General features: G+C 48.5%; 4 protein-coding genes across 5 annotated transcripts; 1 reads left to right on the top strand and 3 right to left on the bottom strand.

The window, feature by feature from the left end:
* Positions 1-24,430: 24,430 nt before the first annotated feature.
* On the bottom strand, positions 24,431-27,970 carry LOC133918052 (uncharacterized). Its single transcript, XM_062361821.1, has 6 exons — positions 27,907-27,970; positions 27,113-27,230; positions 26,247-26,538; positions 25,765-25,920; positions 25,308-25,453; positions 24,431-25,052 (listed from the first exon to the last, which is right to left on the bottom strand). Exons 1-6 carry the CDS (start codon positions 27,968-27,970, stop codon positions 24,845-24,847), a joined length of 984 nt encoding a protein of 327 aa, XP_062217805.1. The 3' UTR covers positions 24,431-24,844.
* On the bottom strand, positions 25,791-44,966 carry LOC133919610 (WAT1-related protein At3g45870-like). 2 transcript variants are annotated; one of them, XM_062364050.1, is made up of 7 exons: positions 44,660-44,966; positions 44,453-44,569; positions 44,106-44,370; positions 43,155-43,310; positions 42,702-42,853; positions 42,210-42,465; positions 25,791-25,920 (listed from the first exon to the last, which is right to left on the bottom strand). In XM_062364050.1, exons 1-6 carry the CDS (start codon positions 44,932-44,934, stop codon positions 42,240-42,242), a joined length of 1,191 nt encoding a protein of 396 aa, XP_062220034.1. In that variant the 5' UTR covers positions 44,935-44,966; the 3' UTR covers positions 25,791-25,920; positions 42,210-42,239. The 2 variants fall into 2 exon arrangements, with proteins under 2 accessions (XP_062220034.1, XP_062220035.1); XM_062364051.1 differs by lacking the exon at positions 25,791-25,920 and adding an exon at positions 41,190-41,326.
* On the top strand, positions 28,398-30,543 carry LOC133919609 (9-cis-epoxycarotenoid dioxygenase NCED1, chloroplastic-like). Its single transcript, XM_062364049.1, has one exon. It carries the CDS (start codon positions 28,514-28,516, stop codon positions 30,461-30,463), a length of 1,950 nt encoding a protein of 649 aa, XP_062220033.1. The 5' UTR covers positions 28,398-28,513; the 3' UTR covers positions 30,464-30,543.
* Positions 44,967-53,475: 8,509 nt separating the features above from the next.
* Positions 53,476-54,140, bottom strand: LOC133918051 (uncharacterized). Its single transcript, XM_062361820.1, has 2 exons — positions 53,909-54,140; positions 53,476-53,810 (listed from the first exon to the last, which is right to left on the bottom strand). Exons 1-2 carry the CDS (start codon positions 54,138-54,140, stop codon positions 53,476-53,478), a joined length of 567 nt encoding a protein of 188 aa, XP_062217804.1.
* Positions 54,141-54,694: the final 554 nt, after the last annotated feature.

Genomic DNA, 54,694 nt, shown 5'->3' with positions numbered 1-54,694 from the left:
TGTTATTCACCTATTTATTGAACCATGAAGCTTATAACATATTCATATTATTGTTCACCTACTTATTGAACCATGTAGCTTGAAATCTTTGTCATGGCTCATGCTGGTCTTTCCGAGCTTCTTCAGCAGCGGTACGACAAGAACCATACAGGGCAAATGATTTTAACAGTGCAGCAGGTAACACGAATATATGTGCTTTTTAATTGCTAACATAATTTGCTATTAATGCAGTACATGTATTGGATACCTTTTATAGTTGATTCCGTTGGGAGCCCGAAGTGTCCACACGATGAAGGAGTTGGACCCTTGATTCCACGAGCCATTCGCACGGGCAGGCTTACTACCGTTCGCTCTCATGATGGCCGGAGCTCCCATGGCGGGTGGTGGTAGGGCACCTCTCTCGCCTATTGAGGAACCACTGCTCACCGGTCTCGTCGATTGGTGGTGTTCTGAGATGCACACGCTCAACTTTACTTTTGGCGAGATGAACGTATTATTGAGGGACGTGGTCATGCTAACTGGGTTGCCAATCAGGGATGTTTTCTGGTTAGTAGTTTCGTGACAAGTGAAGGAACAATGGAAGGGTTACATCTGTAATTCACATATTGTATAGCTATTCAAGCTTCATTGACCATCTACATCTTGTAGTTGGTGTGCTATATGACAAGAAGGATGTTGGCCTCTCTATGTCCTGGATTCATAGGCTGCCACAGTTCGGTCCATGCACATTAGATGCCAACGAGGCTACAATAATACAGCACTATGAGGTGTACTTGTATGTCCTGCTGGACAGATGATTATGTCGTTCCCCATATTGTATGGTTAGCGAGTTAGCTTGCTTCACATCCTTACGAGCTGACATCTCACAATTGGGGATCTACTGTGCTGGCTGTCACTTACAGAGGATTATATGATGCAACCCAGCGATCAACAAAGAAAGGATCTATAACAGGCTGCCTACACCTCTTACAGCTATGAAGCTAGGAGTACCTACCGGTTTGTTGACCTTGGGTGCTCAAGAGCTACTATCCAGTCCCCATCTCTGATGGCATTGCAGATGATATCATGTCTATGATGGGGTATCGGTGGATGCATGCTAGGCTGACATGGAGTCGCCAAAAAGACCATGGTAGCTACTCCCATGTGATCAGTGATTTCGACGTCTTTAGCGCAGATCTCGTGGAGTGAGATTCATGATGTAAGGCACGAGTGGCTGAAATTGCGACTGGCGAGCTCATCGCATCGTGTTGTTGACATGACTCAGGCTTATGGATGACTAGATGCTTTTTGTTGTACATAAACAACATGGAAGTATATTGTTTTGAGCATGTACAGTGACAGTTCGGTTACCGACAGATGGTGCCAGTACCTTCCTCATGAGACGCCGATCAGGTGCACGAATAAGTGTGTTATTGTAGGTAGCATCAGTGCCCAAGGTGATCAATATTAATATATTTTAACTGTGTATGTCACGTACAGGAGCAGCGCACAGGGGCTAGAGGCATGCGGGACTGGGCATATGTGCATGCCAAGCACATACAGAGGTGGACAGAGTCAGCTGCGGTGGATGTCGTTGTTCCTGGTGGACAATACGACGATGGCACCTACTGGGAGTACATTTCGTGGTACCGTCTGCGCACGCGTGCCACCTTACTCAGTGGACTTGTGGAGGCGGGCCCCGGACAGTTCCTCGAGAATCGCGCCCACCTTCTTCATTTTGTGGTAGATGATGCGGTACTTATAACGATTTTAATTGGTTAAACCTCCATATTACTAACATGTTCCCCATCTCATACAGACCGAAGAGGAGTACGCAATGCATACGCTGGTGGAGCAAGCTTGTGGGGAACCAAGCAGGTCATCAACACGGAGGGATCGAAACCCTCTCTGGGAGTACATGCAGATGAGAGGGTCCCGCTTCCTGCCCGCTATACGCGGTCTAGGTGTTTGTGACCCGCGTTGGAGGGGGTATGACGTACCAGCTATGGACCCGTCCCATGCCTCCCACAGCAGGCGCTCGTCCAGTGCTCGTGACAAACCCGTTCGCGCATAGTCACGTGAGGCACCTTTGGCTTCAGAACATCATGTGTCACGTTCCGATGCTGAGGCCGAGGAATGCACACAGGCGCCTAAGCCCGAGTAGTGTACACTGGGTTCGCATGCCTCCCAGTGGACACAACCTCTTCATACTATGATGACACCTCCGCCTGCAGCCTCGATGCATCATGAGGATGTCGTTGACTGTACGCAGCATACGCCCAACTGGAGTGGTACTCATGATTTTGACTGGGCTGCTGCAATGCAGGCCACAAGCTTCACCGATCTCCTCAGCGGACAGTACCCCCAATTTCCCGAAGCACCCGGGGGTTCACAGTGGTACCAGCAGGCCAAGCCTTCGGGACATCGAACTTCATCGGAACATGTTCTAGGGGCGCCGACACTTCCATACGAGGATCCATCATCATGGTACAAGCAGGGCCGAGTTAGTGGGTCTGGATACACGTTCGGTGGGGGTCACACAGGGCATGAGGATGATGACGACGGTCAAGGGGACACGAGACTGGAGACGACGTAGGCCACTGGGATGAGGGCCACACACCCGCTAGACACTTACACTCCTAGGGATTGCGTGCGTCATCGTTGTCGTCATTGAGGAGGCAACGCTATTGTTCGGTGTACTTGTAATTCTTTATGACACATGTACTATTCACTATAATGTAATAGTCAGCCATATTACATCTCGTTCATTGTTATTGTTACTGTAATTACTTTCAATTTATCTAGTGTTTGTCAAATTATTTTGGCACATAACTTTAATTTATCTAATGTTTGTGATAACCACATGACACAGTTTTAACCATGAAATGACAACACCTCTGTTGTGAGTCAGTCTTCAGATAGAAAGTGACCACACGACATAGCTTTAACCATGAAATGACAACACCTGTGTCGTGAGTCAGTCTTTAGATAGGATGTGACCACACGACATAACTTTAACCATGAAATGACAACACCTCTTTCGTGAGTTAGTCTTTAGACAGCAAGTGACCACACGACATAGCTTTAACCATGAAATGACAACACCTCTGTCCTGAGTTAGTCTTTAGATAGCAAGTGACCACACGACGTAGCTTTAACCATGAAATGACAACACCTCTATCCCGAGTCAGTCTTCAGACAGGAAGTGACCACACGACGTAGCTTTAACCATGAAATGACAACACCTCTATCGTGAGTCAGTCTTCTGATAGGAAGTGACCACAGGGCATAGCTTTAACTATGAAATGACAACACCTCTATTGTGAGTCAGTCTTTTATACAGGAAGTGTCGCACCCGGTTTTAAAAAGGGGCAAAACCAGATGTAAACCACATGTATGCCAGGATCAAGTTTCATACATGCAGCGACTTTATCAGTGTATCACATCCAGTGTCATTATTACAACGCTTTAACTATAATAAATAATGAGACCAAAAGTCTTTAATAAAAAGCACACAGCGAAACTCCGCGAAACTCCAACTTCCACGGGCATTTGACCGGGGGAAACGCCAGCCTAGCAGTCTTCCTCTTCATCATCGAAGTAATCTGGATCTCCTTCATTGTACCTTGCACATGCGCACCTTTCTGTTTCTGGTAACTCTCTCTGATGTCTCTAGTATCCTGACAGGACCCTCTAGATAGGTGAGGTCCTCTCCAACTTCTACCTCCTCTAGGGGCATCTGCTCTTCGGGAACTCGTAAACATTTCTTCAACTGTGATACGTGAAAAACGTCATGAACATCTGCCAATTGAGGCGGTAGTTCCAACTGATATGCCACTTCTCCTCGCTTTTCCAACACTTTAAAAGGTCCTATAAACCTAGGTGCAAGTTTTCCTTTTACTTTAAATCTACGAAACCCCCTTACCGGCGACACTCGTAAATACACAAAGTCACCTGCTTCGAAGGACAATTCACGACGTCGGTGATCTGCATAACTCTTTTGCCGTGATTGAGCTGTTCTGAAATTTTCCCTAATCTGTTGTACTTGTCTTTCTGCCTCTCTGAGAATTTCTGGGCCAAACACTTGATTCTCCCCGGTTTCATTCCAGTACAGCGGCGTCCTGCATTTCCTTCCATACAAGGCTTCAAAGGGTGACATTTTCAAACTAGCCTGAAAGCTATTGTTGTAGGAGAACTCCGCATAGGGAAGATTTTTATCCCAACTAGTCTTATTTCGCAAGGCACAAACTCTCAACATATCTTCCAAAATTTGATTTACTCTCTCGGTTTGCCCATCGGTCTGCAGGTGATACGCTGAACTGAAGTTTAACCGGGTGTCTAGTGACTCATGAAGTTTTTGCCAAAACCTGGAGGTGAACTGACTCCCTCTATCAGACACTATCCTCTTGGGTACCCCATGCAGACATACGATTCTAGCAATATATAGCTCAGCAAGTCTAAGGCCTGTGTAGGTGGTCTTGACTGGGATGAAATGAGCCACCTTTGTCAAGCGATCCACTATCACCCAAATAGAATCATATCCGTTTTGAGTTCGGGGCAATCCAACAATAAAATCCATACTGATCTCTTCCCATTTCCACTCTGGTATTCTCAAAGGTTGGAGTAAACCTGCGGGCCTCTGATGTTCAGCCTTGACCCTTTGGCATATATCACATCTCGCTACATATTCTGCAATTTCTCTCTTCATTCCATACCACCAATATCGATCCTTCAGATCTTGGTACATCTTGGTGCTCCCGGGGTGAATTGAATATGCAGACTCATGAGCTTCTCGAAGTATAGTTTCTTTGATTGGCTTAATATTTGGAACACAGATTTGTTTCCCAAACCATACCATCCCATTCTCATCCTCGGTAAAACCTAAGGCTTTACCCTCTTTAATACGCTGCCTGATTTCCTTAACCTTCTCGTCCTCAAGTTGCCCTTTATGAATTTCTTGTCCCAAAGTCGAATCAACCTCCATCACCACAGCTTCTGCACTGTTTACCAACCCCAGATTAAGTCTCTCAAAATCTTTGCTTAGCTCAGGGTGTCTATCTCGTATGGACATTAATCGAAGATAAGTCTTTCTACTCAAAGCGTCAGCGACTACATTCGCCTTTCCGGGATGATTGTTTATTCCTAAATCATAATCCTTGATAAGCTCCAACCATCTACGCTGTTTGAGGTTGAGATCAGGCTGAGTAAAAATATACTTCAAGCTCTTATGATCCGAATATATCTCGCACCTCTTTCCAATTATATAGTGCCTCCATATCTTGAGTGCGTGGACTACAGCGGCTAACTCCAAGTCATGTGTAGGGTAGTTCTCCTCATGCTTCCTTAGTTGTCTCGATGCATAGGCAACCACATGGCCTTCCTGCATTAGCACACACCCTAATCCCTGACGGGAGGCATCACAATAAATGGAGAACGGTTTCTGCGTATCTGGCATGACCAGGACTGGCGCGGATGTTAGTCTTTCTTTCAACTCTTCAAAACTTGCCTCACAAGAAGGAGTCCATTTAAACGTTTGTCCTTTCTCCAGTAATTTGGTGATGGGCTTCGCAATCTTGGAAAATCCTTCTATGAATCGGCGGTAACATCCCGCCAATCCAAGTCCTTCTATGAATCAGCGGTAACATCCCGCCAATCCAAGAAAACTACGGATCTCGGAGACACTCTGGGGGGATTTCCAATTCAAGACATCTTCTACCTTTCTTGGGTCGACTGCTATTCCTCCGGCTGAGATGATATGACCGAGAAACGAGACTTGATCTAGCCAGAACTCACACTTGCTCAACTTAGCATACAACTGATTATCCCTGAGCTTCTGTAGGACCAACCCTAGATGTTCTTCATGCTCCTTTTTATCCTTTGAGAAGACCTGGATGTCGTCAATAAAAACTACTACGAACTTATCCAAAAACTACATGAACACTTTGTTCATTAGGTACATGAAGTAGGCAGGGGCTTTGGTCAATCCGAAAGACATAACTGTATACTCATATAATCCATAACGGGTGATGAAGGCGGTTTTAGGGATGTCCGAAACTCGAATCTTCAGCTGATGATACCCTGAGCGTAGATCGATCTTGGAGAACACACATGCACCTCTAAGTTGGTCAAATAAGTTATCTATCCTGGGAAGAGGGTACTTATTCTTGATTGTCACCTCATTCAAGGCGCGGTAATCTATACACATTCTATGGGTGCCATCCTTCTTGGGTACGAAGATCACAGGTGCACCCCATGGTGACAAACTAGGTCGGATATAACCCTTATCTAACAACTCTTGCAATTGCTCCTTAAGTTCTGCTAGCTGATTAGCAGCCATTCTATACGGCCTCTGTCGGTGTATCAGGAACCGGGGGTCCCCGAATCCCGAGGCCAGGCCAGCCATCCGCCACATGGCGCCATCCCGTCGAGTCTCTCCTGGAAGATGAGAAAAGATCAAGTCCCGGGAGAAGGCGCTCGGGGCTGCAGTCCGTGGCCCCCGAGTACCCTAGTTCCCCGATGATCCACGAAATCTAAGTACTGGGAAGAAAGTGCTCGAGAAGGTGTACGGTGGCCCCCGAGCACCCTAGTCCCCCGATGACCAGGAGAGCTAAGCACCGGAAGAAGCATGCCCGGGGCCACCGGCGGTGGCCACTGGGCACCCAAGTATCCCGAGGACTCACCGAAGGAAGTTCCGGGAGAGAGTGCTCGGGGCTACGTGCAGCAGCCCCCGAGCACTCGGTCCCCCGAGGATCCGTACAAGTGTGCCCGGGAGAGAGTGCTCGCAGAGGTGAACAGTACCCCCGAGCACTCGGTTCCCCGAGGACAAGAAAGGGCATTCTCGAGAGAGGGTGCTCGGGGAGATGAACAGTACCCCCGAGCACTTGGTACCCCGACGACCCAGAAAGCCCCCTGGTGGAGGCCCCCGAGGGGCCCGCCGATGAGGTGTCAGCCAATCAAAGGTCTGAGGCCGCATTTAAAGAACGTGCATGGCCTGTCACCTCCAACTGCTCTCGCCGCACTCAGCGTCAGTTCCTGCCACGGTCTGGCAGAGAGGCGTGGGGTTATTAATTTCACGGGTCCCGTCCCGTGCCATCCGGCCCGTCTCAGGATAACGTCGTGAGGGCCGAGGTGTTCCATCTGCCGTGCTGCTGTGGCAGGGGAACAAGACAGGGCGGGCATGCCGGGCCGCTCTGCGGCTTCCCGGTGGGCCCTCTCCACGGCGTCCGTTGTCAGGCCATTTATGGTGACGGATGACCGGGCGTGTGCCGCATTTTCCACCCCCGGTCACTTCGCCCAGAGGAAATGATAACGCCCTTTCCATTTATGGTGTCTCGGAACGCGTGCCCCCTCCCTCCCGTTCGAGGCACGTTGCTGCCGGCGGGTATTTAAAGCAGCCGGCGGCACAGAAGGAAACATCAAGAATAGATCCTTAAGCATAGACAAGAACGCAGCACAAGAGAAACACGGCCGAGAAGTGAGCGGCACGAGACAGGCCGAAGAACAAAGAGCCCCAGATTCTAAGATAGACCACCATTCTTGTAACCAGCAACATCCTTGAGGGACTTCCTCAGGGCATTTATAGTATTCATACAGGAGTAGGGTGTTACGCCCCCGTGCGGCCCGAACCTGTCTAAATTCCGGTGCATTTGCTTCTTTTTGCACTAGGTCATTCCACCACCACCGGCAGTTGCATTCATTCCTATTTATTTCTCCAATGAACATACTCAGGATCATCCCCCCAGCCGAATCTCTAAAAAAGGAGTCTCTCAGGATCCCTGCGACTGGACTTAATCCTCCGACAGTTGGCGCGACACGTAGGGGGGAAGCATCCCTGAATCTGTTTGTTTGTTTTCTTCCGCAGAAAAAATGGCCGGTGGTCATCGCCTCCTGCGTTCCAGCTCCAGTTCCAGCGGGGAAATGCAACCCCTCACACAGGAGGCCCCAGCCGCTGCTGCGTCCTAGCAGCAGCTGCGATCTGCACGCGCGGCGTTCCCCTCCCAAGGGGACCAGGGCGCCGGGCCCGGCAGGGCCGCCGCCGTCACCGGTGCACCATCCGACCCCCAGCCGGTGGTCGAAACTCCTGCCGCCAGGTCCGCGTCTGGACAGCGCCGGGCGCCTCTCCGGCGTAGGCTTGCCTTCGGCGACGCCAGCCCCAGGAGAGCGCTGCTTGCAGCACACGCTCTCCTCAGGCATCCGCCAGTCCAGGCGACGGGGGGAACCCCGGAGGGCCGCTGGCTCCAGGAAGTTGCTGCCCTGGTCGGCACTGCCCGCCGCCAGGTGCTGGCCGAGAGTTCTCGCGCCACCACCCAGCTTGGCGCCGCTGGGACCGGCCCATCGTCAGGGGGCGTTCGCGCTGGCCGGGGAGCCTCCAGGCGGAGCGCCGCCCCCCAGGCCGTTTCTGAAGCCCACGACCTCCGCTTGCACCTCAATGAGCGGAGGGGCATCAAAGACGCGCGCGTCACTCTCGAGCGCCCGCGGGAGACCCGGCAGGAGGCCGAAGCTGAGGACCAGGTTTTCTCGTTGCCGGCCTATGATCGCCGGGGCTCCCCGGCTCGCCGGCGTTCACCGCCCAAGGGCGCTGCCCGCGCCACAGGGTACGGCACTGGCTGTCGTTCCTTCACTAGTGAGCTCCGCCGGGTCAAATGGCCCACCAAGTTCCGCCCCGAGCTGTCAGAGAAGTACGACGGGTCCATGACCCCGTCGAGTTCCTCCAGATATACACCACCGCTGTCCAAGTAGCTGGTGGTAGTGAAAAGGTGATGGCTAACTACTTTCATGTTGCCTTGAGGGGCTTTGCCTGCTATTGGCTTATGAACTTACTCTCAGGGTCTATCAGTTCCTGGGATGATCTTTGCCACCAGTTCATGGCTACCTTTCAGGGCACGTTCACGCGTCCCGGCCTGGAGTGCGACCTCCATGCCGTCAAGCAGCAGGAGGGGGAGACGCTGCGGCGGTTTATTCAGCGCTTCAGCCAGGTCCGCAACACTATCCCGCGGATAACCCCCCACGTTGTTATCGTCGCTTTCCGGTAGGGTGTCCGCGACGAGCGGATGCTCGAGAAGCTAGGCCCGCATGAGGTTGAGACCACTGCGGAACTTTTCTCGCTGGTCGACAAGTGCGCTAAGGCGGCGGAAGCTCGGGCTTGGCATGTTCCGCGCCCTGAGCACCCCGCCGCCGATCAACCAGGTCCTTCCCGCTCTGACAGGCGAGAAAAGAAGAAGAGAAGGAGGTGCGAGGCCGTCCCCGTCGAGCCGGCCCAGGGCCCCACCTGTAGGCCGGCCCAAGAGCCCGACCGCCGGCAAGCACGCCGAGCGGCCACCGACAGACGGCCTGCGCCCGTGAGAGCCCCGGCCCGGGCCCCTCCTAGGGCTCCAGCTCCCGCAAGGGCCCCGGCTCCCGCAAGGGCTCTGGCCCCCGCTCCTGCGGGGCCCGAGCCAGGCAAGTGGTGCCCGATCCACCAGACCATGTGGCATGACCTGACAGAGTGTCGCACGGTCAAGGGCCTCGTCGAGCAGCGCCAAAGAGATCGCGACGAGCTCCGCGGGGGTGGCGACGATGAAGCCGCCCCCAACAACACGGAACTCGGCTTCCAGGAGCCCGAGCACACCGTTGCCTTCATCGACGGAGGCGCGTACATGCCCTCCTCCCGCCGTAGTATCAAAACCATGCGGCTTGAGGTGTGCTCGGTGACCCCGAGCGAAGAGGCCATAAGGCCCCTGAAGTGGTCGGATGCTCCGATCACGTTCAGCTTGGCCGACCACCCCGCGCATACTGCAGGCGTGGGGCGACTACCCCTGGTAGTGTCCCCCACCATCTGCAATGTGAAGGTCAGCAGAGTGCTGATCGATGGGGGAGCGGGCCTTAACCTCATCTCCAAGGAGGCTTTCAAAAAGCTGCAGGTGCCCTCTAGGCGCCTAAAGCCGTCGCTCCCATTTTACGGGGTGACACCCGGGCATTCCCTGCCCCTCGGGCAGGTCGAGTTGCCCGTGACATTCGGGAGCCGGGACAACTTCCGGACGGAGAACGTCATCTTCGACATCGTGGAGCTCCCCCTCGCCTACAATGCCATCCTCGGGCGCCCGGTGCTCGCTCGGTTAATGGTGGTTACACACTACGCGTACCTCACGGTCAAGATGCCGGGCCCAGCGGGCCCCATCTCCGTATCCGCCGAGACCAGCAGTGCCGCCTCCTGCGCCGAGTAGTTATACTCGGCCTTGGTCTCAGCCCGAGCCGAGGTCGAAGGTCGTCCAGGGGGCCCGGGACCCTCTACATCCAAACCCCAACTCGCCGCCGACGCCTCTGTTCCTACGAAGGAGGTCGTGGTGGGCGAAGGCGCCTCCCAGGTCATCCGAATCGGCGGTGACTTAGGCGGCAAATAGGAAAGCGCGCTCGGCGCCTTCCTCCGGGCTAACGTCGACGTGTTTGCATGGCAGCCGTCCGATATGCCCGGGATCCCTAGGGAGATGGTCGAGCACCACCTGGCTGTGCGTCCGGACGCACGCCCGGTGAAGCAGAAGGTCCGGCGCCAGGCGCCTGAGCGCCAGGAGTTCATCCGGGAGCAGGTCACCAAGCTCCTTGACGCCAAATTTATCCGGGAGGTCCTCCACCCCGAGTGGTTGGCAAACCCAGTTATCGTCCCGAAGGCCAACAGCAAGCTCCGCATGTGCGTGGACTACACTGATCTAAACAAGGCTTGCCCCCAAAGATCCTTTTCCTTTGCTCCGCATGTTTTTTAGATGCAAACTCTGGTTATCACCAGATTCGCATGGCCATAAAGGATGAGGAAAAAACTACTTTTACCACTCCGTTGGGGACTTATTGCTATGTGTCGATGCCTTTTGGTTTGCGCAACACTGGGTCTTCTTTCCAGTGCGCTATCCGCATCACCCTTGATTCGCAGGTTGGCCGCAACGTCGAGGCCTACATCGACAATCTCGTGGTCAAGTACCGAGACCGCGCCACCCTGCTCGAAGACATTGCCGAGACTTTCAACAATCTCCGCACCACCCGCCTGAAGCTCAACCCCGAGAAGTATGTCTTTGGGGTACCTGCGGGTAAGCTCCTCGGATTCTTGGTTTCCAGCCGAGGGATCGAGGCCAATCCAGAGAAGATCCGGGCCATCGACCAGATGTGACCCCCGGCTCGACTCAAGGAGGTCCAGTGTCTCGCCGGCTGCATGGCGGCCCTCGGGCGCTTCATCTCCAAACTTGGGGAGCGGGGGCTCCCCCTCTTCAAGCTTCTGAAGAAGACCGGTCGTTTCGACTGGACGCCGGAGGCCGAGCAGGCCTTCCGCGATCTGAAGAAGTATCTCACCTCACCACCCGTGCTGGTGGCCCCGTCTGAAGGCGAGCCACTGCTACTCTACGTATCGGCCACTCCTCAGGTCGTCAGCATGGTGTTGGTGGTGGAGCGCGATGAGTGCACGGGGTCAGGTGCTGGGTCCCAGCTCCCAGTCACCCCCGGGCACTCCCCCGTCCTCGTGGCTCCTCCCGAGTAGGGAGTCGAGTCCGAGCACTTGGCTCCTCCCGAGCAGGGAGTCGAGCCCGAGCACTTGGCTCTTCCCGACCAGGGAGTAGAGCCTGAGCACCCGGTCAGCCCCGACCACGTCGCCGAGCCTGGGGGCTGTAGCAGGCCTTCAGGCAAAGCCGCAATCCGGGCCCACCGGGTACAGCGACCGGTGTGCTTCATCCGTGAAGTCCTCCGGGAGGCCAAAACAAGGTACCCCTAGGCTCAGAAGCTGCTCTACGTCGTGCTCATCGCTTTCCGGAAGCTGCGCCACTACTTCCAAGCGCACAAGGTCCCGGAAGGCACCGAGCATGTAGTCAAGTGGGCGTTGGAGCTGGCGGAGTTCGACCTGCACTTTGTCAGCCGCCAGGCGATCAAAAGCCAGGCGCTCTCTAACTTCATGGCAGAGTGGACGCCCGTCCCTGAGGTCGTCCCAGAAGAGATCTCCACATACCCCGGGCACGATTCGCCCGGGTACTGGATCATGCATTTCGACGGTTCCCTCACGCTGAAAGGCACGGGGTCGGAGTGGTTCTCACCTCCCCAACGGGTGAAGAACTCCGGTACGTCGTGCAGCTGCAGTTCCGCGCATCCAACAACATGGCGGAATACGAGGGCCTCCTCGCCGGCCTCCGAGCCGCGGTGGGCCTCGGGATTCGTCGTCTCCTGGTCAAGGGAGACTCCCAGCTGGTGGTCAACCAGGTATCTAAAGAGTACCAGTGCACGGATCCTCAAATGGTGGCGTACTTGGCGGCAGTCAGGAAGCTGGAGAAGCGCTTCGACGGCCTGGAGCTGTGGTACATCCCTCACCACGATAACGCTTTGGCCGACAACCTCTCCCGCCTGGCCTCCTCCCGTGCGCGCGTCCCTGCCGGAGTCTTTGAAGAAAGACTCACACGGCCTTCCGTCCTGCCTGCCGAACAGGACGAAGGGGAAACCTCGAGCTTAATTCAGGGGACCCCGGCGGCGCCCTCAGTGGGAAGCCCCGACAGGGTGCCGCCGTCCGACGAGTGCACTACGCTTGCTGATTGTTCTCAAGATGCCTCGTGGATGGACGAGATCTGAGGGTACTTGAAGGAAAAGTTCCTCCCCGGGGATGAGACTTCTGCCGAAAGAGTTGCTTGGCAGTCCAAACGTTATGCCATAGTAGACGGGGATCTCTACCGGCATAGCACAGGTGGCATTCTCCTGAAATGCATCTCCCGGGCAGAAGGCGGCGAGCTTCTCGCTGAGGTCCATGAGGGCGAGTGCGGTGGCCATGCATCGTTCCACACGCTGGTCGGGAAGGCCTTCCGGCAAGGTTTCTACAGCCCTCCAGGATGCTTCCGAGCTGGTTCGGCGCTGCAGAGCGTGCCAGTTCCATGCAAAGCAGGTTCACCAGCCAGCTTAGGCTCTTCAAACCATCCCCCTGTCATGGCCTTTTGCGGTCTGGGGGCTAGACATTCTAGGTCCATTCCCCCGAGCAATCGGGGGCTATGAGTACCTTTACGTCGCCATCGACAAATTCACCAAGTGCCCAGAGGTGGTCCCAGTCGTCAAGGTGACCAAAAACATGGCACTCCAATTTATCGGCGGCATCACCAGTCGATTCGGTATCCCGAACCGGATCATCACCGACAACGGCACCCAGTTCACAAGTGCCCTGTTCGGGGACTACTGCGAAGACCTCGGCATCAAGCTCTGCTTCGCCTCCGTCGCTCATCCTCGGAGCAACGAGCAGGTCGAGCGCGCCAACGCTAAGATACTGAACGGACTCAAAACCCGGACCTACAACGTGCTCGCAAAGCACGGGAAAGGGTGGATCGATGAGCTGCCTGCCGTGCTATGGGCCAACCGGACCACGCCAAGTCGCGCTACCGGGGAGACTCCTTTCTTCCTCGTGTACGACACTGAGGCGGTCCTCCCCTCCGAGCTCACTCTAGGCTCCCCTCGGGTGCATGCCTACTCTGAAGGCGAACAGGAGCAGCAGAGGCGCGACGACGTCGACTATTTGGAAGAGCGCCGGCGGCGTGCCACCGTCTGAGCAGCCCGCTACCAGCAAAGCCTGCGGCACTACCATCAGCGCCACGTCCGGGCCCGATCTCTCGAGGTGGGGGATCTAGTTCTCCGACGCGTCCAGTAGCGCGAAGGAAGGAATAAGCTGTCCCCTATGTGGGAAGACCCCTTTACCGTGATCGGTGTCCCGCGAGAAGGCTCTTATCGGTTGGCTGCAGAAGATGGGCAGCTGCTCCCCAACCCGTGGAACATCGAGCACCTGCGCAAGTTCTTCCCGTAGATGGCCATATTTGCAGGCTCAGGTCACCCAGGCCGGGGGCTTCCCCCCGCCCAAGTTGACCGGGGGCTACCATTAACTGGGTAAGTCACCCAACGTTGTAAAAAAAATTTCAATACAGTATGTATATCAATGTGTAATCATATGTCAATTTTATTTTTCTAGATTCCATATGTTTAATCTGTCTGGTGAGATGCTCTTTTGTGCGAGAAAAATTCGCTCTCTCATTTTCCCCGCTGATAAAAGAATCCCGATCGGTATGCACGCGGGCAGTTGCGCTGACTTACGTCTGTTGTGGTAGGCTGTGGTGTTCGGTGTCGTGACAGCCTCCCGGGCACTTCCAAGTCCCTGGGGTTCTCGGGTAATCCTATCGCTCGAGCCGCTCGAGTAGTCCGGAGCCTAGGCCCCAGGGGCGGGCTGTCGGTGCTCGGTCTGGTCTGTCATACCCGGGCGCCACCGAACCATAGGACCTCTGGGTTATGCCTCTGTCTGCTCTTGTCCGCCGGTCTGGGCATTCGAGAGGTCTCGGGTCGAAAATGAGAGTAGTCTATAATGAGTACCACACTAACAGAGCGCACCAAGCAAAGAATTTCTCTATTTTTTCTCAAGTCACAGATCGACAATCAAAAGCAAAAGCAGCTCGACCGCGAGGGCCTCCGTGCCCAGGTCGCTGCTCGGCCCCAAGGGTCCTCGGGTGGTCCTATCGCTCAGGCGTGAGTGGTCAGGATCGCCTGATCCCAGGCTCCTCATGCGCCCCCTGGTGCTCGGGCGCCCTGGCCGTGGGAACCAAGTTCCCGGGCACCCCGAGCTCGGAGCGCGTGCCCCTCCTGGATCGCTTGGCCGAAAGGCTGACAGCTGTCCGGTGAGTGGTTAAATTCAGACGAATTTACATTCAGTAATATTTTGTTCCCGAGTCGTCCTCGGGGGCCGTCGTACTCTAATCTGCTCGGTGAGATGGTCTCCTCGCGCACAAAACCCTGCCGCGTGTCCACTTTTTCCTAGAATGACAGAACGGTCCATAGAAAGGTGTACCGTACGTGCGGTAATGTCCGATCGAAGTCTTTCATGGTGGTCGTGGTGTTCGGTCCACTTGTAGGGCCCCGAGCACTACTGAGTCCCTGGGGTTCCCGGGTAATCCTATCGCTCGAGCCGCTCGAGTAGTCCGGAGCCTAGGCCCCAGGGGCGGGCTGTCGGTGCTCGGTCTGGTCTGTCATACCCGGGCGCCACCGAACCATAGGACCTCTGGGTTATGCCTCTGTCTGCTCTTGTCCGCCGGTCTGGGCATTCGAGAGGTCTCGGGTCGAAAATGAGAGTAGTCTATAATGAGTACCACACTAACATAGCGCACCAAGCAAAGAATTTCTCTATTTTTTCTCAAGTCACAGATCGACAATCAAAAGCAAAAGCAGCTCGACCGCGAGGGCCTCCGTGCCCAGGTCGCTGCTCGGCCCCAAGGGTCCTCGGGTGGTCCTATCGCTCAGGCGTGAGTGGTCAGGATCGCCTGATCCCAGGCTCCTCATGCGCCCCCTGGTGCTCGGGCGCCCTGGCCGTGGGAACCAAGTTCCCGGGCACCCCGAGCTCGGAGCGCGTGCCCCTCCTGGATCGCTTGGCCGAAAGGCTGACAGCTGTCCGGTGAGTGGTTAAATTCAGACGAATTTACATTCAGTAATATTTTGTTCCCGAGTCGTCCTCGGGGGCCGTCGTACTCTAATCTGCTCGGTGAGATGGTCTCCTCGCGCACAAAACCCTGCCGCGTGTCCACTTTTTCCTAGAATGACAGAACGGTCCATAGAAAGGTGTACCGTACGTGCGGTAATGTCCGATCGAAGTCTTTCATGGTGGTCGTGGTGTTCGGTCCACTTGTAGGGCCCCGAGCACTACTGAGTCCCTGGGGTTCCCGGGTAATCCTATCGCTCGAGCCGCTCGAGTAGTCCGGAGCCTAGGCCCCAAGGACGGGCTGTCGGTGCTCGGTCCGGTCCGTCCTAAGCCCGGGCACCATCAAACCGTGGGGACTCCTGGTCGCATTCCCGCCCGCACGTGTCTCCAGTCTACTGGCTGAGTGGTCGCAAAGTGGAAAAGTGTTCACCAGTCATGGCGTGCTCCGTGTTAGATCGATCTATCTCCCGAGCAAGGAAGTTCGTGCCTTTGTTTTTTTGACTTAGCTGTTGCGGACTCGCGAGGGCTCGGGGGCTGAACGCACCGAGAAGGACGGTCGGGGCGATTTCGTTCTCGGGGAAGGAAAGGTTGGGGTCGGTCCGACTGAGTACTCCTCGAGGCATCAAGTGAAAACGGCAGAAACTTCATCAAGCACTCGGGAGAATACTGGAGTTGCGACCCCAAAGAAAAGGCTTCCGTTATATTCACAAAAAAGGACAGCTGTTCTGAGGGATCACTCCCATATTTACATCAAGACAAAGAAAAAGAAAAACTACAAAAGCCTACTTTAAGTCGGAGCCCTCGCCGCTGCTCCCTGGGTCTGAGGTCGGCGGTGCCTCTCGCGTAAAGCAGGCCGCCACTTCGGCGGCGGCGCCCCGAACTGCCTCCCGGGCGGCCTCCTCCTCGGCTTCAACCACCCCTTCCCGAGCTGGTTCCAGCGGGAAGTTCGAGTCCTGGCTTCGGTAGCAGGCTAGGACATGTTCGGCCACTGCCTGGGCCAAACCACGCCCTTCCCGGGCGGCGAGTTCCAAGACGGCCTGGGGCAGCGCCTCGAGGCGCTGGCTGATCCTCTGGAAGCCGAGGGCAACCTGGCCGGGGCCAGCCCCCTTCGCCTCCACGTCGACTCGCCCGAGCCCAGCCGCCCTCACGGACCTCCGCATCTGTTGGAAGATGTCTTCCATCATCCGCTTCACATTGGCCCGTTCGGTCTCGGTGGCCTCGAGCTCCTCCGTCGAGCACCACAGCCACTCCTCGAAGCCCTATCCCCCGGCCGCGCCGGTCGCCTGGGCTTCAGCCCGCTTCAGCCGCTCCGCAAGGGCGGAGAGGGCCTGCTCGCGGGCGGTCAGCTCCTCCCGAGCGGCCACGGCCAGCACCGCCTCAGCGGCCTTCGTCTCCCGGAGAATCAGCAGTTCCTCCCGGGCTTCCAGGTCCGCCGTCGTAATGCCGACGTCGGTCTCCCTGATGGTGACGTCCTTTTCCCAGCTTTGGAGCTCCTCCTCCCGGTGTTGGAGTTCGGCGCGGACCTGGTCAGCCTCGCCTTTTAGGCAGGCCAATTCAGCCTGGGAGGCTTCCGCCGCCCTCTCGCGGGCCAAAACAGTCTCCTCCCGCGCCTGCCTCTCCCTGGCGAGCGCCTCGGCATCCTGCTGCTGCGACGCCTCGGCCAGGCGGACGACTTACTCCCGTTCCCGCGCGGCCTCCGCGCGGGTGCCCTCTAGGGCCTTCCGCTCCTCCTCCAGGGCGCACCGCTCGCCCTCGTTGGTGGTGCGCGCCGTGGCGAGGCGTGCCTCAAAAAGGCACCAGCCCGCGACAAGCCGCTCCCTCTCCGCAGCAAGGACGGCGTGGTCCGCCTCAAGCTGCGTCATCTCCCCTGCCACGGCCGCCTCCAGCCGCCCGATCACCTCCCGGGCGCTTCCCAGCATGACTGGGAGGGGGTCGGCGGGCTGGTTGGGCGAGAGCTGGGCGCTGGGTCCCTTGCGAGCCTCCTCCGAGGGGCTCGGGGTCCCCAAAAATTGCCATGCAGGCACCGCCCACGACAAGGTTGACCGCCCCACGCTCGACGCGCTCGGGGCTGACTCAACCGGCGCCGGCTGCTCGGGCACTGCCGCTACCACCCACTCAGGGTTGGGCGGCGCCTGTGTTTCCATCTCGGCCGGCGCGCTCGACGGCTCTGGCTCCACCAGCGCGCTTGGCTCAGGTGCGCTCGGCTCAGGCGCGCTCGGCTCGGGGGCTGGAACCGGCCTCGGCGCCTCCGCCAGCGGCCTGCAGAAGAAAAACGAAGGTTAGTCTCCAAAGCCGCTCTGGGCGAAGTACACTCACAAAGGGAAGGGGGAAAATGTACGCAGATTTGTGTCCTCTGTATTGCCATCTCGATGTCGGGATCCTGTACCCCGGGCCCGATGATGTGGGCCCGGAGTCCTCCCTCCTCCTCTTTAGCGGGGGGCTCTGCGGGGCCGCCGTGCGGTCTCTGGGCTCCAGACCAAGCCCAAGCAGATCAAAGTCTGGTTCCAGAACCGCAGATGGCGCCCCCGCCGACGGCCCCGTGTTGGACGACAGACCGCCCCAGCCTCCCTCCTCGCAAGGCGGCGGCAACGGCGGGGACGCCAGCGCAGGAACGAAAGTCCGGGGGTGCTTCCCTCTGTCCCCCAGCGCTATCGCCGCCCCACTGTCGGCGGCGCCTCCTCCTCCGGTTTGGCGGTTGCTGCCCGCAGCAGCCCCACCGCTGGCCTGCGGCTCGCCGCTTGCGGCACCCAGGCCACCAGTCTACGCCGGATCGCTTGCGGCCTCCTCGTTGGCCCCCTCGTCTGCTCCGGGGATCTGAATGGTCCTGGGGTTTCGGCGCCCTGGCCCGTCGACCAGCCCCTAGGCAATGAACTCCGGCAGCTTCGCCTGCAGCGCCACCCGGTTTGGATTGGCGCAGAGCGCCATCTCCTTCCACGGGAGCTCCGCCCGGCTCAGGTCATCCACCCCGATCACCACCCGGAGCAGGCCCTACAGCGCTGGCCTGCCCAAGTCCCACTCCTCGCCGATCTGGGTTCGGGTGATGTCCTGGGGGCCGGTGTAAAACCAGCAGGGCCAAGCCCGCTCCTGCAGGGGCGCCAGGCGACGGCGCAGGTAGTTCGCCACCACCATCACCGAGGTAAGTCCGGCCTGGCGCAGGAAGTCGATGCGCTCCAGGACCGGCGCCATCCGCGCGTCCATCTGCGGCGGCACCTCCCAGGTCACCTTCCGGGGTTCTGCCGCCATCTCTGGCAGTGTCAGACGGTCGTGGGGGCTGACATCGACGTAGAACCAGTCGCGCCGCCAGTCCTCCCACTTTCTTCGCTGCACCTGGGGAATGTATTGCTCCCCCAAGCCGTCCCGCAGCCGGAAGTTGCAGCAGCCGGCGACGTCCGCGGTGGAGAAGCCCCTCTATTTCTCGGCCGACTGCAGCACGAAGAAATGCCGGAAGAGCATCACCGACGGCGGCACCCCCACGAACATCTCGCAGATGTGGGCGAAGACCGCCAGGATGATGACGGAGTTGGGGCTGAGATGCACCAACTGGATCCCGAACGTCTCCAGGATCTAAAGAAAGAATGCTGAGAATGGCGGCACCAGCCCGGCCGCCACGAAGGAGGTGAAGAGGACGATGCGCCCCGGACGGTTTGTCACCGGTGGGAAGCTCGCCGGCATCACCACCGAGGCCCCCCGCTGGCCCTCGAGGACCATCAGCTTCCGAACCCTATCCGCCGCCTCCTCATTCACCAGGCGGGACTCCGGCAGTATGCCGTTGGGAGTCCTGTCGCGACGGCTTCCTCCTGCTCTTGACATCTCGTCGGGGTGGGGGATGATCTGGACGGTGGGGAAAGGAAGGTGCTTTGATCGCCTAAGGAAAGTCTAGGTCTCAGGAGCGCAAAGAGGGCAAGAGCTTGATCACAAGATGGCGTAAAGAGGGGGGCGGTTCGCTCCTCTCCTCCTTTTATACCCCAGGGGGATTCAAATGTCGCATGTCACGGCGCGCTTGGCGGGACGGTTTCTTCGATCAACGCAACCGCCAGGCGGATCTCCCACGGATCGTGCGGTGTCAGTAATTGCCAGGCGTATTTTTCCTCGATTTGCGTGGCTACTGCGCGTGCCGCTTGCTCCGTCATCACGCGCCGCCCGTCCCGTTGTCACACGTCTCGGAAGTCGTTTGGACGCGCGTCTGTTCGGCTCCCCGTTGGGCCGTACCAAAGGCCCAGACCGGAGGGACCACCTACTGAAAGCTCGCTACGTGGCGTCAGTGGCGGCTTCGGCCTCGTTCGCAACGAAGGGCCCATCCGCAGTCTCTGGGCCATTGCCTGCCAATGGGCCCAGGGGCTGCTGTCGGTGTATCAGGAACCGGGGGTCCCCGAATCCCGAGGCCAGGCCAGCCATCCGCCACATGGTGCCATCCCGCGGAGTCTCTCCCGGAAGATGAGAAAAGATCAAGTCTCGGGAGAAGGCGCTCGGGGCTGCAGTCCGTGGACCCCGAGTACCCCAGTTCCCCGATGATCCATGAAATCTAAGTACCGGGAAGAAAGTGCTCGGGAAGGTGTATGGTAGCCCCCGAGCACCCTAGTCCCCCGATGACCAGGAGAGCTAAGCACCGGAAGAAGCATGCCTGGGGCCGCCGGCAGTGGCCGCTGGGCACCCAAGTATCCCAGGAGTCACCGAAGGAAGTTCCAGGAGAGAGTGCTCGGGGCTGCGTGCAGCAGCCCCCGAGCACTCGGTACCCCGAGGATCCGTACAAGTGTGCCCGGGAGAGAGTCCTCGCAGAGGTGAACAGTACCCCCGAGCACTCGGTTCCCCGAGGACAAGAAAGGGCATTCTCGGGAGAGGGTGCTCGGGGAGATGAACAGTACCTCCAAGCACTCGGTACCCCGACGACCTAGAAAGCCCCCTAGTGGAGGCCCCCGAGGGGCCCGTCGATGAGGTGTCAGCCAGTCAAAGGCCCGAGGCCGCATTTAAAGAGCGTGCATGGCCTGTCACCTCCAACTGCTCCCGCCGCGCTCAGCGTCAGTTCCTGCCACGGTCTGGCAGAGAGGCGTGGGGTTATTAATTGCACGGGTCCCGTCCCGTGCCATCCGGCCCGTCTCAGGATAACATCGTGAGGGCCGAGGCATTCCGTCTGCTGTGGTGCTGTGGCAGGAGAACAAGACAGGGCGGGCACGCCGGGCCGCTCTGCTGCTGCCCGGTGGGCCCTCTCCACGGCGCCCGTTGCCAGGCCATTTATGGTGACAGATGACCGAGCGTGTGCCGCATTTTTCACCCCCGGTCACTTTACCCAGAGGAAATGATGACACCCTTTCCATTTATGGTGTCTCGGAATGCGTGCCCCCTCCCTCCCGTTCGGGGCACGTTGCTACCGGCGGGTATTTAAAGCAGCCGGCGGCACAGAAGGAAACATATGGAATAGATCCTTAAGCATAGACAAGAACGCAGCACAAGAGAAACACGACCGAGAAGTGAGCAGCACGAGACAGACCGAAGAACAAAGAGCCCCAGATTCTAAGATAGACCAACATTCTTGTAACCAACAATATCCTTGAGGGACTTCCTCAGGGCATTTATAGTATTCATACAGGAGTAGGGTGTTACACCCCCGTGCGGCCCGAACCTGTCTAAATTCTGGTGCATTTGCTTCTTTTTGCACTAGGTCATTCCACCACCACCGGCAGTTGCATTCATTCCTATTTATTTCTCCGACGAACATACTCAGGATCATCCTCCCGGCCGAATCTCTAAAAAAGGAGTCTCTCGGGATCCCTGCGACTGGAGTTAATCCTCCGACAGCCTCTTAGATATAGGAGCTATACCCGGTACTAGTTCTATAACAAACTCGATGTCACGGTCAGGTGGCATACCTGGTAATTCTTCTGGAAAAACATTCGGATAATCACGAACAACTGGAATGCTCTTCATCGATGTTCCATCAGCTTGATTAACCGTTCCTTTGTCCCTTGGGGAACCTTTTGCAACGTATTCCACTTCTTTTCCTCCTCTCGCAAACAGACGAACGGCTCTTCTTGCACAGTCAATAACCCCATTGAACTTGGTTAACCAATCCATCCCTAGTATGATGTCTATTCCTTCGGATTCCAAAACGATAAGGTTTGCCGGAAATCTACCCCCCTTATCTCAATACTAAGGTTCAGGCATACATACCTTGCTTTTATTTCTCCACCCGGAGAGCTAACAACCATTCTATTCTTCATAAGAGATATAGGTAAATTGTGGCTTGCTACATACTTGGTTGATATGAAAGAATGCGATGCTCCAGAATCAAAAAGTATGGTAGCGGGGTTGGAGTTGATGAGAAACATACCGATCACCACATCCGAGGCATCCTGAGCTTCTTCCACTGCCACATGATTCACACGGCCCCTTGCCATATTCTGCTTTGTTTGGTTCTGGGGTTAATTCCCATTGCGGTTCTGCTGGTTTGCACCTTGGGTGGGTATATGATCCGGACGCTTATGAGGGCATTGATATGCAAAATGTCCCTCTACTCCGCAATTGAAACAGGGTTTTCCTTTAGTGGAGGCTTGAGGATTGTTACCAGTGTTGTTGTTCCTTTGAGGGATCTGACTTGAATTGCGGGGAGGTTGAAAATTGGAGCGCTGGTTCTGTCCTGCATTCCTGGATGAGTTCTGATTTGTTGACTGGGCCCTGGGTTGATTGTACTGCTGACCGGTACGATTTATAGATCCAGACTGAGGGGTGTCATAACGGGGCCTAGCATTATTGCCTGACTGACTCGGGCGATCCATCTTGTGCTTGCGCTCAATATTGTTTCTCTTATGTTCCAGGATAAGAGCACGATCTACCAGGGACTGAAAATTCTTGAAATCCCGAGAAGCCAGAGAATATTGCAGTCCATCATTTAGTCCTTCCAAGAAACAATCTTGCTTTTTCTCATCGGTATCTACATCCTCTGGTGCATATCGGGACAACTGGGTGAACCTAGTGACATACTCACCCACGGTCATTCCTCCTTTCTTGAGCGACAGGAATTCCTTTCTCTTAATTTTGATAGCTCCTTGGGGTACATGATGAGCTCGAAAAACGTTCTTGAACTCCTGCCAGTTGATGCTGTCAGGTTCTTCATGAGCAGCGACATAGGCATCCCACCAGTCCGCAGCAGGTCCCATCAGTTGGTGTGAAGCGAACAGAACCTTCTCCCTGGCGTTGCACTGGGCGACTGAGAGTTTCTTTTCAATGACCTTGAGCCAATCATCAGCGTCCATAGGTTCAACCGCATGAGAAAAGGTAGGCGGTTTAGTCCTTTGAAATTCTCCGAGCTTGTCACGGGATTGATGTGGTGGTGCTGGTGCGGTGATGAGTGGATTTTGCTGCATTTGGGTCATGGTTCGAGCCACTCCTTGTAGAATCTGCGTTTGCACTGCCAAAAGTTGCTCGAGGGATGGCTGTGGCGGTGGGGAAGGATTATCATTGTCTTGCCCATCAGAAGTATTGCCATTAGCGTTGGCGCGGTTCCTTAGGTTCACCATCTGAGATCAGGGCAGGTAGATGAGGAAACAAGGAATTTATGAAGAACAATAGAAGGAAAATAGAGATTGGCCCCCAATATAACTATTATATTAATTATAAGGATGAATTCGTGAAGAGAAACTTCACAAAACATCACTCACTCAAACAAAAATCCAAATCATTACATATCACACCACCAGATCAACCTACTCTCTAACACACGATTTGCTAACGACTCATAACCACTAAAGGGCAGCCTCCTAAAAAATTACTACTTCTACCGAAACCTCAAGGGGCTGGAGCTGGACGACACTGTGCCTGAAGACGGAGCGGGGAACAGGGAGTCTCTTCCTCAGATCCAGAGTCAGACGCAAAAGATTCCCAGCAGTCCGGGTGGTGACGCTTCTTGTTGCGTAGCTCACTCTGAGCTTGAGCTAACTTGCCTCTGACATACTGCATCTCCTCAGTGGTTCAATCCAACTCCTGACTCAGCTCCAAGGCCAGTGCTGTTTGTTCTCCCAGCCTATTTTAAGAGTATCTTTAAAATTGATTTCACTTTATTTAGAGTTTTATTAAATTCTCTATGATTTTTACAAAGTTCACAAGCATAAAGTGAATATGTTAAGAAACAGCACTGTAATTAACTTTTTCATGTCTACTATTATTTTTTGTACGTAAATCATAGTATAAATAAGTTAATGAAAGTGGTTTCACTAATTTTTGAGGAATGATGGGTCAGTTATGAATTAATCGAGTCGCAACATATTTACATAATCATGCATGTTACAATAACTAATTCATGAGTTCATGTATTTATAAAAGATATAGGATCATGTAAGAAGACTAACAAAATTATTTTTCATGATTTTTGGATTAGCAAAGAGTAAACTATGCATTTAACTTGGTTTAACAAATAAAATTTCTCACAGAAAAGTTTGAACTTTTTAATGAGTATAAATATTTTTATCATGTAGATCATATTATAAGGAAGCCAAAAAAATTTGTTTCACTTGATTTGAAGCTCAGATGAATTAGTTATTGATTTTACAAGATTGAGCCCTTTTTTAGGTTTTTTGTTGAACTGCGCTGAAATTCGATAAAACCGTTCGATAAATCGAGAAAACCGAGCGGTTACCGACCCAAACCACTCGGTAACCGACCAAATAAAAAATGCGAGAAAATCGTTCGGTAACCGACCCAAACCACTCGGTAACCGACAAAAACATGATTTTTTTTCGCAAAAATTCAAAACTCCGGTCGGTAACATTACCGCTGAACCTCGGTAACCGAGCTCCGGGATCCAGCATTCACGTACACGAATTATTGTACTGAAAAGGTAGTAGGACCCATACAATGGTCAATGCACGAAGATCTCACCTACCACTGGACCACAACAATGTTCAAATCGTTCTTGGATCCACCACAAGTCCGCAACATGGCGGGCAATGAACGCATACAGGGCCAATCTATCAGACAGACAGCACAGGGGACCACCGGACAATCGCACAATGATATGGAGTAGGGAACTGATAAAACAAAATTGATACGCATGTAAAATGCGTTAGGGCTTGAGACTCCACAGTGAGCTTACTATATATGAGACATGTTATGGACTGTGGACACTTCACTGATATACAGATTAACTTTTCCTCACTTGGAACATATGTCAGAGCTGGCTACAAATTTCATGTGTGTGTAGAAGAAATTTTAAAAGGAGATATGCTTTTGCTTTCACTTAGCCGGTAAAGCTGACTTTGTATTTGGTGTAAGTCTCACATAAACCTAATTGCTCCTAGGAGGGCACACGACATTCTTACAAGATAATACTACATATCTTCACTAGAATATTCTCTGCAGGATTTCACTCTTTCTAAAGCATGTTTTCTTGTATCTATAATCTCAGTAAGGGAGGTAATATCTCAGACTCAGATCATCAACTTCTCAAGATTCATGTGGCACATTCCACAGCCTAGCAAGAGATATAAAGGGCCCGGAGGCCAAGTTTCCACTCTTCAAGACATGAGAAGCACCGTCGCGAGATTCTGATGCACATTTTACATAAGATATTCCTATGCCAGTCAGCTTTTCTCTATGCCGTGCCCAGGTGACAAGGTATAAACCATAGATGATTAGAAGCCCTCCAATAATACTGCAAATAAACGACACAGATTATACATCAGAGTTCAGATCAAAAGAAATGAGAAACGTGAATCGCTAGAAGCCTAGATAAAAAATTGTAGTTCACTAATCAATGTTAGAATAAGAGTAGGACATCAATATAAAACATATTATGGTATTACATATTTACATGTAAGTAACTGACACTCTGGAACAGTATTCTTCGCACAAAAAGGAAAATGTTAAGTAATTAAAAAAGTAGAACAAGTGATAAAGTCATTCTTACCTTCCAAGGTAAATTGGGCTTCCCAGAAAAACCAATAGAGCAGAGACCACTGGCTGAAGAGGGTTATAAAGTGCCACCATAGCAGGGCCCAGAATTTTGTTGGACCATGTCAGTAAAACATAATTAAGAGCAGATGCCATGACTCCCTGGAATAAGGGAAGAAAATTTGAGTTTGAGTAGCAAAAACGTGCATCAACTACTTATTTTATGGCCAACATAGACTAGTGCAAAGTGCAAACAAAGTCTCCACCATTACACAGCATAGATGCAGAATCTCAATTCATAGTCTCATACATGAGATCCTACTCAATACACTGCATCAGTAGTTCAGCACCAAGTACCAACAGATAAGTTATCACATGCGTATGACAGCATGTGTATGTAATGATGTAAGAATGTAAGACATACAAAATGACACAGTCGCAACATATGAGAACAGTAATAATTGAAAGCTTACAGCATATACAACAGCAGCAAACTCAGATTGAGTCAAACTCCAATCGCCATTATCATTTGTTGCAAAAACTCCTGAAATAACCATTAAAATAGCTCCAAAAAGGTACGAGTATGCTGTCAGTGACAGACTCGAGGGATACTTCACCAAAATTGGAGCCTGGAATATCAACACATGAACAAGATAAGAATAATAAATAAGTGAGCTTTCTGCAAAACAAATTTACCATGTTGATGTTCAAGCACAAGTTTCGGCATACTGAAAGAGTGAAAGGCAAGATACAGAAGGCAGTCAAATGCAAGTATGCAACATAGATAACATTAATCGAAGAATGTCAGAGAGATGATCTCCTTTAATAAAGACCCAATGTTCATTACTACAAATCATCTATAACTGTTATCTAAAGGTGAGACCAAATTCAATATTGAATGCTCTGATGACCTGTTGGCTACACAGCATGAAGAGAAGCACACGGGGAGTCTCACCAGGGGGTTCTTGACGGGCGGGGAGATCTTGGCGGCGGTCGGCGACGAAGAGGAGGTTCGTCGCCGAAGATCGGAGCTCGACGGGTTCGCGTCTACGGCGACGGAGAGACGAAACCGACAGGCGGGGAAGCTTCCTGGGTAGCATGCGGTGCCGGAGAGGGGGTTAGTTGACCGCGGGAGGCTTCGGGCAATGCTATCGACGGCGAGGGGCGGCGGCGCTTTCCGGCGGTTGGCAAAACAGCAGCTCTGACGGCGAAGGGGCTTCGGCGGGCAGTGAAACGGATTCCCCACGCTTCGGCGAAGCTAGCGACGAGCTCGGACGCGACGGGGACGGCTCGGTGAGCTCAGCGGCGGCGGCGGCTATGGCGCTCGGCTTTCTCGGCAAATTGGGGCAGATGGGGCGGCGGCGCGCTGCGGGGTTGCTTTATAGGCGAGGGTGGGCGCGTCGGTTGCGCAGGCGCGGGCGCGAAGAGCGGGCATGCCGGCTGATTCGGAGCACGGCGGCTGCGGGATTGCGCAGATTCAGCGCGGGGGCGGCGCGGCGCGGCGGGGACGACAGCGCTGACGGGCGGGGCCCTCTGGTCAGCGGGCGAGCGCGGGGGCGGGCCAAAATCAAACGGGGGTTTGGGCTGGGCCAGAGCGATTTTAAACGGGCGTCACACTTTCTTGTTTGCATGGCTCGTGTGGGTTCCTACTTCCTATACTTGAGCTGTATGAATCATCGGATTCTTGCCATATATTGGTGGTGTTGCTTGCGCGCATTCGTTCAGCTGCGAACAAATATCTGACCCAAACCGAGGATGATGCTGGTGAACTGAAGTGGAGTGACTTTGTTTATATCTGCTTGCAGACTGGCATACAGTTACTCTCGGATGTTCTTGTCTACAACAAATTCCCTTGCAACAATTCCATATCCATGATCCTCTTCCTTTCTTTCTCTAGTTTTTTTTTCTTCTTGCTTATCTCTGTCTTTTTTCTGTGTACCTGTTCAATCAATTTGCGATTATCAATGAATCTATAAGGTTGAGAATCCTCTACCTTTTGCTTAACAAAATGATTCTTTAGACATCAGGATTATTCTTCCATAAAACAATATCAGGGAATACTCTTGTTCTGCCCGTGCTTCATATTTTGTTGGAGAAAAGAAACAGAGGGAATAGAGGACGATGGCGACGAAAGAGATAGTATCACAGATGAGTGGTGGCAGCCGAGGAGGCCACTTGAGTTGGAGTGCAAGGAATCCAAAGCTGACAATGACAGTGGGCCCGGTCGATCCACATCCAGATGGTAAGTGTTTTTTTGAAAGATGCTAAAACTGTTTTGGATAACTGATATATATGTATGCCTACAGGTTCACAGAAGTGTAGATATGCCCTTATAAGTTAGCCACTCCAAATCCTTGATAAATTGCAGAAAATATGCCTAGTTTCTAGGAAAATTTCTGAAAACAACACTTCGAATACATTCACGCTTGCCTGAAATTTAGGAGCCTGAATCAAGCGACGGTAACCGATGAGATTTATGGTTCGGGGAGGGACTCTTTGAGGTCATTGATGTACTTCCCAAGCATACTGGCTCAGTGGAGGAGGCAAGGTGGGGTGGGGTACGCGCTAGGTTAGTGTGGCGGGAGCTGTGGGAGCAGATACATCAGCGTATTTGCCTTTGGGGATGGGCGGGGTGGGGACGAACACAAACTCGATTGATAGGCGAGGGATTGTGGGCATGAGGGAGTCATCGGAAGGTTAAAGACGGCTATGAGCCATCGCCTGAAAAAAGTAAAAAAAATAGGCGATTGAAATATAGCAATTACTATAATACACATAGATAATGCTACAAATTGTTTCTTTCTGTCATACTTCCCTGAGTGCAGTTTTACCACATGTATGTGTATACCCGCATGTATTATCTCAAGGTCCGTTTGCTGTGAGATCGGTGCTTGCTTTGTGAGAGAAAAACTAGAAGGAAAACATTATGAGATCTTCTCCCTGCTAGCACGAATCTCAATGTCATATAAGTAACAGAGATAGTCGCAGAGTTGTTTTTCTCGTATATGAATGTTAAGCATATGCTTTGTAGGGACGTTTCGGATGACAAGGATCAATCACCAGTTCAAAGATTAGTATCTCCTGCCTATAAATAGCCACATTATGCCAGTGCAAGAGCACTACCAGTACGCAAATTGGCAAGCAGATTGCTACTCCAGCTGCTAGACCTAGACTGCGATCCAAATTAACACATATCGATCGGCAGATTGCAGAAATTGCAGAATGGAGAGAACACTGATCACCTCTAACCTCCGCATGTCTGATCTCTACCCTGTCACTGCAGCACTTGCTTCAAGATCATCTAGGAGGGTTCACTACATCTCCCCTGCCGCCTCTGCTGCTGCACAGAACTCCAGCTACAGGAAGAAGAAGAGCACCCCGTCCCCGCCGCCGTCTGCTGCCGCCACCGTCCTCACCTCCCCTCCGGCCACTGACAATGTTGAGTACACTACTCCGAAGCAGATCGAGAAACAGGAGCAGGAAGAGCCCGCTGTGGCCAAGATTAACAATTCAAGAATTGCTACTGCAAGGGCGGGCAGGGCATCATCCGCTGCGCCGAGCCAGGCGCAGGCTCGGCCTCGCCGCCGGCCTACCGCGGCAGCCGCTTCCCTGCCGATGGCGTTCTGCAACGCGCTGGAGGAGGTGATCAACACGTTCGTCGACCCGCCGGCGCTGCGGCCGTCGGTGGACCCGCGGAACGTGCTGTCGAGCAACTTCGCGCCCGTGGACGAGCTGCCGCCCACGCCCTGCCCCGTCGTGCGCGGCGCCATCCCTCGCTGCCTCGCCGGCGGGGCCTACATCCGCAACGGGCCCAACCCGCAGCACCTCCCGCGCGGGCCGCACCACCTCTTTGACGGCGACGGCATGCTCCACTCTCTCCTTCTCCCGACGGCGTCGTCGCCGTCGTCGGACCCCGTCCTCTGCTCGCGGTACGTGCAGACGTACAAGTACCTCGTGGAGCGCGACGCGGGCGCGCCGGTCATGCCGAACATCTTCTCCGGCTTCCACGGCGTGGCCGGGATGGTGCGCGGGGCCGTCGTGGCGGCCAGGGTGCTCACTGGGCAGATGAACCCGGCCGAGGGTGTGGGGCTCGCCAATACCAGCCTCGCCTTCTTCGGCGGCCGCCTCTACGCGCTCGGCGAGCCGGACCTGCCGTACGCTGTGCGAGTCGTCCCGGCCACCGGCGAGGTGATCACGCACGGCAGGTGCGACTTTGGCGGCCGCCTCGTCATGGGCATGACCGCGCACCCCAAGAAGGACCCCGTCACCGGCGAGTTGTTCGCGTTCCGCTACGGGCCTGTGCCGCCGTTCGTCACCTACTTCCGGTTCGACCCGGCCGGGAACAAGGGCCCCGACGTGCCCATCTTCTCCGTGCAACAGCCGTCGTTCCTGCACGACTTCGCCGTCACCGAGCGGTACGCCATCTTCCCGGAGATACAGATCGTCATGAAGCCAATGGACATGGTGGTTGGCGGAGGCGCGCCCGTGGGGTCCGACTCCGGCAAGGTGCCCCGGCTCGGCGTGCTCCCCAAGTACGCCACGGACGAGTCGGAGATGCGGTGGTTCGAGGTGCCGGGCTTCAACATGATGCACTCGCTGAACGCGTGGGAGGAGGCCGACGGCGAGCAGCTGGTGCTGGTGGCACCCAACGTCCTGTCCATCGAGAACATGCTGGAGCGCCTGGAGCTCGTGCACTCCTCCGTCGAGCTGGTGCGCCTCAACCTCCGCACCGGGGCCGTGTCGCGCACCCCGCTCTCGGCGGGGAACCTCGACTTCGGCGTCATCCACCCGGGCTACCTCGGCCGGCGCAACCGGTACGGGTACCTCGGCATAGGCGACCCCATGCCCAAGATCGCGGGGGTGGCCAAGCTCGACTTCGACCGCGCCGGCACGGGCGACTGCACCGTGGCGCGGCGCGACTTCGGGCCCGGGTGCTTCGCGGGTGAACCGTTCTTCGTCCCCGACGACGTCGAGGGGGACGGCAACGAGGACGACGGCTACTTGGTGTGCTACGTCCACAACGAGCGCACGGGCGAGAACCGGTTCGTGGTGATGGACGCGCGATCGCCGCAGCTGGACATCGTCGCAGAGGTGCAGCTGCCGGTCCGCGTCCCCTACGGCTTCCACGGCCTGTTTGTCACGCAGGCCCAGCTCCGGTCACAGCAGCCATGATCGTAGCATCATGCATGCGTCCAGTGTACGTTGGGCTCGCAGGATTCCAAGACAAACACACAAGGGCGTGTTTGGATGGTCGGCTCTCCTCGTATTTGCATCTGCGCGTGCAAACGTATCTGCTCAGCGCGTGTTTGGTTGCTCTCTCATCTGCATCCGCCCGTGCAAACGCATGGAGCGAGTCTGGCTCCACGCGTACGGAATCGGGCGTACATGTCGGGACTGGCTCGCTCGGTGCAAAAACGCTGTGCATGATAATTTTTTATTTAACTTTAGATTTTATTTAGTGGTACAAGAGTGATCCAAAAATTCTAAATATTTTCGTGAGCAAACTGGAGCTCACTAGCAACCAATTTTAATTAATTTGATCCAAAAAATCTTAGTCAATATTTAATTTAAATTCTTCAAAAATCATAAAAAATTCGCTAATATTCTTATCGTGTGATATACTAATTTATAAAAATATTTTCAACCTAGTTTATTTGGTAAAAAAGTGAGTTTCTTTGTAATGCAACGTATACTCATGCGAGCAACCAAACACAATCTTTTCTCAGCCAGACTCAGCATATGCAGCCAACCAAACAGACTCTCATGCATCAACTCAGCCTGCATGACTCATACGAACCAGGCTGAGGACATTCAGGCAACCAAACATACCCTAAGTGAATACTGAATAGTTCATAGTACTAGTCAGGGTTAAAAAAACCATCGGTAACCGCCCAAAAATCGCGGTTACCGACCTTCTTGGTCCGTTCCGGTTTCAGAAACCGAACCGTAACCGAAATTTCAATTCAAAAAATTCGAAAAAATAAAAAAATTCAAAAAAAATTCAAAAAAAATCTTAAAAAACTAGACACAATTCTAAGACCTTCTTTGAAAATGTTTTTCAAAAATAATATCGTTTGCATCATATTCTATAGGGAGAAAGTTTAAAAAAAATAAATAAAAATTGAAGCGTGCGGCTCAGTTATTAACTCACGTTAAGGAAAAGTGTAACATGTGAACACATATTTTTATTGTATAAAACGTATTTTAAGAGAACCTTTAAAATTGATTTCACTTTATTTAGAGTTTTATTAAATTCTCTATGATTTTTACAAAGTTCACAAGCATAAAGTGAATATGTTAAGAAACAGCACTGTAATTAACTTTTTCATGTCTAGTATTATTTTTTCTACGTAAATCATAGTATAAATAAGCTAATGAAAGTGGTTTCACTAATTTTTGAGGTATGATGGGTCAGTTATGAATTAATCTAGTCGCAACACATTTACACAATCATGCATGTTACAATAACTAATTCATGAGTTCATGTATTTTTAAAAGATATAGGATCATGTAAGAAGACTAACAAAAGTAGTTTCATGATTTTTGGATTAGCAAAGAGTAAACTATGCATTTAACTTGGTTTAACAAATAAAATTTCTCACAGAAAATTTTGAACTTTTTAATGAGTATAAATACTTTTATCATGTAGATCATGTTATAAGGAAGCCAAAAAAATTTGTTTCACTTGATTTGAAGCTCAGATGAATTAGTTATTGATTTTACAAGATTGAGCCCTTTTTTAGGTTTTTTGTTGAACTGCGTTGAAATTCGATAAAACCGTTCGATAAATCGATAAAACCGAGCGGTTACCGACCCAAACCGCTCGGTAACCGACCAAATAAAAAATACGAGAAAATCGTTCGGTAACCAACCCAAACCGCTCGGTAACCGACAAAAACATGATTTTTTTCGCAAAAATTCAAAACTCCGGTCGGTAACGTTACCGCTGAACCTCGGTAACCGAGCTCCGGTCGATAACGTGAACCTTGGTACTAGTACGAAGAGCTCTAGATCATCCAGCATTCACGTACACGAATTGTTGTACTGAAAAGGTAGTAGGACCCATACAATGGTCAATGTAGAGTTGATATGAAATCACGAAGATCTCACCTACCACTGGACCACAACAATGTTCAAATCGTTCTTGGATCCACCACAAGTCCGCAACATGGCGGGCAATGCATGCATACAGGGCCAATCTATCAGACAGACAGCACAGAGGACCACCGGACAATCGCACAATGATATGGAGTAGGGAACTGATAAAACAAAATTGATACGCATGTAAAATGCGTTAGGGCTTGAGACTCCACAGTGAGCTTACTATATATGAGACATGTTATGGACTGTGGACACTTCATTGATATACAGATTAACTTTTCCTCACTTGGAACATATGTCAGAGCTGGCTACAAATTTCATGTGTGTGTAGAAGAAATTTTAAAAGGAGATATGCTTTTGCTTTCACTTAGCCGGTAAAGCTGACTTTGTATTTGGTGTAAGTCTCACATAAACCTAATTGCTCCTAGGAGGGCACACGACATTCTTACAAGATAATACTACATATCTTCACTAGAATATTCTCTGCAGGATTTCACTCTTTCTAAAGCATGTTTTCTTGTATCTATAATCTCAGTAAGGGAGGTAATATCTCAGACTCAGATCATCAACTTCTCAAGATTCATGTGGCACATTCCACAGCCTAGCAAGAGATATAAAGGGCCCGGAGGCCAAGTTTCCACTCTTCAAGACATGAGAAGCACCGTCGCGAGATTCTGATGCACATTTTACATAAGATATTCCTATGCCAGTCAGCTTTTCTCTATGCCGTGCCCAGGTGACAAGGTATAAACCATAGATGATTAGAAGCCCTCCAATAATACTGCAAATAAACGACACAGATTATACATCAGAGTTCAGATCAAAAGAAATGAGAAACGTGAATCGCTAGAAGCCTAGATAAAAAATTGTAGTTCACTAATCAATGTTAGAATAAGAGTAGGACATCAATATAAAACATATTATGGTATTACATATTTACATGTAAGTAACTGACACTCTGGAACAGTATTCTTCGCACAAAAAGGAAAATGTTAAGTAATTAAAAAAGTAGAACAAGTGATAAAGTCATTCTTACCTTCCAAGGTAAATTGGGCTTCCCAGAAAAACCATAGACAATAGAGCAGAGACCACTTGCACTAGGTCGACACCCCCACCACCAGCCGTTGCATTCATTCGCATTTATTCCTCTGACGAACTTATTCAGAATCATCCCCCCGGCCGAATCTCTAAAAAGGGGCCTCTCGGGATCCCTGCGACAGGAGTTAATCCTCCGACAGCCGCCGCCGCCACCTCCCCTCTTCACCCTCGCCTGTCTAATCTTGAGCCAATGACTTAGATCAGATCGGGCTGAAGGGGTATCTCCCCAGTCCATCATAGGCCATGGGCATGGTCCACGGGCTCGCTCCACAGGCCAGTCTATGTAAGAGTATAATCAATCGAATCACTTCTAGATCTATTGATGTAAGCAATAGCTTTTGCATATGCTTGATATCATTTTGTGCAATTTTTGTTTTCGTTGTAACGCAGGGGTAAAATGACAATGATGTCACCTAGAGAGGGGCTGAATAGAAGTTTTTACAAAATTCGTCCCCTTTTTTTGTTGGTCTCAACTTGTAGCGGAAAAAAAACTAACGGAATTTTCACAAGTGAAAATCATAAATATGCTAGGCTCAACTAGTGCACAATCACCCATAAAATTGTGGATGTCACAATCCTAGGGTACCAAATTTTACTCAAATCTAGCAAAAGATATGCAATAAAACTCAAAAAGAAAATCCTGAAAAAACTGTTCATCCGGATACTATGGGTTGACCCGGATACTCCGGGTTCAGATTATACAGGATTTAGAGTTTTCGGGTTGACTTGGATACTCCGGGTTTACTACATAAAGAACTTGAAACTGAAATTAAAGTATGTCTAAAGAGTTCTAGCTCAAACCAAATGAAGTCGTATATTCCAAGTGATGATTCCAAGTAGATCCACGGAGAATATAAAATCAATTTCACACGAACAAGTAGATCGAGTAATATGCATAAATATTGAGCAAGAACATAATAACAAGGAAACAAGGGAGAAGATAGAATATGTGTTTCCCAAAGTTCGGATATCTCCTCTAGAGGTTCCTACGTCTCCGTTGAGGGACTCGGTCACATTTGAGCCTGGTCTCTCTCAACCCTTTTCCTCTCCAAGGTTGGTCACAATTGAGTTTAGCTTCACTCTTAATTTCTTCCCTTCCGGAGGCAAAATCGAAGCCTTGATAAACTTCCAGCGGCACACCAAAACCTTGGGTGCTCACTGGCAACGCCTAGCCGCCTAGGAGCTCAAAGTTCCAAGAGTAAGAGATGCGATGATGAACTTCTTACCGATGAACTCGAGTGCTCAAGATGGGATTTAACTCACTTGCACTCAATCTTTCAATCTCACAATACAACTCACTTTTTTTTTCTCAAATGACTCACTAGATTGGAGTGAGAGGAAGTTCTTTTGACTCTAGAAGGTTTTTCTTTCGTGCCCAAGCAGTAGCAACAAAAAATGGAGGTGAGAGGGTATATATACCAACCCCCGAAACTAGCCGTTACACAGCTTTTTGTACTGATCTGGACTATTCGAGTCAACCTAGAGTCTCTGGGTTTGCACTAGAACGCATAATTGAGAGCCATAGCTAGAGTAAAGTTTGGAGACTCCGGTCACCTGAAGTATTCGGGTCAACTCAGGGTATCCGGGTGAAACACTCAGGCCCTAATAGACCATTTGGCTCGGAGCTAAACCCATAAACTCCGGCCAACCCGGAGTATCCGGGTCAACTCGGAGAGTTCGAGTTCAACACAACCGACTTTTTGAAAACAACAATAACTTTTGATCCCAAAGTTCGATTTTGACAATTTTGAACTCTATGAAAAGTTTATTCAAAGGGCTATATATCCCAACTGAATTCCTGATCTCAAACACATAGGATCAAACTAGGAACACTCTGAAACCTAATTCGAACAATTCCACACTTTCCGCACCGGGCTCCTTAAGCTAACTCTCACTTTGGGTTAGTTAGAAAACTCTTGAGCACCAAGACACGACAATTAGCTCTATATAGCATACCTCTTAATAGTGCGGCATACCTATACTCAAATTCAAATGTAAAACTCGTTTGAACCAATTTGAGCCTTTGAAAACTTTCAAGTACCGGTTTTCTCTTTCAAACCTTGAGGGTTGCCAAGTTCCATATAATGTTCACTCCATATCTTCTTGATTCTTCATATGATCGATGCGAGTCACCCATAACTTCCCATAGCCTCACATGATCAATTGGCACAAAGCCTTCACTCGCTCTTTACAATCGATTTAGTCCTTCGACGTCAAGCCATTTTCTTGTCCTTCACCACGAAATGGTCTATCGCAGCCGAGTCTTGCTTGCCCTTTACCATCTTACCATAGAAAATAATTTTGTTTCCGATATTTTCAATAAATTCACTTTATCATATATGGAGTCTAATCTCGTTCTTCACTCTTGGCATATATGATTTTAATTCAACTTATGTCTTCTTATGGATTCTAATCCCAACTAACTCTTAAGCATAAAACACACGAGTTAGTCCATAAAACTTTATTGACAATGGTATACCTTTAATTACTTGATCTTCACAAGTAATTTAACATTCACGCTTATCGCCAATCTTATATGAGTTTCTCTTTTCGAGCATCACCTAGAGCTTATTCATCTTGATGTATATCTCTCCTTGCATCACCTATGGAATAACCTACTAACAATTCTCAATAGCGTTGTTAGTTCATAAGTATTGTCATTAATTACTAAAACCACACATAAGGGCTATATGCACTTTCAATCTCCCCCATTTTGATAATTAATGACAATCTCACTAGATGATTATATTTGACATAATTTTAAAGTTCTTAGTATACATTTAATCCAAAGATAAATGTATAGAAATGACAAGTTTTGGAAACATAAAAGGATCACAAAGACATTTTAGGTTTCCCAAACTAGCTTTACTAACATCAAACTCCATAAAAGTTTTCATGTTAGTCAACATAGTAAACTCCCCCACAATTCATGCATGTGTGAATGAATTTTAAATATCACTGTATATATTGTCTATCTCAAATTTTAGATGAAATTTCTTTTATACATATCAAGCAAGCATGATAGAGTATGTATGAAGATGAATATGGTCATGCAAAACAAAACAACTTCCAAAAAAGAGTTGCATAGTTTTGTTTTTGAAACTCTCCAAAATGACATCCTCTTTACAAACATATGAGATTACAAATTCTCCCCCATAAGTAAAACCCTCTTACAAAATATAACATCTAGTCCAAATTCTCCCCCAATTGACATCAATACCAAAATGGAATCATCAAAACAAATTCTCTCCTAATTGACGTCAAATTGATAGAATCATGAAGGACTTGCTAAAAGAGAAAATTTCCCAAAAATCTTTTGACTGTCAAAAGGAAATTCTCTCCAAAGTACATTAGCTCTATTCAAAAAAGGAATCATCGAAAGCTAGTGCAATATCATGTATAGTGTAAACTCCTTATGATATGTGCATTTATCATAATTTGAGTTAAACCAAATACACTTATCCAATTATGAACTACATGAGGAGAACAAGCTATACAATAGGTCAAAGATATTTAAACAGATGCCAAAAGAGATTTCAAAAAGATACCAATTGAAATATGAAATACCAATTGAGATAGATACCAATTGAAACAAATTCAATTTGAAGACGAGTCAAGCATGAGTCCAAGATTAGGCACAAAATTAAATATAGTAAAATAGTTGACATTATAACAAATATCTCGTTTAGCACAAAATATCAACATCCCATAAGCATACATATTTAATAAGGCCAAACAAACCGAACAAAAAACCTTAAGCAAAAGATTTTACGATTTTCATCAATATTACATATAGGAGTAGCTCAAGGATTTGATATGGATTTTTTTCATATTTGAAATTAGATGAATCATAAACATGACTATAAAGTTCCCACAAAAATATGCTATTTCAAATTGCTCATATTTGCATTAAAGAGGTTTTTAAGTACTTGTATGAAAAATAAATTTTTGCAAGTTATTTTCATGCTATCATGTTGAATGCATAAATTAGAATTAGTTACCAATGAGAGGGTATTGGATTGATATAGTAGATCAATGTTCATCCTTACTTGATTTTACTTTGATATGACCGTTCTTTATAATTCCAATTAAAGTTGAAGAAGATGATCTTTTGCATACTAATTGAAAGATGAAGACTTTCTTCATGAATTCTAATTGAAATGATCTTCTATTTGATGGAGCTTTCATTATGATTAATCCAAGCTTCCAATATATCTCAACTGTACCTAAAACTCATTTAAGCACAATTTGATCCCTAAACTAATTGGGTCTGTAAAGGTTAGTGAAACCTACCACATAGAGTAATCTCTCTAATAACTTATGCATATTGATATGATATGGAAATGATAACAAATGAAGTTCATACCAATAGATCGATAACAATTGAAAATATACGAATGAAGGTATATACCAATTGAAATCAAATGAAAGCTCTATGCACCTTTTAAACAATAAAAGCACTTGAGACATGCTTACTTTAAATGTAGGATCAAAGAAAGCAAACATTCTATAGATTTTAACATTTAAGTCAAACAATCATACTCGTCACTTTCAAGATCCAAAAAGATATAATTTGGACAAAAATAGCATATAAAAATTGAAGATACCAAATGAAAGATAAAATACCAATAATGATGTCTAAATTACATCTAAGACCAAAAGATCAACAAATGCTCACTCACAAAGTTTAACTAAAGAACTAAGTGAATGAATTGAGCATATAGAGAAATGAATAAGTTCCAAATATGCTCAAAAACTTATCTCAAACGAGTATATTAAACAAGATACAAGCATTGAGATAACAAGATTCTATGAACTCCAAGAGTAAAGTTTCCTTGAAGAAAATAATATTCCTATCATAGGAAGTAAATGAAATCTTTCACAAAGAAAGAAATCACTTAGAAGCAAAATTTGAAATAAAGATGATCAATAAGGATTACCACTTGTATTACTACCAATTGTAAGAAAATAATGGTATATGGAGATTTCATAACCCAGTCTGGCAACATGTCATCCTCGACCCCTGGTCGGGCGTAGGTTCCCTGGAATTTGGCGACGAACTAGTCGCACAGGTCCTCCCAGGAGTGAACCGACCCGCGAAGGAGATTCATCAACCAAGATCGAGCGGAACCGGTCAGAGCAATAGGAAAGTAGTTGGCCATAACCTTCTCGTGTACTCCGACGGCCTGCACCATGGTGGTGTAGATCTGTAGGAACTCTTCCGGGTTGATCGAGACGTCATAATTTTCGGCTAGGATCGGCCAGAATTTGTCCGACCAGCGCACCTCCCGTAGCCTGGCAAACAGGGCATTACACCATGTCCCGTAATGGGACGCTACTCGTTGCTGAGCGGTGGCGCGTGTCCTAGGGGAGAGGCAGCGGTCTTTGGGTCTTGGCGATAGGGTGGAGCCGTTCGATGCCTCCTTGCAGGGGGGAAGGCGTACGGTAGGGCTGCCCTTTTCTAGCACCCGTTGGGCCTTGTTCTCCTCCTCTCTAGTGGCCACCTGGCTCTGGATTATGCCACGAAGGTCACGTAGGCACAAGGAGTCGCGTAGGTCGGAGGGTTGGCCATCCCGACTTGGTGGTGGTCAACGGGTACTCCCCGTGGTTGGGGGAGCACGAGACCTATTCCGTCGCGGGCCCGGCTGTGACCCATGGCGAACGCGACCCTCACCGGACCTCACGACAGGCGCGATGCATGCCGACGTGGTCTGGCACCAGGCGGTCTTTACCGGGAGGGCGAGATTATGTAGCCAAGGTGCCACCGGCGAGCCCTCCGGCACGGGCACTGGCGGGTGGCTGAGGAGAACCCGTAGGGTTTGGAGGTTCTGCGCTGGCGTCATGGTCTTGTAGTTGAGACGCTGGGCGCGGAGCGGCGATAGGTCGCAAGATGGGGAGCCCTCAGTGTTGGGGCGGCGTGATGGTCTAGGTGAAGACGCCACCATAGAAAATACCCTGTGCAGGGGCTCTTCGGGACGGTGCTGGGAATGCTGGGGTTGTCTTGAAGCACCTGCCTATTCGATGTCAGGCTGGTTTCCCTCTGGGCAAAAAGCCGGGGGTTCGTCGCCGGTGTTTGAGGTGTGAGGCCCTTCAGCGCTCCCCGCAGAATGGGCCACCATGCAGACCTCGAGTTGGGTCTCGGAGCTTCTTGATTCTAGCTCGATGTCCCATGCCTAGAGTACACCTGGTTCGTCTGGATGGTACCCCATGACGAATACGTCACGACGGCTGGGGTCCTCGGAACGGGACTCAGTGGTTGCCGTGGATTTGGTCATGGGTAGCCTAATCAAGTTTTTTCAAACTTGCGGAAACGACGAAAACGTGCCTCCCCTACATGGCGCGCCAAATGTCGAGGGTAAATCCCTGATAGTGATTCCGTGGTATGCTCGACTGTGGGTGCGTGAACCGTGTTTCAAAGACTGGGCGTGTCTATATGTAGGCGATGGGTTCGGAGACACAAGGGGTTATATAGGTTTGGGTCTCCTGGATGATAACAACCCTACATCCTGTGTTTGTGCTATTGTAGATCTGAGCTGGTTACAGATGATATTCTAGCTGGTTGCCCGGAGCCCTCTCCTCCTTGAATGGGTCCTCATCCCCTTATATAGTAGGGATGAAGGAGGACTTACATGTTGGCCCTACAAGATGGCTTCTGCCCGTTTTAATATCTAACTCAAATCATCATTGTGGAGGACCAGGCATGCCCACCTGCCAGGATGACGTCGTATGTCGTGCCGTCGTGCGCCGTCGTGACCAGGCCTGAAGAGTCCTACTTCACAACATTTAATGCGACGAGATGGATCGATGCCCTTCTGCACCGTCCCCGTCCATTTGCATCTCCACATCGTTCCCAATAACGTCTCATCTGCCGCCCAGCGCTGCATCGGTCTGTGAAGCCTCACCTTGTAGCCTTTTATCGCTACGGGATGGGACAATACTACCTCCCTTGCACCACCCATGACTTTATTTGTCGGAGCCGGCGCCTGGTGACGAAATGCATTTGAGTGCATTCCAGCAAAGGCATCTCGGATGGGTGTATAAAATTTGGCCCCGCGACCAGTGGGGCTGGTCACGAGAGGTCTTGTCCTGGCCATAGTAATCCTATCCTGGTTGTCTGAATGACCAGTTTTTCGAAAGTATGTTCCCCTGGTTGCTTACACCCTTTGTGGGATCTGTTTAGTCAGGGTACCTTTTTACTTAATACGCTGTCAGATCCTAATCCCAACTCACTCTCAAGCATAAAGCACATGTAGTCCATAAAACTCTATTGACAATAGCATACATTTAGTTACTTGATCTATACAAATAACTTAGCCTTCATTCTTCAAACTTCTTTTTCTTATGAACATCACTAAGATCTCAATGACTTTGATGCAATTCTTTGAACTCATGATATTTCTCAATGAATCCATACTTGATTGCTTATGCATCTCCTATGAAATAACCTAATAACAATTCTCAACATCATTATTAGTCTATAGATATTATCATCACTTACCCGAGCATCACCTAGAGTTCATTAATCTTGATGCATATCTTTCCTCCATGCATCACCTATGGAATATCGTACTAACAATTCTCAATAACATAGTTAGTCTACAGGTATTGTCATTAATTACTAAAATCGCACATAAGGGCTAGATGTACTTTCAGTTATCCCGAGCCATTCGTACCTCTGATATTGCGCAAGCAGCGATCCCATACTGTTCAAGAGCTCTTGGCCATCTGATTGTTTTTAATTTCCTGGCCGCCAGGTCCCGTAGTGGCGATCTAGCGTTGTCGCGTGTTATGGTCGGAGAGCCAATCTGGCGGGGGTCCATTGTTGGTCGTGAAATCCTATAAAACAAAGAGTCCGATCTTTTTAACTTTTTGAAAAACTTACAAGTAATATTCTATACTTGTTCAAAAGGTTCTGAAAAATAGAAAAACATATCGTCTCCAAGCCGTTTCATAAAACTTGCGCAGCAGAGCGATGTTTTAGGAGTTATGTAATTTACGACCATTCTCTATTGCTAGTACCTTTTAAGTTAATAAATAATAATAGAGATTATGCACCTCCATAGTCCGTAGCTAAAATCCTGACCGAATCCAAATATTTCTTATGCCACACATAACATCACAGTAGTAGTTCGAACTTAGAAGCTTATAAACAAACAACTGAGCTGACTCAGCTGAACAATGTATGAAGGTAGTTTATGATGCCGATGGGGCAGTTAGATCATGGCTGACACCCGTCCTGCTTATTGTCAAACTAACACTATCCCACTTAGTACTCTGTTCCAAATTTTCAAGGCCAAGTCAAACAGTCATATTCTACCTAGAGCAAGTCCTTTTTTTAATGAACAGTTTTGTACGCTTATTAGCAGTCAGCATATGTTTTCTAATAAGATGCTAGTCCTTTCCCTGAAATACTGTACAAAAGTTCATATGTATGTAGGAATTTGACAGGGTACATACTGCTGCTTTCACTTGGCAGGTGGAGCTGACTTTGCATCTAGTGCAAGGATCATATATCCATTTAACCTAATAGTGTTGTTAAGTCTCACAAAACCAAATGAACACAAACCTAACTTGTATAAGTCTCGTTTGTGCTTACATAAAACTAACTGCTCCTAGGACGACAGGCAACATTGTCGAGACAACCCTACCAATACCTCTTCAGCACTTTCACTCTTTGTAATGCATGTTTCTGCATCTATATTCTCAGTAAGGGAGGTACCTAAAGGAAGAAGATGCTGGATAGCTCAGACTAAGACCACAAAACCACCAACTTCTCAAGATGTACATTCCACATCCTAGAAAGAGATATGAAGGACTCGGAGGCCAAGTTTCCACTCTTTACGACTTGAGAATCACTGTCACGGGTTTCCAATGCACATGTTACATAAGATGCTCCAATGCCGGTCAGCTTTTCTTTATGTCGGGCCCAGGTGACAAGGTACAAACCAGAGATGATTAGGAGCCCGCCAATAATACTACAAATAAGAATTCAGATCAAAGGAAATGAGACACATTAATTGCTACAAACAAAAATATAGCTCAATGATCAATGTTAGAACAGGAGACACACATAAATATGTAACATTTTATTTTATGCATATCTACATGTAAGTAGGTGAGGCTTTGGAGTCTGGAACAATATATTTCACATTAAAAGAAAGAAGATATAAAAAAAGAAAAGGTGCCTAACAAGTAACAAACTTATTCATACCTTCCAAGGTAAATTGGGCTTCCCAGAAAAAGCATCGACAGTATAGCAGAGAGCACTGGCTGAAGAGGGATATACAGTGCCACCATAGCAGGGCCAAGAAGTTTGTTGGACCATGTTAATAAACAGTTATTAAGAGCAGACGAAATAACACCCTGGAATAAGGGAGAAAAAAGTTGAGTTTGAGTAGAAAAATATTCGCGCATCACATGCATCAACCTTTTATTTTATGTCCTACAAAGACTAGTGCAAAGTGCAACCAGTAGTGTCTCCTCCATTGCACAAGTGCACAAATAAGATGCAGAATCTCACTTCATGGTCCCATATATGGGATGCAATTCAATGCACTGCATTCAGCAGTAGCAGAAAATTCACACACATACGATGCAGGAAATGCAAATTGCAGAATGCGACACTAATTACATATGGTAACAGTAAATTTAATGGAAATCTTACAGCATATACAACAGCAGCAAACTCTGATTGAGTCAGAGTCCAGTCGTCTTTATCATTTGTTGCAAAAACTCCAGAAATGACCATCAGAATAGCTCCAAATAAGTATGAGTATGCTGTCAGTGACAAGCTCGACGGATACTTCACCAAAATCGGAGCCTGAAACAGCATTATAGCAACAGTGAAAAAGATAATTTGCAAATGGAATTCTAGCACATTTATATCCAAGAAAGGCAAGATATAAAACTTGAATTCAAATTCAACATAAATGTAAGGTTAATCCAAGAACGTTAGACAAATGATCTCCTCTATAAAGAAAAATATTTATGATCGTTACAGATGAGCATAATTTGTTCAGTCCATGGGAAATCATTTTTTACTGTTCTCCAAAGCTCAGACCAAATTCAATATTGAATGTTGTGATGGCCAGTAGGTGACGCAGCATATAGGATGTGCCCATTCTAGGAAGAGAAGTAAGCCAACCCATGTTTTGTCATGCTATTTCAAGAGAGTTTGTTTACGGTCCCTGTGAGGTACCACTAAAATTATACCCTTGGAGGTACCGAAATTTGGTACCTCCCAACTCCCGAGGGTAAAAACGTTCATTTCAAGAGGATGAGGGGGGAAAGCTATTAGTGAACTGTTTAAGACTGAGGACTTGTATGTGTGGGGGGAATTTGGATCTAGATCGTTAGCATTTAGTTCAGATTTGAACTAGACCCTAAAAAGCTCCAAGAGCAACCCATCTAATCCAAACAAGGGATAGAATGTTCTCGAGTTTTTATGCCATCTAAAGCCATTCTCTTAAGTTACTGAACTAATTTACAGAGGCTTGCTGAACTTGTGATGCGCCTATGTTTGATCATAAATTAAAGTTTCCAAGCGTACCAATCGAGATGAACATCGAAGTGCATAAGCAAAAGAGTGTATTGGGAGCCAGCAAATGACAAATACCTGCAATGCGAAATAAGTAGCCATACAAAGACAGTTCCCTATCAAGCACAGCACTCCAATGTTCCACTTTTGCAGCCCAAACGACCCGGCTGCCTCAGGCTGTGACATGGCGGGCATGGCACCGTGACTATCAAGCTCGAGCTCGCCGCTACCAAACACCGCCGGCCCTCTGTACAGCACCATGAGGACAGCACCGAGCACACAGACGATGGTGCCACCAATCTTGGCCCGGCCCTCATTTGAGACCAAGCTCACCGTTTCAGTCCTGAAAAACGCACAGTTTTTAAGTTCATATCAAATAGAATCGTGAATTTGAGTGTATTGCAATGAGCGAGCGAGAGGCTGACGCCATGATGACGGCTAAGATGAAGGTGAAGACAGGAATGGACGGCTGAATGGCGGCGGCGTAGGTGGGGTTGGTGTAGCTGAGGCCGAGCAAGAACAGCAGCTGGTTGGCAAAGATGCTGCATTGCAAACACACACAGGCGTCAAAACAGATTTCACAAGGCACAGCAGCATCATTCATCCCAAATTCCCGCTGAGAACGGGCTTACCCTGTGAGCCCGAGGATGAAGAAGGAGCCGAGGAGGCGCCAGGTGAGAGGTGGCAGCGCCTTGGCGGGCGAGCCACGGTGTTGGAAGAAAGCGAGGGGGGCGAGGACGGAGAGGGCGAGCAAGTCGCGGAAGACGCAGAAGACGACGCGGTTGACGCCGACGTTGAGCGCCAGCTTCGCGATGACGTGGTACCCTGCGTTGATGAGCTGCGCTCCCACCATTGCCGCGTGCGCCCGCCTACCGTCACCGTCCCGCTCCCCGGTAGGCATCGCCATCGCCGCCAATGCCGATCTCCCCTCGCCTCCGGTTGTCGTCTTGAACTCCAGTGTAGTAGAAGCGTTTACTTACTCTTATGTCCGTTGGGCCGTTGGGCTGGGCTTCTTCGTTGGTCCAGTTGGCTGGGCCAGTTGTTGAGCTGAGCCCAATAATGAGGGCTGCAACAGTTTGCCCTCTCGCTGAAGGGCCACATGGGCTGAGCTCCTTTCACCCTCGGACAGTACAAAATCCTTGAACTTCTTTATTTAATCTTCATTTATGCGGATGTCTATAACCTTTATACCATCAAATATTTAATCTCCATTAGTGATGTAACTCTCCTAACATTAATTATTAAAACAATTTTGTATGACTATATATATATATATATATATGATAAAAGACAACAAGAATATTTGATTTTATCTTTCACTCTTTTTGTTCTCTATATTCTTGCATACCAATTTTCAATAGTCAACAAATAGTTAATATATAACACATTATCAGCACAACTATCTCTATAAGCTATCGTGAACTACATTTCTTTAAGAATATTTTGTTGACGTCGTATCCTTTTCCATGGTAAGATATTATTTCTAGTCTATTTAATTTATATATTGTCTCTATTCTATATTTTAGTTTGCTATGTCGAATCTTGCCAAACTTGATTTCACAGCTTTGGATATTACTGGCAACAACTACTTGCCTTGGATGCTAGATGCTGAAATTCACTTGAATACCAATGGGCTTGGTGAAACACTCAAAACAAAAAATAAAACAGTTGATCAAGACAAAGCTAAGACTGTGATCTTTATTCGCTGTCACCTCCATAAAGGTTTAAAGGCTAAATACTTTACTGATAAAGATTCACTTGTTCTCTGGAATAAATTGAAATAAAAGTACAATAACCAGAAAACAGTAATTCTCCCCCAGAGCTCGTTATGACTGGTTGCACATGAGGTTGCAAGATTATAAGAGTGTTTCTGGATACAATTCAGTCATGTTTAGAATCACTTCACAATTGTTATTATGTGGAGAAAAGTCTACTGATGAGGAAATATTAAAGAAAACATACTCTGCATTTCATGTTTCAAATGTGCTGCTTCAGTAGCAATACCGCGAGAAAGGATTCAAGAAATATTCTGAATTTATTTCTTGTTTACTCGTGGCTGAACAAAATAATGAGCTTGTGATGAAAAACCACGAGTCATATCCAAGTGGTTCAAGTCCACTCCCAGAAGTAAATGCAACTATATATGATAATCAAAATAGAGGACGTGGATATGGCTATGGTCATGGCTATAAATTTGGGCATGGCCATGGTAGAGAAAATTATTGTGTTCAATTCAAGAACCTAGTCAATCCTCATAAAAGGCAAGAAAAGGGAGATAAAGAGAAAGGTGAAATAACTGAAAATGCATGCCACCGTTATGGAGGAAGAATTCATTAGGCACGTAACTGTCGTACACCAAAATACCTTATCGATTTATATCAAGAATCAGTTGAGGAAAAAAAAGATAGAGACAAACTTTGCAAGCGACAGTGGTAATGATATTTTCAAAGATGATCTTATTGGTGCGACGGATTATGGAGAGCACGGCCGCGATAATGCAGCTCACTTAGATGTTGATGATTTCTTCACACAAGAATAGATCATCTAATTGTTACTTATTTCTTCATGCATGAATAAATATGATGTAATAATAGTAAGAATAAATCATGTTGCACCTTATCATGAATGAATAAATGAATAATTTCTATTATGTTTGTATTTAGCATTCATGGCTATATTGTGTCACTACTTATAAATTCATTTTAAACGTATTACTATTTATTAGTATATTTTCTTTTGAAGTGAATGGATGAGCTGTTGACACAAGAGCTTGTATATGAAGAAGATATATGTCTTATAGACAATGGAATAACACATACCATATTAAAGAGTAAAGCGTACTTTTCTTATCTTGTGACACAAGATGTAACTATTCATAATATATCTAGAAGTGCTAAATTGATACTGGGCTCTGGAAGAGCCAAAAAATCCTAAAAAAAAATGGAGCAAAGAATCAAGATGGTCAGGTCGAGGAAATGATGATAATTCAAGAAAAATATCTTCAAGAGATAGTAGACATGGCAAGTAGTAATGCTATAGAGGAAATAAATATACTTGATTCATCAGAAAATGAGATCTCATTAAACTATATCATATCTGAAAAAATTTGGAATGGTAAAGTCACCATTGATGATGCATTTGCATATAACCTAGTGCTAGAAATTATGGATGAAAATGAGGATTAAGAACCTCGATCAATCGAGAAATGCAAGAAAAGAGAAAATATTGGCCAAATGGAATAATACAATTCAAGAAGAATTGAATTCCCTTACAAAAGAGAAGTTTTTGGATCTATAACCCATACACCTAATGATGTCAAACCTGTTGGTTATAAATGGGTGTTTGTGTGAAAACGGAATGAGAAGGAAGAAATTATAAGACGTAAGGCATGATTAGTTGCCCAAGGATTCTCCCAAAGACCTGGTATAGATTATGAAGAAGCATACTCTCCTGTGATGGATGCAACAACTTTTAAATATTTTATTAGTTGACAACAAAAGAGAATCTTAACTTGCGTCTAATGGATGTTGTTACAACATATTTATATGGACTTGACTGTAACATATACACGAAACTCTTTGAAGGGTTTAAATTGCCAGGAGCAAATTCTCGAGAACAATATCAATCAAATTGAACAAGTCATTATATGGATTAAAGTAATCTGGGTGAATGTGGCATAACCGTCTCAATGAATATTTAACAAAAGAGGGGTAAAAAAATAACTCTATTTGTCCATGTGTATTCATAAAACGATATGGATCTGAATTTGTGATAATAACTATTTATGTTGATGATCTAAATTTGATTGGTACTCCTCGGTACCACTGAGGCAATGGATTTCTTTGAAAAAGGAATTTGAAATGAAGAATCTTGAGAGAACTAAATTTTTCCTTGGATTACAAATTGAACATCTCAAGAATGGAATTATATTGCATCAAACAACTTATACAGATAAGATATTGAAATAATTTTACATGAATAAAGTAGATCCTTTTTGTCAGATCACTTGATGTAACCAAAGATCCTTTTTATCCACCAAAAAGTGACAATGAAATGCTTGGTCTTGAGGTGCCATACTTAAGTGCCATAAGAGCACTCATGCATCTTTCTACTCATACACAACCTGATATTATATTCGGTGTTAATTTGTTAGCAATATATAGCGCTTGTCCTACACAACAACATTGGAATAGTGTGAAGCATATACTTTGTTATCTTCAAGGTACAAATGACATGTGTTTATATTTTTTTAATATATGCAAGAGAGAACTACTTGGTTTTGCAGATGCAGGATATCTATCTTATCCATACAATAGTCGATCACAAACTAGTTATATTTTCATGTGTGGTGGTGCATCTATCTCATGGCACTCAATGAAGCAAACTACAGCAGCAACTTCATCTAACCATGTAAAATTTTTGGCAATTCATGAAGCCAACAAAGAATGTGTGTGATTAAGGAATATGACACATCATATTCGCAAAGAATGCAATTTACTTTAAGAAGAAGAAGCATCTACAGTCATACACGAAGACAATATGGTTTGCATTACTCAATTAAACATGGATATATCAAAGGAGATAGAGTGAAACATATATCACCGAAGTTTTTCTTCACCCATGATCTTCAAAGGGATGGTGTTATTATAGTTCAACAAATTCGTTCAAGCGAGAATCTAGCAGACTTATTCACAAAGACACTCCCCACTTTAATATTCAAGAAATTGACTCATGGTGTTGGACTGCGGCTACTCAGAGACATTAAGTGATATTTCCATCAGGGGGAGTGAATATGTGTGTACTCTTTTTTTACTTGACCATGCTTTTTTTTTCCCACTAGATTTTTCCTTGGCAAGGTTTTTAACAAGGCATACATATTCACGATTAATTGACATTCAAGGGGGAGTGTTATGAAATCTTCATTTATGCGAATGTCCATAACTCATATACCATGAAATCTTTAACCTCTATGGCATTAGTGATGTAACTCTCCTAGCATCAATTTTTGAAACAATATTGTATGACTATATATATAGGAGTTTACATGCATCTGATAGAAGACAATAAGAATATCTGATTTTATCTCCCACTCTCTTTGTTCTCTACATTCTTGCATACCAATTTTTGATAGTCATAAGTAGTTAGTATATAACATTTATATACTTCTAATTTAAAAAATTAAAAAATTATGTAGCTATTTTGAAATTTTGTAAAAATAGGTGCCTCTATATCGTTCCTTGAACGGGCGATAGGTTTAAAAATAATAAAAAGACAGCGTTTCAATGCTCTTAACCTTCAAAACACTATTGAACTAGTTAGTGACAAATTATAAATCATTTTTATGATTTTTAAACGTATTGCCCGTTGGATGGACGATTTTAGGCATCTATTTTTGTAATTTTTCAAAATAACAGTATACATTTGATTTTTGAATTAAAAATATATTTAAAAAATCTCAAACCCTTAGCACGCTGCCAACAGTTTTTTAGCCAATACAAGCGGGGGCCGCATTGCCGTGCCGTCGTCAGATTACAGTGGGCTAGGCTATAGCGGAACATGACATGATTCACACTAAATACAGAGAACTGTCTGATTGGGCCTGGATGTAGCCTAAAAGAGTCACATTCCAAGTTTTCTAAAGTTTTTCTATTTGAAAAATGGGTCGGATTTTTATAAATCAAGTATATACATATGTAGTTTAATCCTGTTGACTCGAGAGAGTATTTCCATCATACATAGTCAGCTGATTCTTCCGAAGAATCAGAAGCGAAGTGCTTGCCAGGGCGAGGGGACGGAAAAGAAACTACTTCGAAGAAACATATTGGGGTTTCTCGTGCTTCTTGAAAGTAGAGATAGATGAGTAAAGTGCACAATGGTGTTTCCTTAGATTGAGGCCGGTATATATACATGGCGTGCAAGAGATATACATGGCAATATATGATACAAGAAATAACTATCCTAACTAACCTCTAGTTGTTAGCTATACAAGGATATGCACTGATATCATGGGGATATGGACTCGATTTGGTGTGCGTGGTTGCCGCAATACATGGATTCTAAGAGCCCCCTACAGTGTCAACCGGGAGAGGAACGGACGTTGAGACCAGAACGGATATCGGTCAAGATCGCCGTCGTTAGTCCCTTAGTGAAAATGTCCGTATACTAGAGAGAGAGCTCAGAACATGCAAGACCCAGATGGCACCAAGAGCAACTTTCTCACGAATGAAATGAAGATCAATTTCAATGTGCTTGGTACGTTGGTGCTGAACTGGGCTGGTGGAGAGGTAGACTGTGGAGATGTTGTCACAATACACCATCATTGCCTTCTTGAGGGGATGACGGAGCTCGACAAGGAGTTGACAAAGCCAACATGCTTTGGCCACAACATTAGCCACACCTCGATACTTCGCTTCCACACTGGAACATGAGACGATGTGTTGTATTTTGGACGACCATGACAGAAGATTGTTACCAAGAAATACACAATACCTAGATGTGTACCTCCTGGTGTTAGGGAGCCAGCCTAGTAAGCGTCAGAATACACAATGAGATCATGGCAAGCTGAACGAGTAAGCTGGAGACCATGATGCAGTGTGCCCTTGAGGTACCTCAGAATATGCTTGAGTAAAAGGAGGTGCTTCTCACATGGATCATGCATGTATAAACACACCTATTGCGCAACATGTGAAATATCCAGGCGGGAGAAAGTCAGGTACTGGAGAGCTCCAGCCATACTGTGGTACAGAGTGAGATTGGCAATAGGAGAGCTAGCATCCGTAGACAATTTGGAGCAAGCTTCAACGAGGGTAGCACATGGGTTGCAGTTGGATATACTGGCACGTTCCAAAATCTCAGCTGCATACTTCTCTTGAGAAAGAAAAATTCCATGTGCAGTGCGACAGGCAGACATACCAAGAAAGTAATGTAATGGTCCAAGATCGGTCATGGAAAACTCACGATGTAGAGCATCAATGAGGCGCTGTAGAATGTAGCTATCGGAGGCCGTGAGGATAATGTCATCAACATATAGTAGTAGATGCACAGTAGAGCCACCATGATGATAAGTGAACAGGAGTAATCACTCTTGGAGCTAGTGAAGCCGAGAGACTGCAAGAATGACTAAAAGGGAGTAAACCAAGTACGTGGGGCTTGCTTCAAACCGTATAATGACTTGTTGAGGCGGCAAATATGATCAGGCTTGTCTACATCAATAAATCTAGATGGCTATTGGCAGTATACTGTTTCGGAGAGAGTGCTATTGAGGAAAGCATTCTTGACATCCAATTGATGAATAGGACAGTCCAAGCTCAAGGCAAGAGAGAGAACAGTCTGGATGGTTGCAGGCTTGACCACCGAACTGAACATCTCATCATAATCTAAGCCGGGCTGTTGAGAGAAACCACGAAGAACCCAACATGCCTTGTAGTGAGAGAGCAAACCATCAGAGTTAAACTTGTGACAAAAAATCCACTTGCCAGCGATAATATTGACTTGAGCCGGTTGGGGATCAAGTTCCCAAGTGTTGTTGGATGTTCCAATGGGGATCGTTGAGAGCTCCACCGTAGGTCTTTGGCACCGGAGAGATGGCCAGTGTTGTGGCAGCTTGAAGATCAAAGATGGTTTTAGGAACACGAATACCATCTTTGCCACGTGTGCTCATGGGATGCAAGTTCTTTGTCACAGGAGGTGCGGGTGGCATAGTTGAAGCCATAGGAGCCGGTGCAGCAAGGGGCGAAATGGGAGCAGTGGCCCGAGAGATTGGGACGTTGGCGATCGAGCCAAGAGGTGTAGTTTTGTGAACTCCCGAATTTGTTGGTGGTGCACGGAGCCTGGTGCAGCAATGGCCGGGCCCGAGACCAGGGAGTCCAAGCCAGAAGTTGTGGTAGAGGCCTGGACTCCTGGATGTATGGATGTAGGAGCGAGAACCGGCTCATCTGAGGCAGTAGCCAAAGGGCACGATGCAGTGTGTGTGTAAGCACCTCTGGAGGCGAGCGGTCCTGATGGTGCCACGCGTGGTGCAAAAGTAGAACCTGCAAGAAAAACTGAAAAGGCTGGTCATTGTTATCCAGAAAGGAGTATGCAAAATGCTGCGGAGTGGAACGTGTCACAAAGGGGAAGGGGTCTTCATAAAAAACAACGTGACGAGAGATTATAACTTGATTTGTATGAAGGTCAAGGCAGCAATAGCCTTTGTGGCCGGTAGGATAACCATGTAGAATGGATTCAACAGAACGAGGTGCAAGCTTGTTGGGTGTTGTGAAGGACATGTTGGGGAAACAATGTTACCCGAAAACACATAAGTGAGAGTAAGAGGGAGCATAACCAAAGAGAGCTTCAAAAGGAGTTTTAAGGCTTATGGTTTTGCTTGGAATGCGATATGGTGGAGGAAGTCTGGCTTGAAAAAGGAGGGTGCAAATAACATTGTTTGTGGTGAGAATGATGCGCTCCACCTTGCCATTTTGTTGGGTGGTGTAAGGACAAGAAAAACGGAGGTGAGTGCCATGCGCAAGGAAGAAGGAATGAGTGGCCTCATTGTCGAATTATTTTCCATTGTAGCATTGGAGAAATTGAATAGATGATTTGTGGTGGGTGGAAATGTAAACATGAAAATTCTTGAGAGTGACAAAAGTGTCAGACTTGAATTTCATGGGAAAAGTCCATAAGTAGTGTGTGAAGTCATCTAGACAAACAAGGCAGTACTTGCTGCTGGAGATACTGGGAATTGGCGATAAATCACAATGAACAATCTCAAAAGCTTTATTTGTGTGAGACAAAGAAGACTGAAAAGGGAGACAAACATGTTTTCCAAGCTAGCATGTATGACATGGAGCATTGCCGAGATTATTACATGAAATATTGTTGGAACTAGCTAGGCTTTTGAGAGCATGATGTCTAGCGTGACCAAGGCGCCGGTGCCAAAGAATGCCGCCACTGGATGGAATGACTAGAGCACAAGGAGGCAACGTGACAGCTGGCAAAACAGGGTAGAGGTCACCAGAGCTATTGCAGCGAAGCATAATGGTGTGGAGATCCTTAATAGAAAGACCAAAAAGATCAAACTCACTAGAGTAGTGATTGTCATGAGTGCATTTACGGAGAGAAATCAAATTCGCAATTAAACGGAGAGAAACGAGAACATTGCGAAGAGAGGGAGAGACCGTGCATAGGAGGGAAAAGAAGTGTTGCCGGAGCTAGTGATGGGAAGAGTGGAACCATCACCAACAATGACGTGAGCATCAGAAGATGGAGAGTGATATGATGCTAAATTACCATTATCTGTTGCGAGATGGTTGGACACCCTGGAGTCCATATACCATGTGGACCGTGGGGAGCGTTGGAGCGCCATGGCGTTTAGTACCTAGACCAAAGATGCTTGGTCCCATGATGGTGGCATGGTTGTGGAGGATGTAGAAGACAATGCACCTGGGAACGCATCGGGGGCTGCAGATTACGCGAGGAGGGCCTGTAACGGTGCATGACCAAAAGTGCCGAGGCCTCCAGTTGGAGTTTGGGTGGCACCGACTGGCACGAGCCAAAGCTGGAATGTGTCGGTCCAGGGGTTGTAGCAAGGGAAGCTACGGCCGAACAACACGTTGGTGTTGTTGGCAGAGTTACTGGAACTACCAGGAGATTTGCCCTTGAACTTGTTATTCTTGTGGCGCCAGGAGGAGTTGCCGGAGGAGGAGCCCCCCACGCTGGAGCCGGAGGAGGGTGTGGTAGCCTTGCCACCGGTGGGAGTGATGAGGCTACGGCCGATGTTGGTGCACATACCCAAAGATCGGCCTCCTCAAGAGTGAGGAGGGATCGGGCCTCTAAGAATGATGGCAATGGTGATCGTGTCTTGATGATGGCTGCCATGTGATGTAGATAATTGTTGAGACCATGGAGCAGCGTGATGACGAGCGTGTCAGGGGAGACAACTTGCCCAACGTCACTAAGTGCGTCCGCCAAAGACTTGAGGCGTTGAGAGTAGACGAGCACGGACATGTCGCCTTGCACCGTGTTGTGAAAATTTGCTTCTAGGGTGAGGGCACGTGACGGCTTGTTGTCGTGAAACAGCCCCTCGACCACAGACCACATGGCATATGTGGTGACGCCCGGGGTGAGCACCATGGCGAGGATCTCCTCCAAGATGGAGGCGTAGATCAGGGAGCAGATGACGTAATCGATCGACGTCCATGCAACGGTAGGGGGATCAGGCGTTGCTGTGGCGTCAACGTTGTGCAGGGTGCCAAACTTGCCCACAAGGGTGTGAAAAAGTTCTCGCCATCAGGAGTAATTGGGAGGGTGGAGTTCATGGGTGAACGAGATGTTCAGGCGCACATTGATCGTGGCTATGGCGGTGGTAGGATGAGCGGGGGCAGGCTATGGGATGACGGCAACTATGGCCGGGACAAGAGAGGCAGTAGTGTCCTGGTCGCTCATGGTGGTGGTAGGCAACGGAAAAACGGTGATCAGATACGATCATGGTCGTGATCAAACTGATACCATGAAAGTAGAGATAGATGAGGAAAGTGCACGATGACGTTTCCATTGATTAAGGCCGATATATATACACGGCGTACAGGAGATATACATAGCAATACATGATACAAGAAATAACTATCCTAACTAACCTCTAGTTGTTAGCTATACAAGGATATGCACTGATATCACAGGGATATGGA

This window comes from Phragmites australis, chromosome 5 (assembly GCF_958298935.1).
Source record: "Phragmites australis chromosome 5, lpPhrAust1.1, whole genome shotgun sequence".
NCBI lineage: Eukaryota > Viridiplantae > Streptophyta > Magnoliopsida > Poales > Poaceae > Phragmites > Phragmites australis.
The sequence above is the reverse complement of the archived record's forward strand: the minus strand, read 5'-3'. Positions and strand labels throughout refer to the sequence as shown.

Excerpts from the sequence above, each read along its gene's own strand:
- LOC133919610 (XM_062364050.1), bottom strand. The coding sequence starts at position 44,934 with ATGGCGATGCCTACCGGGGAGCGGGACGGTGACGGTAGGCGGGCGCAC. Across the intron at positions 44,371-44,452 it reads ATCTTAGCCGTCATCATGGC|GACTGAAACGGTGAGCTTGG; the intron begins GTCAGCCTCTCG and ends TGCGTTTTTCAG. Across the intron at positions 42,466-42,701 it reads AGCCCAATTTACCTTGGAAG|TATTATTGGCGGGCTCCTAA; the intron begins GTATGAATAAGT and ends TCTTATTTGTAG.
- LOC133918052 (XM_062361821.1), bottom strand. The coding sequence starts at position 27,970 with ATGCCCACAATCCCTCGCCTATCAATCGAGTTTGTGTTCGTCCCCACC. Across the intron at positions 27,231-27,906 it reads CACCCCGCCCATCCCCAAAG|GTACACAGAAAAAAGACAGA; the intron begins GCAAATACGCTG and ends TTGATTGAACAG. Across the intron at positions 26,539-27,112 it reads GTAGACAAGAACATCCGAGA|CGTGGGGAATCCGTTTCACT; the intron begins GTAACTGTATGC and ends GCTTCGCCGAAG.
- LOC133919609 (XM_062364049.1), top strand. The coding sequence starts at position 28,514 with ATGGAGAGAACACTGATCACCTCTAACCTCCGCATGTCTGATCTCTAC.
- LOC133918051 (XM_062361820.1), bottom strand. The coding sequence starts at position 54,140 with ATGGTGCTCACCCCGGGCGTCACCACATATGCCATGTGGTCTGTGGTC. Across the intron at positions 53,811-53,908 it reads CGTCATCACGCTGCTCCATG|GCCGATCTTTGGGTATGTGC; the intron begins GTCTCAACAATT and ends ACTCTTGAGGAG.